We start from the raw sequence: 72,089 nt of genomic DNA, 5'->3' as shown, positions 1-72,089 counted from the left end.
ACTCCCCTTCCTTAACTTCTCTCCCCACATTCCTCCCTCTCTCACCTCTCCTTCCTCCCCCAGTTCACATCTCCCTCTTTCCTCCCCATTCCTCATACATTCCTCCCTTCCCTCACCTGTCTTTCCCCCCTCCTGTAACCTCCCTTCACCCTCTCCCCGTCTCTTATTTCTTCCTCTCCTCCCTCTCACATCTTTCTTCTCGCCTCTCCCTTTCCCTCCCCTCTCACCTCTCCCCTACCAGTCTTCCCCTCCCTCCCCTCTCACCCCCTCTTACTTCTTCCACATTCCTCCCTCCTCTCACCTCTTCCTCCCTCCTCTCACCTCTTCCTCCCTCCTCTCACCTCTTCCTCCCTCCTCTCACCTCTTCCTCCCTCCTCCCCTCCCACATTCCTCCCCCTCCCTGTCTTACCTCCCCTCCCCCCACATTCCTCCCCCTCCCCCCCACATTCCTCCCCTCTCCCCCTCACCTCGACATCCCTCATTCTTGCGGAGAAAGCAGACCATCCGATTTAATGTAATATTTATGGCGCGTTCTCCCCCCCCCCCCGCTTCGCCATCCTTCCTTAACCTCCCTCTCTTCCTTCCTCTTTTTCCTCTTCCTCTCCCCTCTTCCTTTCTTCCCTTCTTCTTTCCTCTTTCCCCTCTCCTTCTTCCCTTTCTTCCTCTTTTCCCTCTTCCCCTCTCCTTCTTCCCTTTCTTCCTTATTTCCCTCTTCCTTTTCTTCTAGCCATTCTTCCTTCTTACTCCTTCTCCACGGCGTATCCCCCTCTTTACTCACTCACTGCCTCTTCTTCCGTTTTTCCCTCCTCTTTCCTATCTTCCTCTTTCTCTCTCCTTCCCTTCCTATTCGTCTTTCGTTCCATCCATCCTTCCTTTTTTTTCTTCGTCTCTCACTCATCCCCCTCCTTCTCCATCCTTCCATAATTCTCTCAACCTCGTCCTTCCTCTTCCTCCCTCCCTCTCTTCCTCCCATCCTTCCTTTTTCTTCCTCCTCCATCATTGATTAACTCTCTTTCTTCCTCTTTTTCCATTTCCTCTCCCTCTCTTCCCTTTCTTCCTTCCTGCCATCCGTCCTTCATTTTTTCCCTCATCTGCCGATCCTCCTCCTCCTCCTCCTCCTCCTCCTCCTTTCTTCCTTCTCTACCTTATCCTTTGACTTCCTCTTTCCTCTTCTTCCTCTCTCTGTCTTCGTCCTTCCCTTCAGTCGTCATCGTTTCCTCTTCTCTCCCTCCTCACTTCATCTGTTATCCCTCTTTCGTTCCTTCCTCTTTCTTTCTCTTCTTCAGCCTTTCCCGTCCTTCGTCTTTGTCTCACTTACTTCCTTTTCCTGTTCTTCTTTCTTCCTCTTCTCTCTTTTCGCCTGCATCTTCTTCCCTCCTTCCTCTTCCCTCCTCCTCTTCTTCCCTCCTTCCTCTTTCCTCCTCCTCTTCGTCTGCACCTACATCTCTCCTTCGTCTTCCCCCTTCCTCTTCTTCCCTTCCTCCTTTTTTCTCCTCCTCTTCTTCCCTTCCTCCTTTTTTCTCCTCCTCTTCTTCCCTTCCTCCTTTTTTCTCCTCCTCTTCTTCCCGCCTTCCTCTTCCCTCCTCCTCTTCTTCTCTGCGTCCTCTTCTTCCTTCCTTGCTCTTCCTTATTCCTCTTCTTCTCTCCTTCCTCTTCCCTCCCCCTCTTCTTCGCCTACCCCACTTTGTCCGTTATTTCTTGTTACTTGGCTCACATTCTTTGTTCTTCTTTTCCTCTTCCTGTTCCTTGTCTCATCGTCTTCTTCCTCTTCTTGCCTTTTCCTTCGTTTCGTCTTGTAAATTCTCAGTCTTATCCTTTCCTCTTATTTACTCTCTCTCTCTCTCTCTGTTCTCCTTACAACTTCCATTCCCTCCCTAACTTCTCTCCATTTATTCCTCTTCTTCTCTCCTCTTTTTCGTTCCTTCTTTTCTTCTCCCTCTTTCTTCTGCCTCTCTTTTTCACCTCTCACCAGTTCCCACTTCCCCATTTTCTCCTCACCCTTCCTCTTCCCCTTCCTTCCCGTCCTCCTCTTCACCCTCCCTCCTGTCTTTCTTTCAACCGCTTCACATCGAGGACCTCTTTTACAACTCCTCCTGCCTCCAAGCGATTTTATTCACCTCACTGGGAGAATTTTCGAAGTGGAGGGGTTAGTGGAGCCGCCATAAACCACTTCACTGCGGCCTAAGGGGTTGGGGGTGCTCCTTAGTTGAATGAAATCGTGTGGAGTCAGCTGGGACGAGGTAATGAAGTCCTTGGCCTCCTTCCCCACTTGCTTTCTTCTACTACTTCGTTTCTTCTACTACTTCGTTTCTTCTACTACCTTCCTCTCCACTTTCCTGCATTCTTTCTCTTTCATCTTTCACCTTCCGTTCTTTACATTTCATTCTCATTTTCCTCCCCATGTCTCTTGTTTTCTAGTACTTCCATCTCCTTGTCGGTCTTGTCTTCCCTCTCTTCCTCTCCATCTGCCTTTTAGCCACCTCTTTTCTGTTCACCCCTTAAGCTTTCCTCTTTCCTTCTTTCCTACCCTTTTTCCTTGATTTTTCCTCCCGCTTCTTTCTTTCTTATTCTTTTTTTCTTTCTTCTTTGCATTAAAATTCACTTGCCTCCCTCTGCTTCCTTCAATCATGCATCGTATACTTATAGTGTTTATGTCTGTCTTGTTTAGTTATCAGTTTTCCTATTATAGATTCTCTCTCTCTCTCTCTCTCTCTCTCTCTCTCTCTCTCTCTCTCTCTCTCACACACACACACACACACACACACACACACACACACACACACACACACACACACACAAATACTCTCTGTATTTACCTATTACCTTCTTGTGTATGTTTTCTTTGCCACATCATCCATCGTCCCTTCCTCTTCTCTCTTTCTCATTTCTCTCTCCTCCCTTTTTCCCTTCATTCCTCTCCTCCTCTCCCCTCCACCACCCCTCCCTCATCTCCCCCACCTCTCTCCTCCACTCCACTCCCTGACATGCCGTTCTTCCGTCTTTCCTCTTGATATTTTGTGCCTCATGGTAAAATCTTCCTCTTCTCTTCCTCTTCGCCCTGACCTTCCTCTTTCTCCCTCCCTTTCCTCTCCTCCCTTTCCCTCCCAACACTTCTTCACCTCCCCACGTCTCTTCCTCCTCACCTTGACCTTCCTCTTTCTCTCTCCCTATCCTCTTCACCCCCTCCCCCTCCCCTTCCCCCTCTCCCCCTCCCCTGCTGGTATTGGTGAGGGGGAGGGAGTATGAGGGAGTCAGTGGGAGGCCCAGTAGAAGGGGCAATGTCCGGCCTTGTCTGACACGACCCAAGGCTCCCTGTCTCCCCACTCTCTCTCTCTCTCTCTCTCTCTCTCTCTCTCTCTCTCTCTCTCTCTCTCTCTCCCCTTTTTCTTTGCTTCCTCTTTTATCTTTAAATTTTTCCTCTTGTTATTCTTTCCTTCCTAAACTTGCTCCCTCCCTCCCTACCCAAACTCTCCCTCTTCTTCCCTCCCTATTCTGGCTTCCTCCCTCTCCCCCATCCTCCCTCTCCCCCATCCTCCCTCTCCCCCATCCTCCCTCTCCCCCATCCTCCCTCTCCCCCATCCTCCCTCTCCCCCATCCTCCCTACCCAAACTCCCTTTACTTCCCACCCCATTCACCCTGTCGCATCCTCTCCCATCGCCTCCCTACCTTGGCACCCACTTTTCCACACCCTCAGGTACTCAAGGGATTCATTCAGGCAGATTCCAGACGATTTTTTCTCGCCAGTGAAAAAAATCTACGCACTCAGACGGTTCCGGGCCATCGCGATAAACCCTTCCTGTTTTAAATATACAGTGAAGGCGCTGTGTGTTGGCTAATACCAGACGATTTTGTGTAGCTGAGGGAAAGCCTGCTGGTTAGAGGGGTTGGTCACTTCTCACCGATGGCGTGATATGTAGTAGTTGTATTTTACTCTTGCTACCTTCAGACGATTTGTTTATTACATCTGAAGAAAATCGTCTACAGGTAACAAGGAATGAAGAGGTTGATATGCATCTTATTTTCACTTTATACCTCTGTCTGTCTGTCTGTCTCTCTCTCTCTCTCTCTCTCTCTCTCTCTCTCTCTCTCTCTCTCTCTCTCTCTCTCATTGGGTCATCAGTATTCTTGCCTCATTACCATACTGCATGTCATTCCGTACGTCTGATTGTCATTCTGCTGTCATTCTGTTCTCAGGTTGTCATTCCACTCCTGACATCCTATCGTTCTGTGCATCTGATTATCATTCTTTTAACATTCTGTGCATCTGATTGTCATTTCTTTGTCATTCTATTTACCAGATCGTCACTCTTGTCATTCCACTCATGTTTCATTCTTTTGTCATTCCGCACATCTGATTGTCATTTTATTGTCATTCCACTCATTTGATTGTCATTCTTTTGCCCTTTTGTTTGTCTGATTGTCATTCTGTTGTCTTTCCGCCTATCTCATTGTCATTTCACTCATCTGATGGACATTCCTTTGTCATTCCACTCATCTGTATATGATTTTGCTCATCTCATTGTCATTTCATTCATCTGATTGTCATTCCATTCATCAGGTCATATCCATATATCAGAGTATCATTCCACTCATCTGTCTGTCATTCCAGTCATTGTCATTCCACTCTTCAGATTGTCATTCCATTGTTCAGATTGCCATTTCTATCACATTGCCTTTCCACTCATCAGATTGTCATTCCGCTCACCGTCATTCCACTTGTCAGATTGTCATTCCACTTGTGTCATTCCACTCATCTGGGTGTCATTCCAATGATGTCATTCCACTCATCTGGGTGTTATTCCATTCATTGTTTTCCACTCTTCATATTATCATTCCATTTATCAGTTTGTCATTCCACTCACCAGATTGTCATTCCACCCATCCGATCATCCTTTCACTCTAACATTCCACCGATCCTTCTGCTGTTTGGATACATTTTGTCATACTGGCGCCGTTTTCATGATGACTGTTTTTTGGTGTGTGTGTGTGTGTGTGTGTGTGTGTGTGTGTGTGTGTGTGTGTGTGTAGGGTGCAAAGTCCTCCATTAACCACTAACCACACACCGTTTGTTCCTTCCCCCTCCCCCCCCCACACAAACAGTTTCCTCTCTCTCTCTCTCTCTCTCTCTCTCTCTCTCTCTCTCACCAAGCGTTATTAAAGTTCCCTGGAAACCACAGAAGGAAAAACAGTCAAATAATGGTGTAATGAGGCGTGGGTTGTCTGGGGTTAATTTGCATGGTTGAGAGAGAGAGAGAGAGAGAGAGAGAGAGAGAGAGAGAGAGAGAGAGAGAGAGAGTAGGGAGCTGTGGAATGTATTGGTTGTTGTAGTTTCATGGAAGGTGTGGGAAAGGTGTGCGCAGTACGACAGGTGTAAGTGTAGGGATCGGTAGTTGTAGACTCTGATAAACGTGTAGGTGTAGGGTAAGATGTAAAGTGTGTGTGTGTGTGTGTGTGTGTGTGTGTGTGTGACCTTGATGTGGATGAGGTTCAGTGAGGATATGTCAAGCTTGGGTAGAGACGCGCCAGGTGCGAAGGAGGGGCAGGTGTGGGTGTGGCTGTGGCAGGTGTGCAGCTAGTCGGCTGTGGCAGGAAGGGGTGTGGCTGGAGGGGGTGTGGTAGGAGGGGGTGCGGCAGGTGTGGGTGTGGTTGATTGGGTGTGGTGGTTGTGGCTAGGTGTGGGTGTGCATTGGTGTGGGTGTGGTTGATGTGGGTGTGGTTTGTGTGCGTGTGGAAGGTAAATCTGAAGTTAGTGTAGGTGTGACTGGTGTGGGTGTGGATGAGACAGGTTTGAAAGGTGTTGTGGGTAGTGTAGCAGTTATGAGTGTTAATTGTGCTATGTGGGTGGTATGAGTGGAGGTGGTGTGAGTGGAGCAGGTGTGTTGGGTGAGGTAGATATTGTCATCAGGTGTGGGACTAGCGTGGTGTGGGAGATGTGGATGGAGGTGGTGCTAAGGAAAGTTTGTAATTGGTGTGTTAGGTTGATATGATTTTGGAAACTACATCTCAGTGTGATACCTGTAAACCTAGCCAGGTGTTGGGATGGCAGGTGTATGTGACAGAGATGAGGGTGAAGCAGGAGCTAGTGTGGTAAGTATTGGTTGACACATGAATGAGAGACAGGATTTAGCCCAACATTGCAGGTGTTGGGAAGGCAGGTGTAGATGAAGCAAATTTGGGTGAGGCAGGTATGAGTGTGGCAAGTGTGGGTGAGGTAGGTGTAGGTGAGGCAGGTGTGAGTGAGGCGTGAGGGCGGACCACCTGTACAGTGACCACCTGCTACCACTGTGCCGCTTGGAAGATCATCCCTGCCCTGCCATCCTGCCTCCATGCCTTTTACCTGATTCTCTGCCACCCTGCCTTTCTGCCACTATGCCTCTCTATCTCACTACCACCCTGCCTTTCTGCCACCGTGCCTCTCTACGTCTCTGCCGCCCTGCCTCACTACTGTTCTGCCCTACCACCCTGCCTCTGTTCCCGCTTCTCTGCCACTGTGCTTCTGCCACCCTGCCGCTCTGTCAGTCTGCCACCGTGCCTCTGGCACCTTGCCGCTCTGTCACCATGTCTCTGCCACTCCACTTGCCTCCGCCACATTGACACTCTTTCATCCTGCCTCTGTCACCCTGCCACTCTGCCTCAGCCACCCTGCCTCAGCTACCCTACTTCTGCTTCCTTGCCGCCTTGCCTTGGCCACCGTGCCTCTGCAACCCTGCCGTAGCCACTTTGCCTTTCTAGCCCTGCCTTGCGCCTCATAATTGTTCATACGTCTTGTAAATTATGGAACTTCGTACTATTAGAAAAATATTTTACCTGCAGCATTACGACGGGCGAACAGCACCCGTCTAACTACACACTCAACCCTTTTCTCAACCCTTTAATGCTATTTTAAACAGGTATTCTCAGCTATTCATGTATGCAGTTGATTTACCCAGGAACTTTCATCCCTACTCAGTCTTTCCCAGGGCCTAGAACCTCCACTCTTGTAAATACAGTGCGTTTAGGCATCCAGAAGTGAACGAATCTTGAATTTGTTCTTTTATATTTCATACGAAATTATCGAATTTTGCTTGATTTAAGCCTTACAGTAGGTTCCATCTATCGCTTCTACATAAAAGAAAAAGAATTTTTAGGACATGGACCCAGTGTACAGCACATCAAGGCTTAGCATTATAGACAGCCGATCCAAGAGTAGGAAGGGTAATGTCCCCTACGCCTCCCCCTCCTCTCCTCCTCCTCCTCCTCCTCTTGGCCCTCTCCACCCGCATTCCTCCCGCCCCCCACCCCCTCTCCCGCCACCTCCCCACACCACCATTTGCCTTGTGCCGCAGCCACATGACCGCTGAATGAAAATTAGTGAGGAATCGTGTTTGGCCGAACTTCCTTGTCAGGGACGTAGAAAACGGGACGCACGGTGGTTGAGGGAAAACGGAGATGCGCCTCACCAATTGAAGGGACACTATACTAAAGCAGTATTTTCTCCTTGTAGTTTTTTTTTTTTTTTTCCCCCTTGGAGTTTATAGGTGTTTTATCATATTTCGATATTTCCTCTGAAGGGTAGTATGTTTGAAATATGTTGACATGGATTTTTTTGTACGTAATAGCGAAAGACGAAGATGAAGTTGATGGAATGTGGGGAAAGTTTGTGGTTGTGTGTGGCTGTGCGTGTGTATTTTTCCGGGTCGTGGTGAATGGTAGACATCAGTGAGCGAGCTTTATATTTCTATAGCCTTTCTTACGGTATATATTCTTTTTCATCAGCTCAAAGGGAGATCTCATGTCGTGAAGCGGATAACCCAACCTCCCCAGAACGAAAAAGTCTCCCCCAAACTGAAGAAAATCGTCTGGAGATGGCAAGAGTAAATGAAAACCTGAAGTAACAGAAAGAATAATTACCGTCTATTGTACGAGGAAGTAGATCCACTAACCACATCAGTATTGACATTTTAAGACTTTGTTCTCATCTCCAGACGATTTTCCTCAGCTTGTGATGGACTTCTGGAACTGGAGGCGTTAGTTACAGCCCTCATTAATCCCTTCACCACCAGGGGCTTTCCTAACCTGAATAAAATCGTCTGGTAGCAGCAGAAACTATCTACCTTAAGACGTCGTGGCACTGAAAGGATCAAATTATTTACAGTCTGTTATTATTATTATTATTATTATTATCATGTAAAAATTGCTGCATTATAGCATTCACTAGAGTAACATTTTTCATCATATTCGTGCTGTCTCCAGACTATTTTTTTTTTTTTTAATTCAGGAGAGACTGAACCGTAGGGGTTAAAAAACAGCCTTCCTCAACCCCTTTACTACGAGATAATAGCTCCCTTAGGCTGAAGGAAATCGTTTGGAGATCTCCTAATGATAATGTAGACGTCGACGGATTCAAGAGGCTAAAGTGAATATTTTAAGAGATTGTGTTTATTTATTTTTTTTATTTATTTTAGTTTCTGCGACTGGAGCTCCGTTTTCTTTAAATTTATGATCCATATTCTAGGCAGCATCGTAGGCTTCGTAGCACCTCTTCCTTGACGATTTATTTTGAGTATAACAATAACATTATTTTGTACTGTATGTTATTTTTATCGCTTTAATCAGCCTAGTTTATGAAAATAACATACAAGATCATATTGAGATACGAAGTAAAAAATGAATCGCTAAGGGAGAAGTGTCACGAAATCTCCAAAGCCATTTAAGGCCTCCGAACACATCCTCACTTGCGATTTATTACTCTAGTTATACCTTGATACTGTATTCTCTTGTGGCATATAGAAAACGGCCCAGAATAATTTTGTCGCTGGTATGGGAAACTTCGCAGCAATTTTTCCTTAACGATTTGTTTGGAATATGGCGTCTTACTATCCACGTGTGTGTTAATTTCATCATTTTTAACCCCTTCAACTCCACTAGAAACCCACTCGGTTGTATTATATGTGTTGCGAGGTGGCACTGTCTGCTGGTGTGGGCGAAGGTGTGGCAGTGGGAGTAGGAATGGAATGATTCAGGATAGACACAGGTAGCCGTCCCAGCATCAGATGAAAAATCGCTCTGCAGAGTGAATGAGGATTTTTTTATATGAATCACCATGTATGTAAAGCACAGGGATAGATGTGAAATTTCAGAGAGAGAGAGGGGGGGGGGCAGCCTATACTTACTGACAGTTTCTTGATTTTATGCATTAAATTATGTATCGCAAGTAATCAAAATATGCCTTATAGCTGTTGTAGGCCCAGCTTCATTTGAATTTGAACACAGTGGGCTGCAGGCTAAAGTTACACCTCTCTTGCAGCCCACCATTATCCTCATTTCGGGGGATAGGGAAGTTCAGAGGCGTTTGTATATCCAGGCAACTCCTCCATTCGCCGTCCTCCTCCAGCCCCTGGGTTATAGTTAGTGTAATAATGAAATAAGCTGTCAAGTCCAAGATTATTATTTTTTTCTTAAACTACCACCAGACAGTTAGATTCAGTATAAGGAAATATTCTGTAGTAAAGGTTGTCAATGTAGGCTATACTGTATATAATCTTTCTAGTTCGAAAAGTCTGCCATAAGGAGTATAAAATCGTCTGAAGATTGCGATGATATAATGAAAAACGTCGTCAGATTGAAGGGGTTTAATCTACAGGTACATAAAGTTAGCTGATCATTGTATATTATGTTGACACCCTTGTGCATGCTATAGTTATGCTTATTATTTAGGGAATTTAATATATAGAGGCCCATGAGCATTTTTTGTGGTGTCGCCGAGTGAGTGTGTATCTTGTGTGAGTTACCCCTGGAGAGTCGTTTGTTTACACCGTTTTCTCTGGAGGAGTCATGGTTGGTGTGTGAGAGAAAATGGAGTGGGATTTTAAGCGGACACTGCGGAAGCTCTCTCTCTCTCTCTCTCTCTCTCTCTCTCTCTCTCTCTCTCTCTCTCTCTCTCTCTCTCTCTCTCTCTCTCTCTCTTTCTGTATGTGTGTGTGTGTGTGTGTGTGTGTGTGTGAAGTATCCCCGTGGCCGCTTTTTAGATTACCGACTCATTCATTTTTTCTCTATTTTCAGATTTACCTTCCAAATCTGCCGCAGGGGAATCATGAACACGTCACAGTGGTTAAGAGTAAGTGGTAAATCACGGTATAAGCCGCTCCTAGACGTTACACACACACACACACACACACACACACACACACACACACACACACACACGGCTTATATCCTGGCATTTACTGGTCTATTTTACTTATGTTCGTAGTAAATAAGTGTTGCAGATCTGAATGAAACCTACAGCTCAGACAGGGTATAAAGAGGCTGGTTTGGCATATATAATTTACATGTATATTTCCTATGGGCAGAATTTTTAGTTGGTCCGGTATATGATAATTTGATCCGTGTGTACTGCAACTAAAATAATGACGGTAAAGGAGTTAGTGCAGGGCTATGAAGAAGAATGGGACAGGGAGGAGTTGTGAGGAAATTTGTGAAGTCATTATGCATAGGAAAAGAATGGAGAAATTACTTTAGCCATTGTACTGCCCTACCCTGCTCAGCCTTTCTCTCCCTTGCCCTACTCTACATTACCCTACCCTACCCTACCCAACCCTTACCCTACCCTATCCTACCCTACCCTACCCTACCCTGCCTTACTGTGCCCTGCCCTGCCCTGCCTTGCCTTACCCTGCCTTGCACTGCCTTGCCTTACCCTGCCTTGCACTGCCAACCCTTCACCTCTCAACACTAGCCATTGTTTACAGCCTCCCAACATTCAGACCAAACAGGTAGAAGTCATGCAAACAGAAGTCAGGTGTGCGATGGCAGACACAGATGGCACAGGTAAACAGTTATGGCCTATGATGCACCGTAAAAAGATATACCCACCTGTGAACTCACCTCGCAGAACAGTACAGGTGGCGTGTCTTGATTTCACAGCTCTGTCAGTTGTTCAGGTGGGAGAATTATATACCTGTACACTTTTTTTTTTTTTTTTTTAAGACTGGGGAGACGCCTTCATGTGGTGGCACCAACAAGACCGGGTGTCAGAGCTGCCTGGTTAAACAAATATTCCTCAGTCCCCTGCTTATACTCCCCAAAGAGGATGGTGGAATGTGGAGTAAGTACAGTTTTGGCATGCAGTAGCCAGGTTTACATTCAGATAAACCTGGAATAACAGCTACTACCTACTACTACTACTATTACTGCTACTGCTTCAACTACTACTACTACTACTATTACTGCTACTGCTTCTACTACTACTACTACTACTATTACTGCTACTGCTTCTACTACTACTACTACTACTATTACTGCTACTGCTTCTACTACTACTACTACTACTACTATTACTGCTACTTCTTCTACTACTACTACTACTACTACTATTACTGCTACTGCTTCTACTACTACTACTACTACTATTACTGCTACTGCTTCTACTACTACTACTACTACTATTACTGCTACTGCTTCTACTACTACTACTACTACTATTACTGCTACTGCTTCTACTACTACTACTACTACTACTGCTGCGGCGGCGGGTTCACACTGATATTTTAAGCCAACACCAGAATGTTTTTGTTCAACGGAGATAAATCCTAGCCGTCAGAAACTCCATACTTTCCCGAGTAAACCTCTTCTGTTCTTTTTAGGATTCACACCAGACGATTTTGTTCAGTCAGAGAAATCCCCTCAGCCAAGGGATTAATTGCAGTTCTTGGAAGGGTATTTGAAGCGTAATTTAGAGTAAGGTTCGGTGATGACGCTCCCAGCAAGGTGTAAAAGGGACTACAGTAGTGTTAGTAAGGAGAGAGAGAGAGAGAGAGAGAGAGCCTGGGCAGTTTAGAGGAAGTGGTGGTGTCGGTGGCATGTGGCATTTGTGGAAGTCAGTAAGGAAGGCAGGGGAGGAGGGGATGGCAGGGGAGGAAGGGAGGGGTGGCGGAGGAGGAAGGGATGGGGGGGGAAAGTAGGGGCGGCAGGGTAAAGAGGGATGAGTTGTAGGGGAAGAGAGAGGCAGGGAGAAATGCCAGGGGATGGAAAGAGAAACGGCGAGGGAGAAAGATAAGAGACGACAGTGTGAGGAGAGGTGACAGGAGAGAAAGGAGGTGGAGAGGCAGAGGAGAAGGAGAGGAGGGAGGGGGGTGGCAGGAGAGAGGGAGAATTGGCAGGGGAGAGAGAGAGATGGGTGGCAGGGGTGAGAGACGGGGGCAGGGTGAGGATGGCAGGAAGCAGGGGAGCAGCAATAGGAAGCGGCAGGGAGCGGGCTTGTCCTTCAGGCACCTCACACACGCCGACAGACAGTGCCTCCTTTCATGCCAGGAGGGGAGGGGGAGAGAGGGAGAGGGATGGGGAGGGAGGGATAATGCTTAGGAGGGACACACACACACACACACACACACACACACACACACACACACACACACACAATCATGAGAAGAATGCATGCAAAACAGTGACAGTAGTAGTAATAGCAGTGGTAGTAGTAGTAGTAGTAGTAGCAGTAATCTTCGTTGTTGTTGTTGTTGTTGTAATACAGTGCATGGAGAGTTCCAAGGAAGGAAGGAAGGACGGAGACGTGGATTGGGAGGGAGGAGGATAGAGGGAAAATGCGTAGGAAGGAGAGAGAGAGAGAGAGAATGCAAAGGAGTAGTAGTGCTTGTCAGTAGTTGGGTAAGCAGAGTGCCTGTAGAGTGCCAGAGAGAGAGGGGGGGGGAGAAGGATGGTTGGAGGGGGGGAGGTGGAGGAAACGAGAGAGAGAGAGAGAGAGAGAGAGATGGAGGAAGGTAGAGAGGAGAGTACAAGAGATGGTTGGACAAGGGGAGAGAAGGAAAGAGGAAAGTGAGGACAGGAGAGAAGTGAGAGAGGGAGAGAGGAGAGAAGGAGAGTAGTGAGTGAGGGAGACAAGTGAGGGAGGGGAGGTGGGAAGGTGACAAGTAAGGAAGGGAGAAGAAGAAAAGAAGTGAGGGAGGGGGATGAGGGAAGGAGAGGAGTGAGGGAGAGAGAAGTGGTCGATGGAATGAAAAGAAGAAAGAAACATGGAATGGATCGGAAAGGGGTTGAGGAGAAGTGCAAGAAGGGAGGGAGAGATGGAGGGAAAGAGAAGAGGGAGAAGCGGAAGAAGATAAGGAAGGGCAAGAAAGGAAAGAAGAGAGGGAAAAGAGGAAGCAGAGAGGGATTAGGGAGAGAATGAGAGGATGATAAGGAAAAAAACAGAGAGAGAGAGAGAGAGAGAGAAAGAGAAAGGACAAAGGGAGGGAGAGGGAGAGTTAATGACAAAGAGGGTAGAATGTGAGAGAGGTAAGGAAGAGAGAAAGAGAGAGAGCATGAAAGGAGAGAGAATGAGAGTGAGAGGAAAGTGAGTGAGAGAGGAGAGAGAGAGAGAGAGGGGAGGAAAGGAGGTAGAACGTCAACCAGGCACCTTTTTTTTTTTTTTTTTTTTTTTTTTTTTTTTTTTTGCGGCCCAGCCTCCCGTCCCTTCCTACTCATTAGACCATCTCACACATTTTTTACACTCTTATCTGATTTTCGTCTCCGTCCAACCTCTCCCTATCACCCCCTTCCCTCTCACCCTAACCCTTTCTTCTCCTCCCCTCCGTACCCCCCCCTCTCTCCTTTCCCCCTTCCATTTCTCTCCTACCTCTTCCTCCCTTTGCTCCCTCCCTCCCTCCCCGCTTTCCTCCCCGTCCTTCGTCATGTGAATTAGGAGGCGATTATGCAAAAATGTATATCCCATTCTCGTATTTCATCCCCGTTTTGGCTCTGGTATGCCTTTATGTTGAAAACGCTATGTCCTTCCACCAGTTTTTGCTTCGTTCTTTCATTCTTTCATTTATTTAGTTGTGCGTGAAGGTGTCATGTTCTGTGTTAGGGCCAGGCAGAGTTTTGGTATTACATCTAATTCGTCTTTATTTCCCTGTGCTGTGAACTGTCCAGATGGAAATATTACAACCACCTCTGGAAATATTAACTGAAAAGAAGGTAACAGTGCTCAGAATTTCCATTAGTGGGTGTGCTGTAGTTATTCCATTGTGTGCAGTTATTTTGATGTATTATGGCAGCAGTATTTTGGTTTGAATCCCAAGGGCAGTCCATCCACTTCGCCAAAATTAGACACGGGTTGGGAAGTCGGCTCCGGATCTTTTTTAGTGGAGGGCGGCGACTAAGAGAAAACGGTGGGAGGTTGACTGGCAGTGAGAAAACGATGGCAAGGGGGACTGTGGCAAAAAGATAGTGAGAAAACGAAGGCAAAGGAGGACTATGGCAAAAAGAAAAAATAGTGAAGTAGTGGAGAAAACGAAGGCAAGGTGGACTACGACAGAAAAAAGTAGTGAGGAAAACGATGGGAAAGAGGGACTACGGCAAAAAAAAAAAAAAAAAAAAAGTACTTGGGAAAACAATGTCAAGGGGGACTATGGAAAAAAATGGTAGTGGTGGTGGTTGTGGGGGGGAGGGGGGGACGATAACAAGGGGGTCTGTGGCAAAAAGATAGTGAGAAAACGACGGCAAGGGGGTCTTTGGCAAAAAGGTAGCGCCCCAGTGGAGGAAGGCAGCGTGAAGGAGCAGATTTCTCGGGCGAAGATAGCGAGGGTGGGCACACACTTGACACTTGTAACCTGAGACCGTGCGCGCGCCGACACGAGGGCGTTGCGGGTACACGTCACGCCAGCCCAGTTTGTTGCGTCACACACTACTCTGACCACTTTAACCTGGCCTAAAATTGCTGGATAATATTTGGCAGAAACCACAACTGGAATTCAATTTTTCTTTATATATCGCCATTTGCTAACACTTTTCTTCTATAACATTTCTGTCGCAAATGACCCCTGGCCCTGGGGTTAGTAATGACCCCCAGAGGGTATTAATGACTTCGAAGGGGGGAAGGAGTTAATCGGCGACTGAAGTGTAATAGAAGTGTCAGCAGATTGTGAGATATATACAGAAAACGCTTCAAACTACTTGTATTCCAGTTTTGGCTTCTGCAAAAATTGACCAAATTGCCATCTTTCCATCCTGATTGCCGAGCTGTGACAAGAGATTAACACTACAATATGATGCAAGTCACGAAGGAGTGCTATGGAAAGAATGCAGTGATGTTGTGTTATATATCAGCAAGAAAATACGGTGTTAGTCATGAAGAAGTGTTATGGAAAAGATAAAAGGCAGTAGTGTTGTCTTATTTTGCCATTGATCTACATGAAATAAGGTGCAAAAGAATGAAAATCTCCGCCAGGTTAAGGTGGATGAACTCTAACTTACTCTGCTTTATTTCCTCTCTTGTAATGTCACCGTAGGATGTTCTGACAGTGCATTTTTGTGTGTCAACTCTCCACACAACTTTTAGATATGTCATCCATTGTTTCCTCCTCTTGTCATCTTTTTTGCACCTTTCTTGATCTTTAGCTCGAATTCATCTCTAACGTAATGTATACCACTGTGCAGGTTAGGTTGACAGATACAGATGATCGACGAAATATCACTGAGATTATCCTTGGGATGTTTATCTGGGTGTTATAAAGATGCGGGTGGTGAGTGTTGCCGCCAGGGGAGAGGGTGTAGGTGACGGGGGTCGAGGAGTGTTGTTACGTGAAGGACGAGGAGTCATTTATGCTATAGCGAAACTGTGTACATATTTACTTAATTATTTATTTTATATTACTAATGTGTACATACTAACATCTGCTGAAATAGGAAAGAAAAACTGTGAATATTGAAGCTCACTGTAATCGTCTCTCTTGTAAATGCACCCATACCCGTACTTTTGTTAGAAACTGAACCATGTACTCCAGTCCTTGGGCCTGTTATGTGCCTTTTTATTTTTTTCCTTTTTAAATAGTTCCTTCCATTCGCGCAAGATGTGGAATAAGGAAGTTCTGTTGATGGCAGACCAGGAGAAAGTGTGTTTGGATGGTGTGGTCATGTGAACAGAATGGATTTGGATGAGGTGGTGGAAAGGGTATATATGAGTGAATCCGATGGGGGGAAGAGGCGTGATAGGCAAAGAAAAGGGTAGTTTTTTTTTTTTATATATATATAAATAACAGAACGGAGGAAGGAAAAACAAATGGGTAAAAAAAAATAATCCATACACCAGATTACTGGTGTCCTCTATTCATAAAATATCTGTAACAGTTAGACTTGAACAGTTGTGGGTTGAAATTTGGAGGAAAACAACTCTGGGGAAGCGAGTTCCAGAGAGATGCAGTTCGGGGAATGAAAGAATTCTGATAGGCAGAAGTTCTGCAATATGGTTGAGTGACATTCCAGTCATGAGCGCTACCAGATGCCCGTGTAGCACGAGGGAAGGCATGGAGAGGTGGCACCATGGACGCAACTTCGTCTGAGCATTTGCCAAAAAAATATCTGTAAAATAATGCAAGGGAGGCAACATTCCTTCTTACTTGCAGGGGAGGTAGTTTACATGTAATGGCAGGGTTGTTAATGATTCTAACGGCTTTATTCTGAATTTTGTCTAGTTGTCTTAATGCAACCTCTCCACAACCATTCCACAAGGGTGAGCAATATTCAAGCTGAGGGCGCACATGACTCTTATAAATTATAGTTAACTGCTCATCGGCGAAGAAGTTACGGACTCTGTACAATAATCCAAGTTTCTTTGTGGCGGTTTTAGCAAGTGATCTGACATGAGAGGTCCAGCTGAGGGCAATGTTAAGTGAGACACCAAGAATTTCAATACTTTTGGAGATGGGAATATTAGTAGCATTGAAGGTAATGTACGAATCTGGCAATATCTGTCTATTAGTAAACTGTATATATTTAGTTTTACTAGCATTAAAAGAGACAAGGTTGTTTTGTCCCCATTCACTGATTGTAGATAGATCTTGATTTATGGAGACGGCTGTACTGAGTTGAGAGGTAGAGATATTAGACTTTGTAAATGGATGTCTGAGTGTGAATGAACTATGTAGTGTTGAGTCATCTGCATATGAGTGAATGGGATATTGAGTGACAGATAAGAGATCATTAATATGAACCAGAAATAGGGTTGGCGCCAGAACTGATCCCTGCGGCACGCCGGCGTTAATTGAGTGGAAATTCGAATATACATCATCTACTTTTACTCTTATTTTCCTGTCACTAAGATAAGAAGAAATCAAAGGAACACGAGTGCGTGGGAATGAGAGGTATGGAAGATGAGTTGATGAAATGAGTCATGTACGGAGAACACATGACAAGGGTTTGGCGCTGCTTTTTAACTCGGAAGTCGACGGACCATTTTGCAAGCGTACAGTTTGTGAAGTACCATTATTTCGAAAATTAAGAAAAAAATGTGCAGGTAAGCCCATGAGATGGAGCCAGGCTTTCCGAGGCTTATATGGTGTGTGAATGAATGTCTGGTCTCATTTTCACAGAGATCAGTTTGTTTTCTTTTCAGGATCCTCCTCACCTCCCATCCTTAGTTAGAAACAAAGGTCATAATGGTGGTGATGATGATGATGATGACGATGATGATGAACCATCGGATCAATTCAATGATTGTATGTTCCATTGTAAGTTTTTTTTTTTTTTTTTATTCATGTACTAAATGAATAACACAAACGAACCGAAATCGGTAAACGACTTCATCCCTGCCACAATTGTAGGGGATGTGCAGGTAAGGGGACGGAGCCGGCACAGGCCCGTAGCCAGACTTTTCGAAGGGTGGGAGGGGTTTTCTCTACTGAATGTGATCATGCATAGCAGCCGGCTGGTCAAAGGTTTGCTGCATGCATCGTATGGGGGTCTGGGTGTATACATAAGCCACGTTGAGAGGCAGCACAAAACATGTGCCTGCAGCAGGTATGGTGTGTGAAGGGACAGGTGACGGAGGTAGGACACTTGTGGCTGTAACCTCCTGTACTTAGCTTAGTCTGGCTACCTCCACAGGATTTCAGTCAGCTAAAGAGAGATAATTCGTACTGAAGGGGTTCGTGAAGACAGTACCTAACCCTTCCAGTCCAGAAAGTCTATTCTGACCTAGATGAAATCATCGGATCACAGAAATAATATAATTACTGTGTCATCGTTATGAAGAAGTTAAGGGTATTTTCTTGCTCCAGCAGATTCTTACCCACTCATTCATCACGAGAAAGAGCCGAGTTTTGTCCCAGCTTTTTTGGTTAGGGCTTGTACGAGTATATGCATACATACATTCTGTGTGTGTGTGTGTGTGTGTGTGTGTGTGTGTGTGTGTGTGTGTGTGTGTGTGTGTGTGTGACAATACCAAGTTATCAGGACGGACGCTTGCCAGGCCCAGGCGGTGTGACGTGTACCCGCCCCTCCCTCCCATTCCCACCCCTCGCCGTCACTACCCCTCCCCTTACATCACCCCCACTCCCCAAACCGCCTCACTTACTCAACCTTTTACTCCCTCCCCTGAGTCTCCCTCCCCCTACACACACAAACACTCCTCCCCCACACACCTATTCTCACTCACTCACTCACACTCCCTCGTCAGACTTCCCCCCATCCCCTCCCAGCACGAACACTCCCCCAAGCCCCTTCACTTACCCTTACACAGCTTCCTCCCCACACCCCCACTCATACCCTCTCACCTTTATACCCCCACCCCTCTCAACTCTTTTCTCTCGCTCCTTCCCCCACACTCCCACTCCTGCTCACTCTAACACTCCATTCCCTCACCCTCCACCCCCTTCCATCTAACATCCTCATTACTTGTACCCTTCCCTCTCTCTCTCTCTCTCTGTGGACTTCCTTACACATCACCTCCCTGTCTCTAACCCTTCAGGCCGAGGACGCGTAATTATCCACTTTATTCCTCCTACTGCCTCATTCTTCAGCTTAGGAGTGTGACCCGGAAGTAAAAGGGTTAATGAATGCTGTATCTAACCCCTTCAGTTCGTAACACCTGTCCAGAGGCGAATAAAACCGTCTGGGAATACCATTAAGAAGGTAGCAAAACACGTCAGGGGATTGAAAGGCTTTAAAAATCATCTACCAAACCTCTCTCTCTCTCTCTCTCTCTCTCTCTCTCTCTCTCTCTCTCTCTCTCTCTCTCTCTCTCTCTCTCTCTCTCTCTCTCTCTCTCTCTCGTCATCCTTTCGTCATCTTTTCGTCATCGTCCCCACTCCTTGTTCATCATCTGAGTCACAAGATCAGTAATTGCCTGTGTTGACTCTCATTCTAATTTTAGTCACTGTTCTTTCCACTCTTAACCCCTCCAGTCTGATTATATATTTTCCAATTTACTTTATAACCAGATGATTTTATTCAGCATAGAAGAGGCCCCTAGCAGTGAAGGGGTTATATGAGGCTTTATATAAACCCTCTGTCTCCAAACCTCTCTTCTGAGCTGTATAAAATCGTCTGGTTGTAGCAAGAATAAGCAAAAAATAAATCACACGGACTGAAGGGGGTTAATACGATGGCTTATTTTTGGTCTGAAAAGATTAATGACTCTTGGCTTTTGGCTTCCATACATCCCCAGCAGTTTGATGATGTAACTTTTTATTTTTTTTATAATTTTACCTCCAGGCGATTTTATTCAACTCCTGAGACTCCATGAACCCCTCCATAGTTCGAAGCTTCCCTCAAGGTGAAGAAAATCGTCTAACAGCAGTAAGAATGGAGCTACAAATGCCTCCTCGGATCCAGGGCGTTATTAAATAGGCTGAGTTTGAGGAGGGGTGTTATGAAGCAACTCTCCCCTGAAGCCTCTCTGGGACCCGTTGATATGTGAAACGGGAAGGGTCACTTACGTAGACTTTTGCAGCATGTGTGTGTGTGTGTGTGTGTGTGTGTGTGTGTGTGTGTGTGTGTGTGTGTGTGTGTGTGTGTTTGTAATTCGTGTCATGCAGTATAATCCCCCTTTCACATTTATTCTTAAGTAGGCATCCCTCAGTCCTCCTCTCTGCTGTTCATTATCACTTCTTCTTCCTTACCATCATTTTTTCCCCTTGTTTGCCAATATTTTAAGCTGTATTTTCCCCTCCGTTGTTCCTGACACGTAATGGGAGGCAAAAGAGTGCACAGTGACCTATCAGAGAGCCATGACCATCGAAGTCCTCCCTTGTAACTCATTATTTTACTTACATCCCTACTAAGTGGATGGAGTGTGGAGGGTGGGGTCGCTGAGTAGAGAAGAAGAAATAGGAGGGAATTAAGTGGCGTGGTAAGTGAGAGCGGGAAGTGGGAACAAAGAAGTGAAATAGAGAAAGAATGAAAGTAGAGAGAATTGGACTTGGAAGGAGTAAGTGTAGAGTGTTTTTTATTGTTTGTTATTGCTAGGACTCTTAAGGGGGTGAGGAGGGTGCCGATTGTGTGGGAGAGAGAGAGACAGAGAGAGCAGTCAGTAATAAGACAGACACCCATCCATATCATCACTCAGTGGTCAACACATTCCACCTTCCTTCCGTCTTCCTGTCTCACCCTATAATTTGTTCTGCCCCGCCGTCCCTCACGCCCAGGAGGTCAGGTCATGGGGTCAAGGGGCGTCGCTTGACCTCTTCTCTGCCGGCAGAGGTCACGGAAGGGCAGGTCGGGGCAGGAGACGAGGGGAGGGGAGGAAAGGAGGTCCAGGAAGTGTGAGAGTGACGGGCGGAAGAGGAAGTGTGGCAGGAAGGCTGAGGATGAAATGGTGAAGTGGGAAAGGTGACAAGTGTGAAATGTCACCCTTGATTCACTCTGCAGCCTCAGTTGGTATGTTTCCACTTCAGACCTAAAAAAGATAGGAAATAATGTATGTAGGTTATGCCTGTATGATATTAAGTGCATTTACAAAATATTGACACATAAATATGGAACCAACAACAGAAAAGCAGTAGAGAGGAAATATAATCATACCACTTGACTTATGACTCGAAAAACAAAACTGTAATACTGAAGACCTATGAGTCGCAAACGTGCGCTGACGGTCGTATGAGTTATATATATATATATATATATATATATATATATATATCTATATATATATATCTATATATATATATATATATATATATATATATATATATATATATATATATATATATATATATATATATATATATATATACTCCTACTTTCAAATTCACAACACATGACTCATTACTCATACATGGGCCATGTATATTTATATTGTATTGTTTATTGAGTTCAATAATTTTTTCATATATGGAGAATACGGTCACAGGGTGTGTGGGTCTCAAATGTAATAATGGCACATATGCCACGTTATATGGGAGTGTCCTGAAACGAGGAGACAAGAAGAGACAAATGAAAGAGCAAAAAAGAGGAATGCAGACCGGAAAATTGATAAGAGGGAGTGGCCAGAAATGAGGGGGGATGGGGAATGGGATGAGGGTGAGGCTGGGTCTATTATGAAGGTCACGTGGCCAAGTGGAGCAGCAAACAGCGCGGCCAAACACACCAAACATCACTACAAACACACACACCAACCACACACACCAACGGGGCGAGAGAGAGAGAGAGAGAAAGAGGGGGGGGGGAGGAGACAATGAGAGTAGGGGAAGGGGGTGAGGGAGGGGCAGTGTCACCTATTGTTACCGTCACGTTAGGTCAACACGCCTGGCATGCTGAGAGTACGCCGGGGGGCGGGGGGTTCGGAGGGGGGGAGAGGAGAGAGGGGGAGAGAAAAAAGGGGAGAAAAGATGGAGAGAATTGATAGTAGGAGAGAAGGTCAGAGAGATAAAAAGAGGGTGAAATAAAGGAGGAAAGAAAGACGAAGGGAGAGAACAGAAGAGAAAGTAAGAGTGGGGAGGGAGAAATGTAAGAGAGAAAGAGGCTAAGGAGAGAGAGAGAGAGAGAGAATCAGATGAGCGTAAAGAGGATGAGAGAAAGGAGAGAATCAGATGAGGGTAAAGAGGATGAGAGAAAGGAGAGAATCAGATGAGGGTAAAGAGGATGAGAGAAAGGAGAGAATCAGATGAGGGTAAAGAGGATGAGAGAAAGGAGAGAATCAGATGAGGGTAAAGAGGATGAGAGAAAGGAGAGAATCAGATGAGGGTAAAGAGGATGAGAGAAAGGAGAGAATCAGATGAGGGTAAAGAGGATGAGAGAAAGGAGAGAATCGCCAAATGGAAATGGACACAGAAGAGAGAGAGTTAATAGGATGGGACAGAGCGTAACAAAAGAGAGAAAGGACTAAAGAAAAATAAAAGTAAAGAGAGAAGAGGGAGATGAAAGTAAAGGTGAGAGAAAGGTGGAGGACACCTGAAGGAGAAAAATAACAATAAAGTTAAAGAATATAAGGTATAAGAGTGGCGTTAATGTCAAGAGGAGTCGAGCTATGAGGAGAGACGTGGGTAAGAGGAATAAGAATGTCAGAAGAAATAATCAGAATGGAGAAGGGTAGATTAAAAGAGAATGAAAAAGAAGAGACTAAGTGAGATAGGTAGTAGACAGAGAGTAGGGTGAGAGAGAGAGAGAGAGAGAGAGAATAAAGATGGAGGAAGAAAGACTCGCAGGATATAAGAGTAGTGGAGTGAAGTCCATGGAAAGAAAATAAGGGGGTTGTATAAGAGAGAGAGAGAGAGAGAGCGTGTGGGAAAGTGTACGTGTGAGGTGGAGTCAGGATTCCGGGGGATTGAATGGTGACAGAATGAATGTGTGGCCCATTTTGTTGTTCATAGTTTTGATTAATTCTCCCAATATCGATTTTTTTTTTCCTTTTCCTGGCTTTCTGTCCCTTACCCTACCCCACCTGCAGATAGGGGGTAAAGAATGATGATGATGATGATGATGATGATGGTTAATGATTGATAATTATGATGATTGATGATGATGAAGTCCTTGATTCCTTACACAAATTAACCCATACATACTCGAACATCTTTCTCTGCACGGTACACTTAGACAAAGACAGATACACATAAATAATACAAATGCACCCGATAGCATCTCTGAAGGGGTCTTTGTGACGGCGCGGTTAAAGGTCGAATCCGGGATTGTGGCCCCAGATATTGTTTATTAGGTGTGTGTGTGTGTGTGGGGTGGGGGGGGGTCCTTGCCTCGCTCATCACATCCTTTCGCGCACACACACACACACACACACACACACACACACACACACACACACACACACACACACACACACACACACACACACACACACACACACACACACACACACACACACACACACACACACACACACACACACACACACACACACACACACACACACACACACGCCGGAGTACAAAGATGGCGGTGTCTGTGCTTCCTGATGGCCACCGACTAATTATCATTCCTAGGTTTGTTATGGTTTCTGAGAGAGAGAGAGAGAGAGAGAGAGAGAGAGAGAGAGAGAGAGAGAGAGAGTTATGTTGGAAGAGTCGCCGCAGTCTGGAAAGCAGGAAAAAAAAATTACTTAACCCGTTGAATCTGTGTGTGTGTGTGTGTGTGTGTGTGTGTGTGTGTGTGTGTGTGTGTGTGTGTGTGTGTGTGTTAATTTCCAGACAATTTTTTCACCATAGGGCTTTTCAACCTGAAGGAGTAAGGTATTTTCTCCAATTAATCCTTCATTACAGGTGGATCTTCTTAATGCTAAGTTCGTCTGTAGGTAACTTAATAGAGGTTAGCTGATTACCTGAAGATCACCTGCCGTTTTTATTTCGGTTAACCACGAGAGAGAGAGAGAGAGAGAGAGAGAGAGAGAGAGAGAGAGAGAGAGGAGCGATTGTTGTGGGAATCAGGATGTCCGAAGTGATGCTGGGAATAGTGATGTTCTGAGGTAACACTCTCTCTCTCTCTCTGTGCGTGTGTAAGTAATGCCACCACAAGCATCACTATCACCACCATACAACTACCACCACCACTACAACTACTTTTATCACCGGATCTCCTGTCACCACCACTACTACTATTACACCTACCATAACTACCACAAAGCATCATAACATTTACCACAACCACTTCGACTACCATATACCATTACTGCTACCTTCACAACAACAACCACTACCTTAAATATCACAGTAGCTACCATACCGTCAGTTCCACTACCTCTATTACTACGATTACCACCACTGCATCCACCAATACGGTTTATATCGCAGTCACTACCATCACCACCACAATTACCACCACCACCAGCACCACTACTACTACTACTACTACTACTAGTACCAGCACCCTCCTGACACCGTATACCTGGGTGTGTTGGGGTGCGTGGGTTGGGTTGTGATAAGTGATGTTTATAGTAACCCACACCCTCTTCACTCTTAGCCTGCTTTTACACATCACCCCCTTGTCCCTCACTCACACCACCCTTACACCTCTCTCCCTCTCTCTTTCTCTCTCTCTCTGGCCATCATCATCATCATCATCATCACAGAAGTATAAAGGTGTGAAGGACGAAAGAGTGGCAAAGAATTACAGACAGCAAAACCATCAATAGCCTACCTAGTGGATTTGCCAAACACCCATTCACTCATCAATAACAGCCTTCCAATTCTTTCTACCTTCGTGTGTGGGTTTGAGATCATGTAGTCAGTCTTTCAACCCTTATTTATTTATTTATTTATCCATACAACCTCCAGACGATTTGGTATACTTTAGGAAAATAATTTGTAGTGTCGAGGTTACAGAATATTAATCCCTTGACACCCTTGTTTCCCCCCTCCCCCTAAGCTGAATAAAATCGTCTTTAAGCGTCAAGACTGAACTATATCGTACGTCATGGTACTGAAGGGGTTAAGATAGGGGTGTGGTCTTTGTCTTGTGCGTCTCCATACATACATACATACATACATACATTTTCCTACCTGTTGATGTAGTATTTGAAGGCCTGATTTGGAGATGGCCCAGGAAGGTGTTTTGAGGGCTGACTGATCCAGCTTGGGTCGTAGTTTTCGTGGATCTTTTGACTCTCTCTCTCTCTCTCTCTCTCTCTCTCTCTCTCCCCGCCTGTTTATCCATCTGTTTGTCAATCTATCTATTTATCAGTTTCATTCCATCTATACCTTTCCCTTTTTCTCCAGTCCTCTGTCTCTCTCTCTTCCTTTCTTCTCTCCTCCTCCTCCTCCTCCTCCTCAAGTAGGTGTAGTTAATGTGATGACGGGTGGCGAGGTGAACATTACCCTCTTCATGCGTCTTGCTTTCTTTACGCACACTTACCTCTCTTCCTTCATTTATCAACCATCTTCTATTTCTCCTCTTTCTTCCCTCCCTTCTGCCTCCTATTTCTCCTCTTCCCTCTCTTCTGTCTCCCATTTCTCCTCTTTATTCCCTGTCTCGTGTCTCCCAGCTTTATCCCTTTTATTACCCTCTGTTTCATCTCTTATATTGCCGTTTATAATTCCCTGACTCCATGTACATCTTAAATTCCTCTTCATCCTTTCCGATCATATTGCTACCTCCTCTGTTCCGTCTTTTAGCCCTTTTCCTTATTTTTTCTTATCATTTCTCTTCTGCTTCCACCTTTATTCCTACTCTCCTTATTCCAAGTTAATTCCAACTCTCCTGTTACGATCCTTCCTCCTTCGTTTTCCAGGCATTCTTGTCCGTCTTCTTCTTTCTTTAATCTGTCTTTATTTATATCCTCTCCATCAATAATTTTAGTGTTTTTGTAATTTAATATTTTTTCCCGCTTCTTCTTATTTCTTATGTACCTGTCTCTACTCTCTTTTATTCTTTCTTTTTTCTATCCCTTGTCTTCCCCGGTACTCCCTGCCACTCAAGCCCATGTCCCTCTTTCCTTTCGTTCCCCCTCTATTGCTCCCCGTTTTCTTTCCATCTTTTATTGGTTTTCTCTCTCTCTCTCTCTCTCTCTCTCTCTCTGCCTTGCTCCCTTGTTCCTCCCTCTCACTCTTCCCCTCTCCAACACTTTTTTTTTTTTTTTTTTCCCTCCGCTCGGCTCACATTATCCCTTCATTTATTTACCCTACTCCTGAGCTTAGCGAAGAGAGAGAGAGAGACACACACACACACACACACACACACACACACACACACACACACACACACACACACACACACACACACACACACACACACACACACACACACACACACACACACACACACACACCTCCTTCCTTCTTTCCATCTCTTCCATTCCCTGCCTCTCTCCTCTTCTTTCTCATCCCTTATCCCTGGTTTTCCTTCCGCTTCCTTCATCCTTACTTGTCTCCCTCACCCTCCCCCTTCCCTCCCTTCCCCTCCTCTTCCCTTCCTTTCCTTTGTTCTCCTCGTCTCTCTTTCCTCCTTTTCCTCCATACACTTATACTCTCCTTTGCCTCCCTCTGTCTCCCATCCTTCCTTGGCTCACCCCTTCCTTCCCTTCCCTCTCACTCTCCTTGCCTCTCCTATTCCCTTAAGCCTTGTCCTACCCTTTCTGTCCCCTCCCTCGTCCCATTCCTTATTTCTCTCCTGAGTTGCATCCCCCTTTCCTACTTTCATCATCTTGTCTCCCATTTATGTCTTTCTTCTACTCCCCCTTTTTCCTTTCCTCTTCTCCGTTCTTTATTGCCTTCTTCGCTCTTCCCCTTCTCTTTCAGTTCTCTCCTCTCTTATTCTCTTACCCTTCTCCCTCTCTCTCCCTTATTAGGCTGATGGAGAGCTGCTGTTTTTCCTGCGTTTCTTTATTCTTTCTCCCAGACGCTTTTTCAACTTGGCGCCATTCCTTTATTTCCACACTAATTTATTTCAAACTTGGGGCACTTCTTTACTTAGCCAGTAGCCTCAGACGCCTTTTTCATTTTTTTTTTTTTTTTTTTGATAATTTGAAGGGATTTATTGGGTCAAGTATCAAGCCATAGAAACACAGATTTTGAGGTCCTACGTTTTAATATGGTCATTAATCATCATGGCAATTTCCACAGAAGCATGTTTGTGTGCAGCGGCTGTGTGGAGACCATCTTGTATTCCCTGGGGATGGTGGCCAAGTTTGTTTCCTTGCTGCTTCTTGTTCCTTCCCTTTTCTTCCTTCTCCCCATTTTCACTCTTCTTGACTTCCTCTCCCTGGTTCTTTCCTTCATCTTCTAGTTCTTCATTCCCTGCCCTCTCCTCTTTGTCACAGCCCCGTGAACCAGAGGGAGTAGTTGTTGCTTTGATCTTTCTGTACCCATACGATTTAATTGGGGAAGGACCCTCGTAGTGGAAGTTATCAGTGAAGCCAGTACGTAACCCCTCCCTTGCGAAGAGTTGTCTGCAGGTAACAAGAAAAGAGTAAAAAAACGTATTCGAATTGAAGGACTTGTTTTTGTCGTCTCCTCGCTTTCTGTCCTAGTCCTCTTACCATTTATGTGTCCTGTTGGGAAGAATTAATTTACTGTATAAATTTCTGGTCTTGGAGTGATTGTTTTGGTGATAGTAAATATAGGATGATTTTGTTGAAAAGGCTGGTGTGGATCTGTGTTGATTTGTGTTTATAGTTAGCAGTGCATCTCTCTCTCTCTCTCTCTCTCTCTCTCTCTCTCTCTCTCTCTCTCTCTCATCCTCATCGTAATCCTTCTTCCTCTTCACTCACCTCCTCCCTGACCCTACCCTACCTCCCCCGTCCCCCCTTCCCCCTATATCTCACCCCCTAACACCTTACACCCCCGGTACTAAGTGTGTATGAATCATCCATGTGTACGAGCGAGTGTTAGTGCTTGAGTGTGTGTGTGCGTGTCTGTGTGTGCGTGTTTGCGTAGATGCTCGAGTGTGTGTGTGTGGCTGTCTGTGCTCGTGTTTGTGCGAGTTTTTTTCCCATGAGTGTTGTTTGTATACGATTACCTGAGAGAGAGAGAGAGAGAGAGAGAGAGAGAGAGAGAGAGAGAGAGAGAGAGAGAGAGAGAGAGTTATATAATATGCTAACAGTGTCTTCCTCTCTTCCTCAGATTGATCCTTCACTCAAGCCTTCAGGTGAGTCATACCTCGACGTTGTTGTTGTTGTTGTTTTTATTATCTTCCTCGTCATCCATGTATTTGTTATTATTATTATTATTATTATTATTATTATTATTATTATTAGTTATTTTATTTGTTTTCGTTTTTGTCTGTGCTTTTGTTGCTGGTGGTAGTGATGATTTTGTTTTTGTTTGTTCTTACCCTTCTTAATTTCGCATCGTCATCCATAGTGTTGTTGTTTTTGTTGCTGTTATTGTTCTCAGCGTTGTTGTTGTTGTTCGTCCTTGAAGTTTATATTTTCGTCTTTGCCATCCTTGTACTTGTTGATGTTGTGGTACGTGTTTTGATTGAGGGTGTAGCAGTGTCCTTGTTTTATAACCGTAAATCATGGGGTTGTTTTCTTCTCGCATCTGCTTTAATCTCGCTTTATTTTTCCTCGTTTTAATTGTCAGCTGCAGTTTGTGTTGTTTTGTCTAGTGGTGTGCCTCAGTGTGGTCACCCTGCCTCTGCCCAGCGGTGTTGCCTTACTCTCTGCACTCCTGCTTTGGTTTACTTTCCCCCTGTTTTGTGGATGGTGTTGACAGATATACTCTTGCATGTGGCTGAATTGCTCGTATCATGGCTCTTTGCTGCTTTTGATGGTGGTGGTAAGAGATGCGGTCACTGCAGCGGTGCCTGGCGGTTGCAACACAGAGGGGGAAAAGTGCAACTCCCTGTGTTTTTTGGATATTGTAATTATGTGTGCTTGTAATTTAAGTTATTGGGGCTTCTGGTGGGCGGGTTGGTTGCGCCCGAGTCTAGAAGTTCTGATATGGGATCAGACCCACCCATGGATGGACATTTAAGAGCGTGCAGTATTATGTATGCACTCACGTATTCTTACATATTCACATTCTCTAGGTTCCCTCAGCGACATACACAGGTTCTGACATACGAGCATAGCCACACCATAAAACATAATAATAAATCATATAGTACTTTCCATCCTAAGCATTACAGGCTTTCCACACCTGTATATGCGTACCCATGCATGAAGCACTGGGCAGGGGTGGCTAACTTTTCGAGTGACAGTAACAAGAACTCCTAGATCCTGTGGACGAGATACTCAGAACCCACAAAACCCGACTTGAACATACATAGTAGAGCTGCCCCCACATGCAAGGCGTTAATAGTGTACAGACCAAATACATACATTCGCACAAAAACATTCTTTACTGATTAATACGGTGATGGGTACTGGTTTGATGTCATATTTTCAGTGCTCCTTACGGTATATGAAGCAGTGAAAATGAATGAATACGAACAGAATGACAGTAATGTGTCTTGTCCCTAATTGTCACCTTTACCCTCCTTCATCCACCCAAGATCAGGTTTTATAGCTCCTACACGTACTTTGCACCCTCTCTCGTCTTGTAGCGGGAGAAAGAGAGAGAGAGAGAGAGAGAGAGGAAGAAAGGGCAGAGGTAATAAGGACAGAGTTACATCCTTTTTGAATGAGGCGTCTTGTGCTGTGTGTGTGTGTGTGTGTGTGTGTGTGTGTGTGTGTGTGTGTGTGTGGTGAAGGGGGATGGTGTGTTGTAGGTGTAATATAACGCACTGAGTATATAACCCTTTCAGTACGGTGACGCCTTTCCCATTTTCTTCTTCCCACCTACACCGTATTTTATTCAGCGCTCTCTCTCTCTCTCTCTCTCTCTCTCTCTCTCTCTCTCTCTCTCTCTCTCTCTCTCTCTCTCTCTCTCTCTCTCTCTCTCTCTCTCTCTCAGTACGTTCGCCTGACAGTACCAAGAATAAAATTAAAAAAGAATTACTGAAGGAGTGAATTGTGATTGCTGTGTGCCAGAGTCATTGTGGAATTTTGAAGCGATGGCACACGGATTAGGGTGTGTGTGTGTGTGTGTGTGTGTGTGTGTGTGTGTGTGTGTGAAGTCCATAAACCCAGTATACAGTATGTCAGTTTATATCCTCTAACTCATCATATAGTTTCTTGTCCTCTACTCCTCTCTTCCTGTTTCCACATTTTCACCTCCTACCCCCTCCATCTACCCCTCCTCCCCCCAAGATCTCTATCCCCCCTCCCCCCAAGATCTCTATCCCCCCTCCTCCTCCTCCATCCTCCATCCCTCTCCCTCATCCCTCTACCCCTTCCCCTCCTTCTCCCCTTCCCCCTCCCCGTCCAACCCCAACACCATTCCTCTCCACGTCCATCCCTTTCCCTCCTTCACCCCTCTCCCCTCCCCCTCTCCCTCCCCCTCCCTTTCCCCCCCTCCCTTTCCCCCCTCCCTGTTTCCCTGGCAGTAATTTTATGTGTTGTTTTTTGGCATGAGAGCACGTGTCCCCCTGACCCCTCCTCCCTCCCCCTCCCCCTCCCGGCACAGCCCCTGCCCCCCCCTTCTTAGGTTACACTCACCACAGTTATTACCCTCCTCTCTCTCTCTCTCTCTCTCTCTGCCTTTTTTCCCTCCTTCCCCCAGCACAAGTCAGATAGTTTGTTGTGACACACACACACACACACACACACACACACACACACACACACACACACACACACACACACACACACACACACACACACACACCTAACCCTTTCTCCCCTCTCGTTGGGATGAGGAGGAATTGATGCAAACTGGAGAAGACAAACCCGTTTAGTTCGGGGACGATTGTGTGTGTGTGTGTGTGTGTGTGTGTGTGTGTGTGTGTGTGTGTGTGTGTGTGTGTGTGAGGCAACCACCAGACGATTTTATTCAGTCTAGGAAAAGCCCTCAGACGAAAATGAGTCGCAAATAAGAAAATCTCAAGTAACCCCTTGCCTCCACTGTTTTTTTTTTTTTTCCTATATTTAATGCTTTTTACCACCTGACAAGTTGATTTGGTTTTAAAAGTACCCCTCGATCTGAAGGGGTTGAGAGAGAGAGAGAGAGAGAGAGAGAGAGAGAGAGAAAGTAAAATTCTCATTCCCTATTGTTATGACACCTCCAAGTTCGCCAGGAGAGAGAGAGAGAGAGAGAGAGAGAAACCTCTTTTCACATCTTCAACCAGCGTAACAACTGCAGCTCATTATATTTTCCAGGTGAAACAGAATTACCGTATAAGCCAAGTTCTGTGTATTATTGTAGTGTAGGTGTAAGGGATTCTTGTAGCCTCTTGTGTGTATTTTCTTGATGATGTAGAGTTAATGGATAAGACTTATGTATTTTTTGCACTGTAGACTTAAGGTGTTCCATTTATCGTAGTTGTACTCTGTTAGCTGTACTTTCTTTGTCAGTTTGTCACTATCTTGTATTATTATTATTATTATTATTATTATTATTATTATTATTATTATTATTATTGTAACTAATACTGGTACTGATCTTATGTAGTGGTAGTAACTTAGCAGTAATAGTCATCGTGGTGGTGGTAATAGTAGCAGTAGCAGTGTTGATAAATGATGTAATATTTGTAGTAGTACTGGGATTAAGTGAAAAGAAATTATGCACATGTTTGGTTAGTACGGTAGTGTGACTGGATTTACCTTTTTATATGTGTCTAGATTCCTGTTATTACAAATTATTACATAGGGAGCACAATAAACTGGTACAAAGAACATGGAAAACTAAATGTAGCACTTTGATATTTTACACTCATCATCCCGAGACTCTGGCACCTCGTTTTCCATTTTCTTTGATCCCACAGTCCCGTTCTCTGTTAATGGTAGACTCGCCCCGCCGCCGCTGCTGCTTCACCTCGTCACGAAACTGGTTTTCACAATGATTTGCCAGATACGTTTAATTCTGAGATCATTGTGAAAGCTGATTTCGTATTATTTCGCCGATGATGACGTCAGCACCCCCAGCCCGCTAACAAGTCCCTCGTCTTCCGCCAATTCTGTACGTCATGATGCTGGCCTGCGTCACACACCCACACCCACGTCATCCCACCACGTCCTCGTCACAGGAGGCCGTATTTTGAGTAGCTTCGGATATTTCGTAGCACCTCTGTCTTGGCGATATATTCTTCACATTCTATTTGGCAGTCCTCTAATATGTTATTGATGCAAACCATGTCAGTATTGAAGCGATATAAATAACATACGAAAATGTTAGGGTGCAATAATAAATCACCAAGAAAGACGTGCTACGGAGCTTCCAGTTACTGTCAAGGGTCAAAGTTCGCCTCCAGTCCGTTGCCAGCAGAGTTTTTTTTGTCTCGTCTTCCATAGTTTTCAGTCCTCCCCGAATATCTGAGTACCCCTCCATCTCATGCTCTTCTTGTGTCTGCCTTCAAAATTTTTCATGTAACACCTTCCATCGACACACCCAGCAAGGAAGTGTCGACGAATTTTTAATTGTGATAGTACACCCTGCTAAACCCTAATCACATCTCTGGTGCCGTCACTTCCTAGATATAAGTGCACTGTAGTTGTAAGAAATTGTTGCTGGGAGTGGTTACTTATCATTATTGTGTTAGACTACTTAAACCACTTCCTTATACCTGCAAGTGAAGTGAATCCAGGACCTTTGGACTGGCATTATGGGATTCAGTGCATAGGATTTGGAATTATACGCTGAAGCTCCTGGATTCTTTCACTGTTGTAATACGGTAAACATTGAAATTCATCTTGATAATATTTAGCAGTATTTACACATTATTCTAAATGTTGATGATATACCTCTGTTATAGGCGAAATAATTGCATGGTGAGAGTATAAGGTTAACATTGTCTAGTGAACCGGGTTGGTAAAAAAGGTGTTTACTCTTGGATTAAGGTGTATTAGATAAAATAGAAATAATATCTCCACTGACAAGGGTGAGTCTGTTGGGAAGGTATGGGTATGTAGCGTATAATCTGAAACTGGGTGACGCTGGACTCAGAAGGGTTTAGTTTATGATTAAGGAAATTGATTAGCAAGGTCATAATCAGAGGAGGTAAATGCTTATGCTACGCGATCAGTGTCTTCAGTAAATAAGAATGGCTAAATATCTTGAAAGTTTGCTTCGTCAAGGCTCTGTCCCCCCACCCCAAACCCTCTCTTCCTGACATTTCACTCCCACACACTCCCACTTCACTCATTCACTCTCATTCACGCCTTCTCTGGCCTGCGTTTTATGTGACGTTTTTTGCGTCGTGCGTCTGTCAGGAAGTTTGGCCTAGTCTGTGTTTTGTGCAGAGAATATTAAAACAGATTCGGTTATGATGTGAAGGTTTTGTGAACACATGTAGAGGAGGAAGGAATAGTAACTTTTGAGTGCTCGCCTTGTCAGTAATGTTTGTCAGTTGAATCTGTGTGTGTGTGTGTGTGTGTGTGTGTGTGTGTGTGTGTGTGTGTGTGTGTGTGTGTAAGAAGTGAGTGGTGTAACATCAGTGTTGGGGCAAGAGAAGGGTGTGTGATGTAACCCCTGGTTGTTCAGTAGTTGTATGCATATGAGAGAGGTAAAAACTCGAGTGATGGAGGGAGGATGAGGATAGTAATGAATGGGGAAGGTTGGAGTAATTCACTTCTGACGCATGCAGATGATGCTGTGGTCTTGGCTAATAGTTAGTAGGAAATCTGCAGACTGATACAGAGTTTTGTTGATGACTGTAAGCATCGTGCCATCATGAGAGTAAAGTGATGGTTGTTGAGAGAGATGATTTCCAATGTGATGCTCTGGTGAATGGAGAGAGACAAATTGGTGAGAATGTTTAACCCGTTGGCGGCCATGTTCCTTTAAAAAGGACGAGATTGGGCATTTTCAAAAGATAATAAATGGGGAAGCCGTAGGGCAGTGACCTACTAGCTTTGCGACTATGAGCCGGTCGGCGGAGGGCGGTATGCTAAGTACCCTTCCAGCAAAATCTCGCACTCAGGACCCCTGGGCACTGCTGGGTTAAATACCTGGGTGCAGTGATTAAACTGAGAGGTAAATGAGGGAAGAAAAGTGACTGGTGTTTTGATGGCCTTTCTATAACACAGAGGTCTGACCAAGGCTACAAGAGGATTGTCTGAAGGAATATTAGTACCCATATTAACAAGTGAACGTAAGAGTTTGGTGAAACTTAAAAAAAAGTCAAGAGTTAGGACAGTCGAGATGGAGCTATTGAGATTCGCGTGTGGAATTTTGAGGGAGTAGTTGGGATCAGAATTAATGATTCGTGAAAGATATGGAGAGAGGGAGTCCGTGGACAACAGAGTTTAAGGGAGTGTGTTTAGATGGCGTGGACATGTGAAGAAAATGGGTGCGAATATGGCGGTGAAGAAGGTGTATATGAGTGAACTTGAAGGTGAGAGGATTCGTGGTAGGCCAACAGGAAGGTAGATAGATAAGGTACATAAGTGTGTGAGAAGGAGAGATGAGGAAATGGATGAGGCAAGGGAACTGCCAATTGATTGAGCTTGTTGGATGAAATTTATACAAGGTAGTGCTTGACAAAGGTTTGGCACCGCTTTTTAATTTGACAGGCGTCGTCAGATTGACTGTCAGATAGTTGAAAGTAAAGTTACCTTCAGAATGTTTTTATTAACCAGTCATAATATGAAGCCAGGATTCTGGGTATGTCGGAGCGACTTTGAAGGCGGGAGTAAACCTGATAAACTAGGTGGATAGGTATGGTAAATGGGTGTAGGAGAATGAGAGGTGTAGGAGCTAACTAGGCTATGGAACTGACAAGCGATCAAACTGGCTGGATAACTATTGTGAAGAGGAGTGTATTACCAGGGTTTGCCACCCTTTTATGTTGATAGTCGTTGGACCGACTTGTCAGATAGGTGAGTGGAAAGCTACCGTTGAAATGTTTTTTTACTTATCGGGTGGAGCCAGGATTCAAGGGGCTTGAATGGTGAGTCATTGAGAGTGTGGTTCATTTCATTTGGGCAAACGTTGGGTAGTATCCCTTTCTGTCAAGTTTTGTCTGGCTCTCTGGACCCTACCATACCCCATCTTGGGGTGGGAAAGGAGTTCTGGATATGATGATGATGATGATTATGATCATCATGATTGGTACTGTTTTGCAGTTCTTAAGTTTCCTTCCTTGTTTTTGGTTACTCTCCAAAGAAAGGTTAGTGGATGATCATAGTAATAATAACAACAACAACAACAACAGTGATCATCTTCATCATCGTCGTCGTCGTCTTCGTCGTTGTGGTTGTTGTTCTTATCATCATTAAGAATAATAATAATAATAATAATAATAATATTATTATTATTATTATTATTATTATTATTATAACCATCCCTATTAACATGGTCTGCGTAATAGGCTATATCATGCAAGTTACTTAATGTTGTTGTTGTGGTGTGCATAATGTATAATGGTGTATAAACCTTGAGTCGAGGGTAACACAAATAAGCAACACCACAACCAAACAACACCCTCCCCCCTCCCATGGTTCCCTCGTGATGGCAGTAGTACACAGTGACGGAGGCCAAGTACTACACCAATATATACAAAGGCTGATTTAGAGTTCCCTCCCTCAAGGTCAAACTGTTTAGGTCATTCATACAACTCACCTGCCCTTACTTACCTTCACGTTTTATGCTCAGTCCAATTTTTTTTTTTTTTCGTAAGTTTAAAAAAAAAATCGACTGACGGATGACAGAGTTTTGCATCATTTTTTTTTTTTTTTTTCTTTTCTTGTGCCTAAACCTTTTTCCACAATTTCTTTCAGGTGAGGAATTTGAATATCCCGCGCTCAGTTTTCCTAATTATTGAAGGCTTCCTAAAATCTGAGCCACTGGTATATGCAATTCAGAATCATAATTATGTAAACATTTGTCTTAAGCTGTGTTTTATTGTAATGTATAATACTTTGGCTTCACAATACGGGTTTTCCTTGAAGCGGTTGGGAGGAGGTTCACGATCACAAGTTAACCCCTTCCGTCCAGTAATGTTTCTTTGTAGTTAAGTTATTACCAGACGATTTGGGGGAGGCGGTGGCTCAATCGGTAGAGAGTTGGCCTGCAGTCCTGACGGACCCGGGTTCAAATCCCGCTGAGGCAGGGAACAGTTTAAGGATTTGAATTTCAGTAAAATCAGACTTTACTGATCTACCAGAAGGCCCGCAGACATGTCGTAAAAATACCCCCGCTAATACCAATACACCAGTCCTGTATGAGACAGCCCTAGCATGTATTCAGTATGGACGGTGGGTGTTAGCGCCGAAGTGGTGACATGTAGAGGTGTGCGGTACGTAGGAGGACTACTGGGCCTTGCAAGCAGGCTGTGAAGCCTATACCCAGAGTCGGTCACAAAAAAAAATAAATAAATAAAAAAAAATAAACGTAGAAGAATCCCTTGGTAGTAAAGGGAATAAAGAAGGCTCTGTTAAATCTCTGTAGTTGAAAAATCTCTTTAAGTGAGAAAAACGGTGTGAAAATAGAAAGGTATATATATTGTAATTTATGTCCTCGCGTTTAAGGGTTAAGCCTCTCAAGAACTGTATTGCAGGCGAGTATTTCACAGTGGCCATTGTTGTGTTGTGGATAGTGTTTATTTATGGTTTCTAAAAGGAAGAAAAAATAAAAAGTACGTAATGGGGCTGAATGGATAAAGTACTGTTTTGCACCTGATGCGGATGCTCACAGACCATCATACTTTGTCTTAATTTTTCGAGTCTGATGACGTACTTTTTATAGTTTTTATTTCCTTCAGACGATTTTATTCAGGCTACCGAGAGGCATCAGGTTGTGAAAAGGTTAACGGAAACAGTTTGTAACCCTTTCGGTACAAAACATGTCTTCAGTACCTAGAATATCATCTGGAGGTAACAACAGTGAAATAGTGTACAGATGCTAAGCAGGTCTGAAGGAAAAAAAAATGGCGAAAGAAGTAGTAAGATTATAATTCAGTACTTCATCTTATACGAATATAATCGTTTCATTGAGGTTCATGATTCATTTGTAAGACGTCAAGAAGTACACAGTTATCATGTGCAGTAAATGACACGCAACATTGAAAGAAAACAGAAAAAAAAAAAAATTACAAGCACCTGTACGGATGGCATCAGCAACCTACACCTGAAACTTGTAGGACCACACGGCATCCAGGCGTCACAAGCATCAGCAACTTGTCTGTTCATACGCAACTTGTAGCATTCTCAACATCTGGAGACAAGAAACAGTCATCGCTGTTCTCAAAGCAAATTAAAATCCAGCTCACCCTACACCGTTCAGAGCCATAACACTACAGTACTCTGCACGATGTCCAAGATAACCGAACTTGAAATTCTTAACAGTTACACCTTATATCCCCCTTGGTCCCACACAGCACTGGCTGAGAGCACTACACTACTCAAGCACCTTTCCAACCAACTCCACATGGCAAGCATCTGACGGCATCAGTTCCGCGAGACCTGCACAACGTATACGTCCCACAACAACAGACATTAGTAAAACCTCTATGTCATCCCTGGCAAACTAATCGTCAGAATCTACACTACAAACATGAAGAACAAAACCAAACTCTGGCTTGCCAACTATTTATCGGGTGGCCAAGCACATGTTACATTCCAGGGCAAGTCATCACGAACATGAGATTTCCCCACGGAGTTCCACAGGCTCCGTTCTTCACTCACTCTCTTCAGCCTATACATTCGTGACATTCCTACAGCCCAACGGCCCACAAACAGTGCCCCGTATGCAGATGACTTATAAACAACCTTACACCACATCCCAGAAACAGTCTACTCACTACATGAAGACTGCCACAGCACATTTCAGGCATGAGTCGAGGACAACAGGCTGATGATCGCTCCAGCCAAATCCACCACTTCACTCATCACCAGCAGCAGTCATGAGAACAGGTACACCCCTAACATCACACTCAACAGTGTACCCGTGTCTCACACACACGCGCACACGCACCTTCCATTAAGATCCTTGGAGTAACATATGACACTGAATTCACCTTCAAGTACCACATGCAAACCATAAAGAGGCAGTGCACTCTCAGACTCATTGTACTCGGGGGACTTACAGGACCAGACTTTGTGAAACAGAAACATTCTCCATACCCTTCAAACAATATTATAGATCAATAGTGTCCTTTGCCTCCCGGACACGGACCCCTCATCCTATCAAAACACTCACTGCAAGACCTGACAGACCATACAAAGCAGTGCTCTATGCATCATCACTGGCTGCACCAATACCACTTCCACAGCTCACTTACACTTTGAAGCAATAGTCCTCCGTGCTAGAGAATATTTGACATGAGAGGTACACAGTTCTGTGCTGCAGCTTGTCTATCTATCTATCTATTGCCAGACGCCTCAATCCCGTTTGGGGTGGCCACAAACAAATCGCCTCCAAGTCGCCCTGTCCCCCGCCATTTCACTGCCCTGCTCCCAACTCACACCCCCCTCTCTCATATACCTCTCCACCCCATCCCTCCATCTCTTCCTCAGCCTCCCCTCCCTCTTCCCCCCTCCACCTCACTCACATACACTCTCTTCGTCAGTCTTTCACCCTCCATCCTCTCCACATGGCCAAACCACCTCAGTGTGTTCCTTATAATGCTTCCTATCACATCCACATCCACACCACAACGCTTCTTTATATCCTCATTCGTCAGCCTGTCTCTCCACGTGACTCCACAGGCTCCTCTTAAATAACTCATTTCCACTGCTCTCACTCTTGACTTGTGTCCTTCCAACAATGTCCAAGCTTCACTTCCGTACGTTAGAGTTGGTATCACAATACTGTCATGTAGTAACTTTTTCACTTCCATGCTCACTTCCCTGTTCCTTATCACTGCTTTCAAGGAACCAGCAACCTTTCTTCCCTGCTGTACCCTTTCAAGCACTTCACCCTCCAAACCTCCATCCTTACTCATCACACTACCCAAATACTTAAACGTACTCACATTTTCCAATTCCTCACCATCCAACCTCGCTGTACATTCACTAACTTCACCTCTCTCAAAGACCATCACTTTACTCTTCCTTACATTCACCTTTAGGTTCCGTTTCTTACACACTCTCTCAAACTCATCCACCAAGCCTTGCAGCTCCCCTTCGTCTTCACTCAACAACACAGTATCATCTGCAAACAACAGTACAGGGAGTTTCCAAACACTATCCTCTCTCACCAGAGCCACTCCAACATCCACTACCGTACCTTGTACCTCTTACCCCATCCATGTACAGATTGAACAACCATGGAGACATGACACATCCCTGTTTCAAACCAACTTTCAAAGAGAAAAATTCACTTAGTTCACCATCCACACGCACTGCAGCCTTCGCACCATCGTACATACTCTTCACAGCATTCAACAACTTCCCATCTACTCCATATATTCTTAACACTTTCCACAATCCTTGTCTATCCACCCTGTCATATGCTTTCTCCAAATCCATGTAAGCCGCATACAACTTCTTTCCCTTCTCTAGAAACTTTTCCACTAAAGATCTAAGAATGAATATCTGATCTACACAACCTCTTCCCTTCCTAAAGCCTCCCTGTTCTTCTCCAACTAATTTCTCTGTTCTTTCTCTCTGTCTGTAAGTATCCTACCATACACTTTTCCTATTATACTAAGAAGACAAATGCCCCTATGATTACTACACACTTCTTTTTCCCCTTTTCCTTTGTACAAGGGAATAATTATACCTGACTTCCAATCCTCCGGGACTCTACCTTCCTCCCAGGCCAATCTGCACATCTTCCACATCCATTCTACTACTATCCCTCCCCCATGCATCAGCATTTCACCACACACTCCATCAATTCCTGGGGCTTTCCCCGATTTAACTTTCTTCATTGCTTCCACAACTTCTATCATACTGATTTCTTCCTGTCTTCTCACCTCCCTCCTTCTCCCAGCCATTCCTCAGCCACTTATACTCGCATTACTTCCATCCTCTACGTTCAACAATTCCTTAAAGTGTTCTCTCCATCTGCTCACTTTTTCTCCCTTCTCCACTAGTAATCCACCATTTTTATCTTTCACTCCCCTGCTAACTTCACTTCCACCCTGTCTTACTCTTCTCACTTCTCTCCAGAACATTTTCTTACAGTCCCTCCACTTTACACTCAAATTCCTTCCAAATTCCTCATCCACTCTCTTCTTACTCTCTCTTACTAATCTTTTCACCTCTCTCTTCCTTTCCACATATAACTCTCTCTTCCGCCTCTCAACTTCTTCCACGCCCCTATTTCTCATCCATTCATTGTATGCTTTCTTCTTTTGTGCCACAGCCTGTTTCACCTCTTCAGTCCACCACGCTGTTCCTTGCACCCCCCTCCGTCTTCTCTTCCTTCCACACACCACATCACATGCTGCACATATTTCTTCTGTAAATATCTTACACATACCTTCCACGTTTCCCATCTGCTCCAATTCATATTTGCCCAATCGTTCCTCCACTTCTCTCTTATACTCTGCCTTTTTCTCATCCTCTTGTAACCTTTCCACTCTCCTTGCAACTACTCCTTCCTCTTGTCTTTCCCTTCTTCTATTCCTCCATCTTACTTGCATCCTAATTCTGGCCACACAACATAACCAGACGCATAAAACAAACACGACACAAACGTTACCAAACCCTCTTGAACGACATCCCACTTCCAGACGCTTCAACACTAGCAGTGGAGAAACACCTACAGTATATACCCATTTCAGGCGCAGGGGAAAACAGCATCTCAATCAGAACACTATGCTACAAGCTTCTCCCACCCCTTACCCCCCAACATCCACCCTTCAGAGGTATTCTTAAACAGACCTAATCAAGTTCACCTTGCTGGGCATAGATCAGGACATCACCCAGCCCTCCTCAGTTTCCAGCTTAGGTTTGGGTTGGGTGGAGTCACAGATGACATGTGCCCTGCTTGTATAATAGGCCCACACAGCATAACCCACATGATGGAGCACTGCACAGCACATGCCACAGTAAGGCGCAGACATAACATTAACGGTGATGGGAACCTATGGGACAACCCTACAGGGGCAGCTGCTTACCTACTGTGGACGGTCTGCCGGGCCAGGTATGACCTGGGCTGAGCAGCAACAACAGTAAATAACAGCTGTATATACCTATATTAAATGTTACTGAAAGTAATTAAAGGTAATAATTAATTGTTTTAAGTTTACTAAAATCACCGTTACATAATGGTTATCGAAGGACAAGTAACACCCACTAAGGACGACGTAATCACCACAGCGTGAAATTAGAAAGAGCTCCATAAGAAATACTGAACCTTTAAATCAAGATGAAGGACTACTTAATTCTGAGGAATAGTGGACGAGTTTGCTTTGGCTAACGTCGGACGATTTTACTCGCCACTGGGGTAGCAGTTTTAGTAATAAAGTGCATCCTGCATCTGATGATTACATTACGCTGAAGGAAACTCCCACAGCTCTGCAGATGATCACAACATCCTCACTGTCAACCTTCACAACTTCTTACCCCTCCGTACAACCGTCTACTATCTTAATAATTCGCCTCACCGAACACTGTGCGTTTTTTTTTTTTTTTTTTTTTTAACAAACAAAAGGAGCAAGAAGGGACCCTCAAATAGTGCAACACCCGCGCCCACCAACTGGTTTTAGGGCCGGATATTTGACTTTGCCTGGTGACCTTAACCTGCGACTAATTATTCTCAAGATCGTACTACTCTTGCCTGACCCTTAACCCATTCACAAAGTCTGGTTCAGATTCGATCAAAATTGAGTTGACATTGCCCATTGACCTTGGCCTTTGACCTTATCCTGTGATCCTTAACTTTGAGTGATTGCTTTCAAAATCGAATCTTTTATTCTTGTTTTAACCTGAATAATTGCAAAAAGTTTAGTTTAAACTGAAAAAAAGAAAAAGTTAAAATTGACTTCTCATGTGAACTAGACGTTTGACCTTTTGTTCTCCAATACAGTAGGTCAACATTTTGAGTGATCCTTAACACATCCACCAAGTTTGATACAAATCAGGTCACAACTGTTTTAGTTATTCACATGCAGACACAAGGGTCGAAGTTTGACCTTGCCCTGCGACCTTGACCTTTGGCTGATTATTCTCAAGATTGGATCAGTTTGTTTTTGCCCAACTCGTAACACTTCCACCAAAATTTATTCGATTCAGATCAAAACTGTGTTAATTGACCTTGCATTGTGACTTTGGCATTCGACCTTTCTCTGTGACTTTGACATTTGACAGATTGTTCTCAAAATCGAATTCTTGTACATATTCTTCCTTATCCTGACCCTCCACAAAGTTTGGTCTAGATCTGTGATTCCCAGCCATTTTTGTCCTGTTCCTCCTTTTCCAAACATGGTCTAACCTGTGGATCCCCTGGAGAAGAACCTGCTGGACAAGTAAAATTCAAAGCAACTACTGCTGTGACAAGTACTGTATATATATTTTCGTTTTACAAGCAGTGAATCAATGGAATGTTAAAAATAATCATAAAACTCTGTTTAACAAAAAATATGAGGACACATTCAGTTCTAAACACACATATTTTTTAGTTATAATTTGTACATGGTTACAAGGCATGACACAAGCACTTTGACAGCTGTAGTAAGTGTTGAAACAAAGTGTATGAAACCCAGGTATCACCATTTTTGCAGAACTCACATGTGCGTCCAAATATAGGATATGTCCATAACTGTGTCACTCCCTCCCTCCCTCACGCATGGGATATAGGCCTTATGGGTGGAGTGTTTGAAAAACGAAATTTGAAATTTTACACAATGGTAGACCTCCCCTTGGGCAAGGTTTTAGGCTGGTTGTGACCCCCCGAGGTTTGCCACGTACGGGGGAACACGAATTTCCGACAGTGGCAGAGCTTCAATTGTGGCCAATTATAATCACTGTGAGACTCCTGAGGGCTGTCCCCCACAGGGGGTGGCAGCTTCCGATGGCCTTGGCCAATATCGCTATGCACGGCCAAAACTTTAAACCAAAGAACATGAAATTTTGCATATCGATGGATGTTCTCCCCAGTCAGACTTTGGGAGGGATAAAACCTCCAAGGATCGCTCCCCATGCGGGAGGGGGCGGCCCCCGGGGATCCCAGCAAAGTTACCATGCAGAGCCATACTTTTAATCTAGCAACACGAAGGTTTGCACACTGGTATGCGTTTCCCCGGCTATTTTTTAGGGAGGTTGGAACCCCCCAGTGAGAACCCCCCACTGACAGGGAGGGGGGGGAGGGAGCTGGAGCCAGGTAGGTCAATACCATGATTTTAAAGAACAAAATTTTACATACAGTAGATCTTCGCTGGAGCCATTTTATGCAAGGTGATTTTTTTCATGAAGAAAAAGATATATCCATGGAGGAAAAAGGAAAAATTGATAAGGATTCCGTGGAAGAAATAGAAATAAACGGGATTTCCGTATTTTCCTTGAAAATCGTCCATGGACCCCTTGGGGTTCATGGACCCCCGATTGAAAGTTACTGGTCTAGTTGGATTTAAAAAAAAAAAAAAGTTAAGTTGGCTTTGCCAAGTAGCCTTGATCTTTGAGTGTTGTTCTTAAAAGTTTTAAGTCAGGTCTTTGGCTGACCATCAGCCCTTCCACCAAGCTTGATCCAGATCAGACCAAACTGTTTGAGTTATTTTGTTCAGACGTTGGTCGAACTTTGACCTTGCTCTGTGACCTTGTGTTTGTTCTGAAAACTGATTAACTTTACTGTTACTTTACCCACAAGTCTTCCTCCAAGTTTGATTTTGCTAGGTCAAAGTTTGACCTAGCCTAGTGATCTTGGCCTTTGACGTGGCGTTCTCAAAGCAATATGTCAACTCACTGGCAGACATTCAGCCCTTCTGCTATGTTGAGTTAAAATCGGATAAAAACTGTTTCATGTACTTAGTTAAAACACACACACACACACACACACACACACACACACACACGTTGATCGAAGCATAACACCCACTCGCTTCGCGGGCGCGTATATAACAATAGACACCTTTAAAAAAATCCCAGTCAGTGCAAGTGACACACGAACAGACTCAAGCCCCGTCAATTTCTAGATGCCTAATGACGGTGTATAACTGTTTTGTATTCAGCCATCTTTCTGTATGTTTATCTATCTGTTTATTTGACTATCTGCCAATATACTTCCGTGTGTTCGTCGCAGGAAGTAGACTAAACAGGGAACACATAATCATATCTTTCTATTTTCTCCTGCCAACCAGAAAGGAACATGGTGAACGGTTTCTGCCTGCATCGTGAGGCACCAGGTACAACAGGGCGTTGGCTGCCCATTTTATTACACCCATGCTAGCCTATTTGAGAGCGGGTTCGACGTGTGTGTGTGTGTGTGTGTGTGTGTGTGTGTGTGTGTGTGTGTGTGTGTGTGTGTGTGTGTGTGTGTGTGAACAAAATACGGTAGCTTTAACATTTTATGCGTTTGGTCGAGGGACAGAGGGACAGCCAGTGGGTTAACCTCTTGTTTTTAGGACAACAAGTCAGCGGCCAAGGTCACAGGGCTGGGTCGAAATTTGGCCTGCCAATTCCAACATTAACAGTTTGGGTTTCATTCTGGTAAGTCTAAATTTGCTTCAAGAGTCAAGGGTAATGCAAGAGCGATGGGGTTCGATTATGATTAGTCCAATGTTGAGGTACATGGCAAGGTTAGAGTTTGACTTCTGAATATGCGTGTGAGCCAAATAAGTAAAACAGTTTTGATCAGGTTTGGACCAAATTTGGTGGAAGGGTTGCGGATCACGTAAGGGGACTAACCTGTTGATGCTGAGAACTGCAGATCAGAGTGCAAGGTCACATTGTAAGGCCAATTTATACAGTTTTTTTTCTGATTTACACCAAACTTTCCAGAAGGGTTTAAGGCTAGGTAAGGATAAGGGGATTAGATTTTGAGAAATATCAATCAGAGGTGATTCAGGTGAAGGTCTCTCATAACGATCAGTATTCGAGATCACACGATAAGATCAACCTAAACAGTTTTGATCTTATTTGAATCAGACTTGATGGAGGGGTTAAGCTTCAGGCAAAGACTAAGTAATTCGATATTGATCAGTCGAAGGTCAAGGTCGCATGGCGAAGTCAAATGTTTGGTCCTTAAATTTATGGATGCAGATGTTACACTCTGAGTGCTCCTTGCTGTTGTTGTTTTTGTCGTCCTTGTTGATTGTGCCATTGCCGTCATCGTCGTCGTCGTCGTTATTGTTGTTGTTATTTGTGGAAAACGTTGAATTTAATCCTATTGACGCCCATACTGGCCATCCTATTTCCTTCTTTCGCTGGGTGAATTCTCCCGCCTGCCCCACTGTTCGCCACCATCCTAGCTTTTCTCTCCCACTGTACTCCACCCACCCGTTTTTTTTTTTTTTTACCACACGCACAATCGAACTTTTAAGAGAATTCTGTAGCCTAATACTTTCCCTTGCCAACACCACCACCCCGTACAACATCCAACTTTTACATTGTGCACTCGTCTAATCCTGTTTCACCACCCACCACCATCGTAGCCTATCCCACACACTCCTTTCCACCCACCCCACCCATTTTTTGCTCCCCCAATTTTGACTTGCACCCTGTTGGCCCACCGACAATAAAAATCCTCACAACATACACTTCCTCCAGCAAGTCCCAGCATCCACCACCCGTGACCCCAGCCCATCCGCCCACGCCACCCATGTCTGAGGGACCTGGATCACTGTATCTCAGTACAATAAAACAACATCATATGTCATGACTGAAGAGTCGATTCAGGATGGAGAAGCGATGATCATAATAATATCCAACATAATATTAGAAGCAGCAGAGAATGTTGTGAGGAATGCACAGGGGTAAGGCAGGTGGAGATCGTTTCATCCTCACTGTTGATCTCACCAAAGATCAAGATGACTGCATTAGATTTAATAGCAAAATTGTTTAAGAAATGCATAAAGACAGTAAAGTACTCAAATGAAGGACAATGTTTTTGTTGTACCGCCTCACAACGACGGTGAACTTAAAGACTTGATATCTACCGTCTGATAAATTTCCCCCTTGTTGTATGTAAACTTTTCCAGCACTCATAGAAAATTTGATTAGCCGTACACTAGATGCAAAACAGCTTAGGAAACACGCTGAATTTCCTGTGGTTATTCAACAACACCACATTCAAGTTATCAACCAAACAGGCTAATTCAGAATAGTTTAGAATTAAAGAAATCTTCATGCATGTCATTATTGATTATGCAGATACCTTGGATTCAGCTGTAACTCTGACAGAGATGGAGGCTGTTTGAAGCCATGACGATAAAAAAATAAAGACACTTAAGATACTGGGAGATATTTACCAGTGTTACCATTCAAATCCATTTAGTTAGGCCTGAAAATACTACTAATAATTGAGATTTAAGACAAGGAGGCAGTATCACCTGAGTTATTCACTGACTGCAGAGAGGAAATTCTTAAAGATTTAGACTGGGATGGAACGAACGGCGAATGACATCTGTGATCGATTTCCTTATGGGATATTTCTTACCTGCTCATCCAAGGATCTATAAGAAATGACAATAAAGTTAAACAGGGAGTGCGAAGGTAGGCCTAAGCAATATTTTATCACACATATTCAGTCCCTTCCAACGAACCTGGAGATAAAGTGATAAAGTTTGTTGATAAAGGCAGTTGAGACGAGAAGGAAATCGAACGAAGAAATAGAATGACTGGAATAAGGTGAAGGAGTTTGGTAAACAAAGTATCATCATGAAGAAGTACAGTATAACTGTACTTATATATCAAAAAAGAAAAATATAAAAATAGTGTTTCCTCCTTATTCTAATTTATGGAATGAAAACATGGAGTCTAAAAACACACACACACACACACACACACACACACACACACACAAGCTGAAAGTGGTGTGACAAGAGTAGAAACAGATTATGTTAGATAGTACAACGACTGATAGAGGAAGAGCTTCTTAAATTAAAATAAAAAGTGTGAAAGGTAAGGATAAATCATAACAATAAGCAGAAAAGGAAGTGGGAACGGCCCGCCTTTCGCATAGATGAGACAGATGGACCCCCCTGAGATGGAGTGAGGGAAGGAGGCAAGGTATAAAACGGTAACTACATTTACTGACAAAGTAACTATAGGCTTTGTTGTTGTTTCTCAAACCCAGTCCGTCTGATCGAACAGGCCCTTCGACCGCAGGTAATCAACTGGCCCTACGGGGTTGTCTCATAGGTTCCCAACACCGCTGATGTTCTGTGTGCGTCTTTGTTGTGCAGTGCTCCAGTATGTGTGTTACAATGTGTGGGCCGGTACTACATGCAGAGAAAATGTCATCTGTGACTCCACCCAACCCAAATGTCAGTTGGTAGCTAAGGAGGGCTTGATGATGTTCTGCTCTCAGCCTAGCAAGATGACCTCGATAATATCAGTACAAGACACCTCCAATGGGTGGATGTCAGGAGGAGGCTTGTAATGTACGAGTAGTGTTCTGATCAAGGCGTTGTATTGCCCTGCCTGTGAAGTGAGTATGTAGGTTTTCCTTCACTGCTAGTGTTGGAATGTCTGAAGGTGGCAAATTGTAGTAAACCGTTTGATAATGTTTGTGTGGTGATTGTATAATGTGCTTAGGTGTGCTGTAAATCTCTCACATAATGACAGGGGTGTTGTGTATTGGCATACACTGCTGCATATAACTGTGTACCTCTCAGATCGAAGTAGTATCAGACAGGGAGGACTTCAGTATCAGAGTGTAAGCGAGCTGTGGCAGTGGTTTTGGTGCAGTCAGTGATGATGCGTTGGGCGTTCTTCTGTACGGTTTACAAGGTGTTGGAGTGGATATTAGATTGGATGGGATCCCATGCCGGGAAGGTATAGGACGTCACTGATCTAATGTATTGTTTGTAGAATAAGAAAAGTGTTTCTTTTTGTGGTCAAAGTCTGACCCTATAGTTGCTCTGAGTGCACTGAGTCTTGTTTTGTATGCAAGGGAGAAGGAACCAAGGGCTAGGAGTCCGCAAAATTCTTCCCTCCAAGAAAACATGAATAATTAAACCAGGGCCAAGTTCATCATCCGTTCATGTAGAAATGCCTGGATATTGCGACCGAGGTCATAGGCAGAAGGAAATGCAGAAGACAGTTCCAGAGTTGAACCTGTTGCATACATGAAGGACTGGGAGTATCGGTTAACTCATGCATTAGAGAGTTTGACAGAAAAAGGGGCGAGAGTTTGCTACCAGACGGGTGTCACGCGCCCGCCGTAATGGAGCAGAGATGCAAGTAAGCAGTTCAGAAGAGCAATGACTAGGAGTGCATCGCCTCTTGATGTTTTATACGTGGTCCTTGAAGGTGAGACTGGTGTTATATATCACTCCAAGGATCTCAGTGGAGGGTGTGTTTGGCATACGTACATTGTTAAGTGTGATGGGAGGCCAGTACTTGTGTTCATGTTTATTGTTGGTGATAAGTGTGGTGGTGGTGGACGTGGCTTGGGCGATCGTCACCCTGTTGTCCTCGACGCAAATCAGCAGTGTGTTAAGGCAGTTCTGTTTCGGTGCTGAGGCTGTGTCTGCAGTGTGATGTGTGGTTATTATGTTGATGTCATCTGCGTAGGAGGAAATGTTTGTGGGTGACTGGGGTGAGGGAATATCATGCATGTACAGGGTGAAGACTGTGGCTGAGAGAATGAAGCACTGTGGAACTCCGTGAGGGAAATTTCGTATTAATAAATACTTGTCCCGGGATGTAACACCTGCTTGTCCACCACGTAATAGTTGACAGGCCAGAGCGTGGTATTGTTCTCCATGTTAATGTTGTATATCTTGGTGATTAGTTTGTGACGGGGGATGGCGTCGAAGGCTTTACTAATATCTGTTATTGTGAGAAGTGTGCGGTGTGCGGGTGTCGCAGAGTTGATGCCGTCAGATGCTTGTTGTGTGAGATTAGTCAGTAAAGTGTTTGTAGCGTGTAATGCTCTATATCCGTGTTGTGGAGGAGCAGAGGGGGCAAGTAGTGTGACTTTGTTCAGAATGAGGTGTAAAATTATTTTGGATTTTTTTGTTAAGTAGTGTTTAGAGGCTGTACGAAGAAGGGTGTGTTGGGTACTTGTTTGCTCTATGTACGAGTAGAGTGATAGTTGTTCCACGTCTTCAAATAGTGAAAACGCAACAAGGTGCGTTTGAGTACTGGTTGCTAATGCTTGTGAAGGCCTAGATGCTCACCATTCCCACCATATCCACACCATTCCCACCATATTCTCACCCTTCCCACCACATTCTCACCGTTGCCACCGTATTACCGCCGTTGCCACCATTCCCATAATATCCCTCAGCATTTCCGTCACATGCCCACTTTTGGCGTTATATCGTCACTTTCTGCGCCACTCGACTTTGTTTGTTTACTAAGGATCTCTCGTATACTCGGAATGTGGCCTTTCCTCTCCTCTCCCCCACCCCTCTCCCCTTCCCTCTTCTCTCCTCCACCCCTCTCCCCTTCCCACCTCTCTCCCTTCCTCCTTCCAATCCCATCTCCTGTCTCTCCATCCTCTTCCCTCTACTGTCCCTGCCTCCCCTCTCCTCTTCCCACCTCTTCCCATCCCTCTCGTCTCCCCAGCCCTCTCTCTCCTCTTCCCTCCCCATGTCCTCCTCCTTTCAGCTGTTCCTTGCCTCTCCTCTCCCCATCGCTCACCTCTGCCCTTTATCCCTCCTCCCCTCCCCTTCCCACTCTTCATTACCTTCTCCCCTCACTCACCCCTCGTAACCCCCTGACTCACTCTTAAATGTATTGTTGACAGGAGTTTCATATGATAGAATCTATATAACCCGGCGGCCTAACTGCCTGGTTATACAGACGTCCCTCACCTTCCCTATCCCCCGCAGTGGATGGTGGAGTACAGAAGGGTTATTTCATCCTGCAGTCTACCGGGTTTACGTGTCAGATAAGCCTGGGGCCACAACAACAATCATGTAAGAAGCCGATGTATGGGTGACACCAAAATCTCACATGAGGGTTGACCGTGTACCTACAATCCCGTGTTTTTCCGTTCTTATTTTTGCCACGACCAGAGAGCGTCAAAGCAGTGATGTGGTGCGTGAAATCTACTGCATAATAAAGCCCTCAAACACAAGCAGTCTCTCCTCAGATAAATAAAATCGACGGGGGTGTAACGAGAACACAGTGAAAACATAGGTCCAAGTTGGAGTAAATAATCCAGGTTGAACGAGAAGTTAGCCAATATATTTCCCTTCTCTCCATGGCTATAAAATTCCAGTGACGCTCTGTAGAATCCTGACTGAACAAATATTTAGCCATCATATTTTACCTTTTCTCTTTGGTGGTCTGTAAAATCATGCTATAAATACATTAAGACTGAACTGGGGAAGTGTTTCTTGGTGCTTTTCTTGTTAGTTATGTGCAAACCATCTCTTACCCTTATGTGACAGAGTATATCAGTCCATTACCCTTATGTGACAGAGAATATCAGTCCATTACCCTTATGTGACAGAGAATATCAGTCCAGTACCCTTATGTGACAGAGAATATCAGTCCATTACCCTCATGTGACAGAGAATATCAGTCCATTACCCTTATGTGACAGAGAATATCAGTCCATTACCCTTATGTGACAGAGAATATCAGTCCATTACCCTCATGTGACAGAGAATATCAGTCCAGTACCCTTATGTGACAGAGGCCATTACGTCTGTGTGATGATCCTGTAACAAAGATCCTTTCGTATTTTATAGTCATAGCTTCATTTCTAAGTTGTGGTTGCATAAAATCGACGGGTCTTAGTTATGAGGTAGGGTTGAGTCTCCTTGGTTACTAGTCGAATCAACTCTCCAATCTGAGAACACTTTACTATCAATTGACTGAGCATATGAAACTTTATCAGGTGAAAACAAGCTCATTATGGTGTTATTAGACATCAAAACTGAAATAGCCTTTGACTGGTAGGGATTTCGTACGACATAACAAAATCGTTTGGAGGTTGCCGGATTTTTTCTTCTCTAAAAATTTCAGTGAAAAGAGTAAAGGAACACAAAAATGCAGAAGTGGATTCGGTGTAATAAACGTAATTAATTAGGAACCAGTAGTAATCATTTTCAGTACAGGCCAAAACAACACTTTTAAACAACAGAGTGACAGAATATTAAAAAATGTAATTGCTTCATGACTTCTTGTAGACAATACCTTAGTTACTGGTCATAGAAAACGTAACACAGAAAAGTCTCGGGTGACCACACGTCAGGTTTCAGTTCCATAATTTCACTGCAGTCGTGATGGTACAGCAATTACTACTGGTGCTTAGCCATTCAAAGATATCAGAGCATTCTCTTCTAAATAATATTGTCTGGTGGTTTTTAAATAGGCAGCAATTTTCATGTCTTGAAAGAGATATTGGAGACTGGTTCGGTAAGCCACTTTTGTAGCAGCAGCAGCAGGAGTAGTAGTAGTAGTAGTAGTACTAGTAGCTGCAATCCAAGGCTTATTTGAACGAGAACTTGGTGGACTGCAGGTCGAAGTTGCTCTTCTTCTTCTTCCGGAGTTCGTCTTCCTCCTTTCCTTGGATAGGGAGAGGGACGTTTCAATAAAGATGCATCACCACCGACCGGCCACATCAATGCCACCACGTGAAGGCGTCCCTATCCAGCACCAAGACATCCCTGTGCCGCGTATAGGCGTCTGGAGGCAGCAGGAGCAACATTATTTAGACTGCTCGCGGACTTTGGATTAGGAACATCATGAAACGATTTAAGAACATTTGAAGAGCAGCCTTGACATCAAAATGGCCATTGTAATCCTTGAGCTTCATTATAAGTGGCGAAGATCTTGAACGACAAGTTGTTGCTGTTGCTGCTGTTATTGTTGTTGTTGTTATTGTTATTGTAGTAGTAGTAGGCCGATGGTGGCACTGCGTGAACCTGACAGGCCTCTGGTATCCGGTGTAATAGCACAACACAGCCACTCCATACCAACAATCTAGTCAGGGTTTGGAGGCCAGACTGTGCATGACCCGACGCTACTCATATACCGAATTAAAGTGTTCAGGGGCAGCAAGGCGTATCCAGGACTGCAGGAAGGGGGGGATTTCCACTTGTTATTTATCCTTGATCCACGATGCTGAGAGGGATGGGAAGGGTGGGCATAAAAGTAAAGAAAAATATAGTGTTATGATTTTGCAAGGACCCTCTCAGAAATAATTATTAACTTATAAAAATTAAAATTATAAATATTGTAAATGACCTCTCAAAAAATATATTCTATCACCTGTATATCATGTCCATTGAAAGGAGGGAAGGGGGGGGACGTTCCGGGTCCACACCCCCTCAAAAAAAAAAAAAAAAAAACGAAACGCCCCCGAGAAATAAATTAATTAAGGTATCCCACGTCTTTAAAAAAAAGTTATTATAATTAAGCATACTATAATACATCCTAAAGATTTTTTTAAGGCTTCAGCGAACTTCAAACGGTTGCGTACGAAAGAGGTGTTAGGTTTTTGTGCGTGTGTCTGTGCGTTTTTTCCTTTCGTCGTTGTGTGTGTGTGTGTGTGTGTGTGTGTGTGTGTGTGTGTGTGTGTGTGTGTGTGTGTGTGTGTGTTGGTGTACATTGTTCTCTGGCACAGTGGCTAGGATGTACATTTATTTTTCCACAGCGGAGTGTTTAACCCTGTGAACCAGCTGACGTGTTCTGCTGGTTCATTCCTGGTGGCTCTACGGGGTTTTATTCAGCTCGGGGAAGGCCTGTTGTAGTGATGGGGTGGTGAAGGCTGTATCCAACCACTGCGGTTCGAAAGACCTCTCATGAACTAATTAAAATCATAAGATAGTAAGGATAAAGTTACAAAAAAATAATAATAATAAAAAATAAAAGAGTTGACTGTCAGTTTTTGCCTTTGTTCCCTACTTATCCAGGACCAGATAAAGGTATTTTGCTAAAGCGGACAGGGCTGATTCTTAGCAGCATTACTACTTTCTTCATATATACAATAAAAAATAAATAAAAAGGAACTTAAATTTTACTTGTCTTAATAAGTACGACTTCAATAAAACAGACTAATGCAAATGGAAATATAGATTTACTGCATATATTGGTAAATAACACTGTTGTTTAAGATAATCATTGGTATGCCGAAAATAGGGGGTGCGGGTAAGGGGATGGGTCCGTTATGATGTGGCAGGGGTAAACCAGTTCTGCTGCCGGGCCCTGCTGCGGATGTCACTGATTGCATTGCGCAGTTGACCCTTGTGCGGTGTGGTGCGGTGAGGATCTGTCCGGTCTCCCCTTTGAGGCTAAGATGCGAATGAATGTGTTTGAATGGATGAGTAAATGGGGAGTGTGTCGTCCTGTCTCGGCTACCTCCCTTTCCTTGGGGGAAGCAGCCTAGGTATATAGATAGATAGATAGTATGCCCCCCAGGCTCCTCAAAATCTGTGCTTGTTTACTTAATTAAATTCTTTCACCAAAATGACGCTTGTTTGTTGGTTTGTTACCGTAACACAACAAAAACGGCGCAACGTAGCGCAATTTTTGTTAGAGCAAGGCACCGTTAAAATGCCACAGTTTGAAGAATAAAACAATTTCCAAACCAATCGGGCCACCGGTTCCCGAGGTATGATTCATTTTTGACATTTGATATCGAGCGGCGGCGGCCTTTAAGTTTGCACATATAATATCCCAACCAAGAGGTCTGATGGTGAAATCTGCTAGTATTTCTTTGAGCGGTGTTGCTTCACTGTCTGTTGCTTGTTGACAAAAGATGGATGTGAAAGCTGTAAAAGCTCTATCTCTGATGTGATCTGTTAATATTGAAGTGGACAGACCTTTCTACTGTTATAAGAAAACAGTCTTCGGGTAACACAGCAACGAAATATAATCTGCCTAACCCTAACAGTATCTGTGGTGCTCGTTTTAGAAACTTGACTTTCTTGTTATATTTCTCCAGACCCACTTTTTCTGAAAGTGTGTGTGAGGCGTGAAGTATTCTGGGCATGGTAGGTAAAGCCCAAGGGAAACCAGCACACCACGTTGATCTGCCTGCATCTCAGCGAAAAGAATCCCCAGCACGGTAAGCATCATTTGGAAGGTATGAAACTCAACAAGGATTTTAATAATGATCATGTCAGTGGTTCCTACACTCGCCAACTTAACAGCGAAAGGTAACTGTGGAAACGGAAACAGAGGAGTCTTTCCTGTGATTAGCATCGTATCCCATCTACTGTGAATTACCTACTTTGCATTTTATTTTCGTTAACCTCAGACGAGTTGACAGTGTTCAAGAGAAAGTTAGAGCAATGTAAACGTTTAAACTATCAAGATAAACGTATTGGCTGAGAGTAAAGACCATATTTTAGTACTCCATTTTACGACAGACAACTTTAGTCGCCTCAAAGGAAGGCAAAGGGAGGGGGGGAAAAAATCAGGGGCTGTGGAACCGGTCCTAAGAGGCAGCCATCCGCCCTAACATATTTATCCCCTAAACTGCCATATTTACGTCTGGGGTCGCTGCTCACTTGTTTTTTACTGGCAGTGTTTGTTTACATCGCGCTGGCCGGCCTCGTGGTGGCAGCACTGGTCGCTTGGTAACGGGGCCAAAATTAGGCGAAAGTTGAGTATTCAAGACCCTGCGCTTTTTTTTACACGTAGATTAATAGGTTCGTATATATTGGGTTACTTGGTAAGGAGTTTTATAACCGATGCAGGTCTGTAGTGTTATACGGAGAAAGACCCAAACTTATAGCCTATACTTTCAAGCAGTAAATTGTCCTGGTAATGATGTACACTGGTGAATATGAAGCCAGTGTGAGGGTACTGACAGAAGGATGTATATTATTACGAGTTCAGGGTGATGCCGGTGTCGCAGGTAGTTTGGTGTAGTGACCTGACGTGGAAGAAAAGGAGAATCAGCTTTGACGCCATCCTTCCTCACTGAACATAATTATCTTGACACACACACACACACACACACACACACACACACACACACACACACAAAAAAGGAAACAGAGAGAACCTTGGTTGGCTTTAATCCCTCCATTTTCAGAGTATATTCTAGCTTTCTTCAGGCGGTTTTATTCAGATTAGGAAAGACTGCTTGTACGATGATAGAATTGTGTGAAGATAGCAAAACTAAGCGAATAAGTCACCCAATAGAAGGTGTTAAGAGCTCTAATACAATCGCCTGGACACATATTACTGTAAAATGCAACGTTGCCTCCTTCACCCAGTGCCGTCAACTACGTTATTGGTGTTGACTCGAGTTTATCGTCACTCAAGAGGAAAGGTGTGGATAAAAACAAGTGTGAGTATATTAATATAACTAATTTTGTGTGATTATTGTGATGCGTCCGAGGAATGTGGTGTAACTAAAATTATATTAAAGTGTCAGAGATAAGATGATATGCGAAATAATGTGATAGTATTTTGTCCACTTTAAATTGGCCCAGATTTTTACCTTTTCACCTGGAATGCTGAGCTGGAACAAGAGATTTACACTAGAAATGACGTAAAGACGGAATATTGTCTGATTTGTGCCACAGGAACTACGGGAAAGAGGCTGCAAAAAGATAAAACTCTATGCCATATTAGAGTGGACGAAATATAAAGTGATGTATCGGAAGTTTTATGAGGTGGTGAGAGGAATGATGACGTGTGTGTGTGTGTGTGTGTGTGTGTGATGAGGTGGTTAGAGGAAAGAGACAGAGCACCGAATTAAGCTGTGGTCACTTACGGTGGCTCACTTATCTCTTGGGTCTTTTTAACGAAGGATCTTAACTCTCAGGCTTTCATGATTCACAGTCAACTGAATCAAATTGTCTAGCGATATCAGCAATAATATAATATTGTTGCCCCGACGATGTGAGGGTTAACGATTCCAGTATTAACTCTCTCAGGTTCCCATCCCACCCCTAAGCTAAATTAATCAGTGTGGTGTTAGCTGGAATAGAACAAAGATGACCTGACCACAAGAAGATTAGCTACTCTTTGCAATAAAGAAATAGGTGGGGGCGCACACCATCCGCTCACTCGATGTAGTACTGCTCTTGGGTGACTTGCCATTCCTCTCGTCCATGCTTCTTTCCTTCCTCTTCTTTCTTTCCTTCATTCTTTCCTCTTCCTTCTGTCTTCGGGTGGCTCTACACTCCCTCTTCTGTTTTTCCTTCAGTGTTTCCTATTCCTTCTGCCTGTGGGTGACTGTACAATGAGTGACAAGCCAATTGGTTTCCTGTACACCAGGAAACCATTCACTACGGTGGGTGGTAACCAGACAGTATAACCAAATTATGGCGCCTGGTGGTTTAGTGGGTAATTAAGGTGCACCAATCGGATTGACCCTGTTGCAGGTTTATGTTCAAGGAGTGGTTGGGGTTTAGTGTTCACGTACTGCCACTCAGGGATGAGTGAGGCTGGTCACTCAAATGTCAGGACCAAGTTGCCTAGCCCCGGGCTCCTGCGCTCCTCATGGGGCAAGGAGGATTGGATGATGGATGAATGGATGGATGCAACAAACAAGTCTCCACAGCAGTCCATAATTTTTTTTTTTTTTTTTTTCATTTAATATTCAGTTTAGTCTGTACGTGAAATTTTCGGCAGCTGTTTGAAGGAAGGTAAAAATATGAACCAGCAATGTTTTACCCAACCTAAGCGTACGAAATTTATGGCTGTGGCCCCTGACAGCAGCATGGCTCCCTGTATCAAAATAATGGTTGTTTGGTCATCTAATTTACACTTAAGCTGTCTCAACTTAGGTACACTGATGGTGATGGAGGCAATGTGGTGAACAAGTATTATACACTAACAGATACAAAAATATGCACCAGATAAGTAATAATGACACCGTATGTAATCAATGTTCATCTCGTTCTAATTCATCAGAAACTTAAATCATATCGAACTCCTTGTAATCATGGAATTTCTCTGAGAGGAGTGGAAAATGTTGTCAGAAATCAGCGGAACGAGGGGGGGGGGATGGGAGTAAAAAAAAAAGCTTCACGGATAAGAGTTTACGAGAAAATTGAAGGTACAGTTATTATATCCATCCCTGGTTACGATACTGTTTTACGTTTCTTTTTTGCCATTTCCGTAAGATTTTATTTAACAGGGGAGACCTTCAGCAGTGAGAGGCTTAAAACAACCTCCTCAAACGCCTCCACCATGAAAGGTTTCCCCCAAGGCCAAGTAAAAGTGTGAGGTGACAGCAGGAAGAAAAGGAAGAATACGTCCTCAGGCTGAAGGGGTTAGGAAACGGATGCGGACGCGGGCAGACCACGACTTTCGAGGAACAGAAAGCGGATGGACGATTACGGCAACAGTGGCGACACAGAGGTGGAGGGAGAGGAAGAGGAGGAGTGGAACGACAAAAAGATTGAGGGTTGACATCCGGAATATGGCGGGCTGGGATGGAACTGGTAAAGTAGTGTGGTCCTGTGTGCTGCAGTAATTGACATTGGGTAATCATAATGACGATGGTGATTATGATAATGATAACGTCCCTTTCACCCAGAAGTATTACAAAGAGAAAATTACTAAGAAGGTCGGCCGTTGTTTTGCGAATATTATCACATCTTTATAACAGTGGCTTTGGTAGTATAAGTAATTGTTATTTTACAAATGACACTGACAGGATTGCCGACAGTAAGATCTAAACCTTGTACAGAATGCGCTAAACTAGAACTAGTATGACTCAGAGTTGTGGTAAGTATGCAGTGTGGCAGTCCATAGAAGTGGCATAGCGAATTTCAGTGTCTTGGAGTATGATTTTGCGGGAATGGTGCATAGCATACCGGTCTTCTTCTACCAACTCATACTCACGATGCTCTTAGGTTTAAATTTCAAAGTCCCCCACACTTTACTTCGACAGTGACCGACACCATCATCTGTCCAGGACGTTGCGCACCAAAGAGTTACAGTGAAAGCAATTAGTATATTATTGAGGAATTTTAAATAGTAATATCACCCATGACAGTCACCTCTGCCTCCATCCAGGTGTCCACCAATACAAGCATTTCTACATCACAAGTACCTTAACCCTTTGAACAGGTGACTTTTTTTTTTTCAGGTTAATTCCTGCTTCTTCCATACGATTTCAGGCAGCTTAGGATGGCTGTATCTAACTCCTCCGGATCGAAAAGTCTCTCCTAAGCTAAATAAAATCGTCTGGAGGTAGCAAGAATTAGTGTGATTGGTGTGAAGGCTTAAAGCTTATTACACCACGACACCACGCCCTGTCACACCACACTGCAGTGCCACACATGCCTCACCGCCACATCACACTATCCTCTGGCACTATACGCTGCCTTTTGTATCACGCCATACGCATCAGATCACATCACATCTCGCTACATTATACCCTCTGCATCACACCACCTACATCTCACCATTACATCACAATATAACATGGAACTACACGATAACCTCGGCATCAACTTTACACAACACTCCTTTCTCACAGCGACGGAGGACAGGGAGGCTAAGAGAACACCAGCATCAATATTAATAAAACTTTCCCTGTACTTCCGTCACCATCAGTGTAGCCATCGACAGGGAAACGTAGAGAATTACAGCAATATCAGCCACCTAATTCTGTTGACGTATCTTTTATTTTGCTGCTGATACCTACAAAAACTCGCATATTTGGCTTTTAAGAGAGATTTTTGCAACGGAGAGATTAACTTCATCCCTCACTGACCCCTTCAGTACAAGGGATTTTGCTTAATTTGAACGGTTGCCTCAGGATCAGGAATAAAGTGGAAATATACGTCACCAGACTGAAGAAGTTAGTGACTGTCTCCGCGCTCCCGTTACCATCGCTGTCGCCAAGAAAATAACAACAGTATAAATGAAACTGTCTCTGCGCTTCCACTGCCATCACTGTAGCCAACTCCAACTGTGCCAGATACTTGGATGACAGCATAAGGTGGCCTTCCTCATATATGGTAACACTGCTTGACTTGGCCATTTCAGTGTGATGACCTTTTATTAGTTATTATTTCCTGACGATATTATTAAACTTATAGAGATTAATCGACTTCAGGATTTATATACCGCTTTTATTAACCCTTCCTACAGAGGCTTTTCGTTTGTTAGATAAAATTGTGTGGAGACAGCAAGAAATCAATACACCCACTGGCAGAATGGTTACTTCGCTCCCATCATGTCATTTTCATCTTGCTCTCCAGCCGCCAGACAATATCACCCAGCTGAGGGGGACGTGTCGGTCTGAAGGTGTATTCTCTACTGATAATCTGCTCTGCCTGCTGATATAAGTAAACATTTGCCACCATGATTGCATGCAAGCACTCACATATACGTACTCTCTCTCTCTCTCTCTCTCTCCACACACACACACACACACACACACACACACACACACACACACATTAAATACATAATAAAGGAACAAACTACGATCGTTCAGATGCCTCAGTAGTCAGTCTTCAAGAAATTATAGATATACTAACTTGCCTAACATATCCAAACTCTACAACTACATGCATTTCCGCGATACTGTAATCTGTCAGCCGATGGACGGTGTATTACGGTTCCTGGTATCTTCCTCTAGTAGTCTAACCCCATCAGCCCGAGGACGTCATTCTGCGTTGTTCTACCTGCTGTCATGCTGTAGTACTAAACCTAGGAGAGATTGTGTTACTCTAGAGCCCCGTTAGTCTGAGAACGTAATTTTTCCTGGCTGCTTCCAGGGTTATATTCAGCTTAGGAGAGACTAAAGATGGATGGGTTGGTCACAGCCTCCATTAACGCCTTCAGTGCAAGAAGTCATTACTAAGGTGCCTGGAATCGTTAGAGCTCCAGACTGGCCAGAATAAAGGAAGGAAATAAGTTCCCAGAGTTAATTAGTTAACTGCCGGTCACAGCATAAAGAAGAATAAGAAGCGGTGCCAAGGCACAGCAAACCCGTCCACGGCAGCCATTTTAGTCGTGACTTATAAACACAACAGGATATCCAATCAGAGATGCCACATATCAGATAGGGAGTAAATCGGGTGAAAATTGACGATTTTATTCCCATTTGAAATTTCAGGCCCGACCCACCTGGCATTGACCCCCCTGCCTCTAACTGGGGAGGACCCCCCCTGACTTAATGGGGCATGTTATAGGATGCAGATTTGAAAGATGCTCCTTTAGGTTTTGGTTTCATGTTGGTAAGACGAATTTGAAAGGAGTTTGGCGAAAAGCGATTTTTTTTTTTTTTAGGCCTACAGCCTGGGCCTTGGCCCAATTTGGCCCCAGATTTAATCAGGTGATCAGAAGGTCATAGCCCATCATCTGTGTAATTATAGTCAAAATTGCACCAGTAGTTTTCGCGTAAAGTTATTAACACAGACAAACAAACAAACAAACAAACCGAGTGAAAACAATACCCGCCCACGAGCCTCTCCGGGCGGGGACGGGTAACAATATAAATATAAAATATATGTTAGTTCACCCCAGAACATCACCATATTATACCACACTGAAGTATACTACCAGTGTACACCCCACCACCACAAAGCACCGCACCACATGGTCCTGATGGGAGACGTGATCTGCCATATCGAAACAAATGAAATCCGAGGCTGGGACAGGGAGCAATTAAATTACTCTAATTCTGTTAAACAACTGATTCACCACGTGACCCACTGACATGTTATAAAAATCAAGACAAAAGACACCTTTGATAGCCATAGCCCCCCTGCAATATTGTAAAAGGGAAAGAAGTACTCGTAATTATCTACGGGGCAGGCGGAGGGGCCAGCCACTGGGGTCCCACCCTCTGTAAACTCTGGCCTACGAGTGAATATCTAATACTGTGCATGAATTTCGTGTGCATGCATAAAAACTATGGCGTTTTCCCCCTAAAGGATGGTTTCCCGACTGGAGTGTGACCAACGGGGGTCCCAAGCTGCTTAAAACGTGGCCGGGGCGCATGCCTACCAGTTTACAATTTCATATTTCTAGATTATCTAGATTAAAACCATGACCGTGCATCAGGCCTTGGGTGGGACCCCCTGAGGCCAGGCTACCTCCCCACGTGAAGGTGGCCCGTAGGGGTCTCACCCTGCCTAAAACGTGGCCCCAGTAAAGATCTACCATTGTACTAAATTTCTTGTTCTCAGGTAAAAAACTATGGCATTGTTCACGTTGGGGGCCACCCCTCCAGCGCCCGTGTGGGGTGATCAACGGGGGCTTCACTCTGCCCAAAACGTGGCCGGGTTAAACTCCTAGCATTATGCAACGTTTTGTGTTCCTAGGTAAAAAACTATGGCTGTGCATAATGGGATTGCCGGGACCCTGTGGCTGTGCATAATGGGATTGCCAGAACCCACGAGGGTCCCCTCCATCTCCGTGAGGGGTGACCCCCGGTGGGTTCACCCGTTCCAAAATTTGACCGGGCTGAATATCAGTAAGCAAAATTTCATTTTCTTCTGTTTAAAACTTTGGCCGATCATAACGCATTTTGTCCCAGACCACCGAGGGACGCCCTCCTCCCCTGTGGGGGATGGCCCTTGGGGGTCCCAATATGCTAGTACTGTACCCTGGTGCGAGTGAAGCTCTGCCACTGATCTTGGGTAAAAAAATAAAAATGGCCGTGCCTGACGGTTTTGCGTCGGACACCCGGGGATCGCTGCTCCCAACTGAAACATGATTTAGAGGGAAGGGAAGTCTACCAGTGTTTAAAATTTCGTTTTCCTATCCCTTCTCCCGTAAGGCCTGGACCCCATTCTTCAAGAAAGTACAGTAACTCAGTGCGCTGTGGGAGTGACACAGTTAGGGACAAGCACTACATTTGGCCACCCTTGCGAGTATGGCAAAAACTTTCACACACACACACACACACACACACACACACACACACACACACACACACACACACACCGCTCGCTGGTGCAGTGGTAACATTCTCGCCTGCCAACTGGTGGACGGGAGTTCGCGCCTCGCTCAGGTTGCGAAAAGTTTCACTGACGAAGTGGGTGGTTACTGTCCCCCTTGAGCAAGGGGACGGGTGTGTGCGTGTATGAAGGTCACAGCCTTGCCTTTAGATCGGACTATATGAGCTCTCAGCTCCCTTCCGGGAGGGTAAAAGCTGACGATCACGACCATCAAGTGATGCTGACCGACCCGGTGAATTACACACACACACACACACACACACACACACACATTTCGAATTAGAAGTGAGTGGAAGTGACAGTTCTTCAGTTCACACAGCTACAGGGTTAATATTTCCCGATTGCAGTAGCACGGGGATGTATTTTTTTAGTCCTCTCTCTCTCTCTCTCTCTCTCTCTCTCTCTCTCTCTCTCTCTCTCTCTCTCTCTCTCTCTCTCTCACTGTGTGTGTGTGTGTGTGTATGTGTGTGTGTGTGTGTGTGTGTGTGTGTGTGTGTGTGAACAATATATATCAGTTTTGTTCCTATATATATTGGTGAAAAGACTGATGGTGAAGGAAGTATGCAGTGATTCAATTTTTAGAACATCTGGTCAGAGATTAAGGTTACAAGGAAACATAAAGGGCGCAAGTGTGGCGTTTTCTGAGTGCTACTACTTGCTATTTTTTTTTTTTTCCTAACTGGGAGAATAGATCATAGCGTGTGAAGATATATATATATATAGGTTTTTGCGGTACAGGTTATATTAGTACATAATTTAATAACTAGAATTCATAGCCATCTGCCTCGCAAAGTAATAACGAAATTTCCTCAGAGGGAGATATTGCCTAACCCAGAACTATGACCTAAGGATATTGTTGTTGAATTTTTGGATGGACTTAAAAGACAAGCAAATACTGCTAGCAATTAATTTATTTTATTTATTATATTTTTGCTGGTGGTAGTTTGTGGCGACCCATCATCCACTCACTTGATATAGTGCTGCCCACTTCTTCCTTCATCTTCATCATTATTTTCTGTGTGTGCCCTCCTCTCGTCCTATATCTCTCATCCTTCCTGACACTTTTCATTACTCTTCTTTCCTTTCCTTGTGGCTTTACATTGAGTGAGAAACCTAATGGTTTCCTGTAAGCCGGGAAACCATTTACAACACTGGGTGGTAACCATATAACTAATCCATACGTGTTCCTTACGTGTCAGCAAGTGGGTTGGTGGAGGGTTAGTGTCCCTTCCTGTAAAACAACTAACTCAAAGTCAAAAGGCCATCCCTTACGGTATTAGGGCGTCTGGCTGTAGATATATATATATATATATTTTTTTCGTGTTTTATTGTGATTTTTTAAAAAGGGCATGCATATAATTCCTAGTTTCCGGACAAAAATGTTGATCTGGTTAAGAATTTGATTTCATCCGGTTATGGGCTGATGTTTTTCCATGAATCATAACTAATATTGAGTTTGGTGATTTATATTTTGTGGAAGAGAACTATGGCAATGTTGGTGTAGGAGCCACATTCTCTGATACGGCATTTGTTGGTGCAGGGGACAGGCCGAGGGAGGTGTGGTCATCTTTGTCTGGGGAAAACAAGGGATGGTTGGAATAATTTTTTTAGAAGAATGTTATGGTACTTCGTTTTAATGTCTTCCGTTTTAATGTTTTTACTGTGTGTACGTAATAATAGTAAGCAGCTCCTTGGAATATCGCTTTAGTCTTGAGCATTTCAGTGACATTTTGCACTTTAGCTGCATATCAGTAGGTGACATAACTCCCCTCCCTTTTATATAGAAGAGTTTGACGGAAGATGTTGGAGTATAAGGAGGTTATTCGGAACGTTTTGATGTAGATAAGCTGAGTCATAACTTTTACACGTTCATAGGTTAGGGCAATTCTGTCACTTAAGTGGCTTGGTCATCGCTTACACATCATACCACTTACACCAGACAACCACGCCTAACCACACCATCACATAACACGCCATATCATACCACTCGCATCATACCATCACAAAACGTACCTTACTATTCCATTGACATCATACCATCACAAAACACACCATACCATACCACTTACACCTTATCATCATGCAATATAGTATCACACCACATCACCACACACTACTTAACACATCATCACAGCATCATACCACTCACCACATCTTCAATCCATGCACCACCACACAGCACAGTCACAGAGCGCCTTGCCACACCACCACCACCACATCATATCTCCACCACACCACCACCAAAATATCACACTCCACAACACACCATCACACCACCGTATCATTTTCTCACCACATCATCTCAGTATCACACCACAGCACACCACTACAGTATCATACCACCACACCACAGCACACCACCACATCATCACACCACAGCAGTCCTCCGTAGTATCACACCACCTCGCCACAGCACACCACCACTCCACAGCACACCACCACAATGTCACACCATTACACACCATCACGCCACCACACCAAATCACATCACCACAGTATTACGAGTACACCACACCATCACAACATCATACCAGCACCGAATCACCACACCACACCACACCACCGTATCACACCACCACACTAGCACCGTATCACCCCACACCACCACACCACCAACACTCTTGTGACCCTCTTAAGAAGGTCACGCCGCCTGACACTCCTTGACCCCATGACGTCACGTGACCCCTCCCCACCAGGGCAGGGGGGAGGGGGAGAGGTAGTTAGAGGGGGGAGAGAAGGGGGGGTATACCAGGATGTGTCGGGGGGAGGGGGGGCAAGGAGTGGGGTGAAAGGAAAAATAAAAAGAGACAGAAAGAGAGACGTAAGAGAGAGAAAAGAGAGGGAGAGGATACAACAGGATGTGCCGAGGGGTGAGGGAGGGGTTGGGGGGTAAGGGGGGTTTAGGGGAGAAGCAGAAAGATAGGTGTTGAGAGAGAATTGAGAGAGAACAGATGATTAAAGAGAAGAGAGAGAGAAAAGAGATGGGCAAAGAATGAGAGACAGGGAGGTGGGAGGGAGGGTACGCTTGGGTGCGAAGGGAGAAATAAAAAGGGAGATAATGAGAAAGATAGAAAAGAGAAGGAGGGAAAAGGGTACAGGGAGGTGAGGGGGATGGGTAGGGGGTCAGGGTGTACGGGAAGGATGAGAAAGGGAGGTGAAGGGAGAAAGAGGTAATGAGAAATAAAGAAGGGAGAGAGTTGGTCAGGGAGTAGGTGAGGGGTTGGGTGAGGGAGGGAAGGGTTAAACAGGGTGTGACGAGGAGGGAGGAAGAGAAGAGGGAGGTTAAGGATAGCCGTGAAGGGGGAAGTAAAATGAGTGTGAGAAAGAGAAGGACTGGAGAGAAAAAGGGAGGACTGGAAGGGAACTGGAAGGTGCAAGGAGAAATGAAGGAGGGAGATAATATGAAAGAAAAAAATAAGAGAGAGAGAGAGAGAGAGAGAGAGAGAGAGAGAGAGAGTGAGCATGAAAGCAAAAGAACAAAAAATATAAAGAGAAAGAGGGAAGTGAGAGAGATAACATGATAGAAAGAGAACGGGGGGTGAAAACGAAAGAGAGAGAGAGAGAGAGAGAGAGTAAAATTTTCATTAAGTGAATAGAAGAGGAAAGCAAAAGGAAGAATAAAAAGATGAATGACGGAATATGGAAAGCTAAAAGAGAGCGAGAAAAGAGAGAGACGAAGAGTGGGATGAGGGAAGGGAGATGGATGGGAGGGAGGGTCGAGTTAGGATGTGATGGGATAGTGAAAAGGACAGAAAATGTATAGGAGGTAGGAATGAGGGAGTGAAATACAGACGCGGGAAGATGAACAGAGAGAGAGGTAGAAAGAGAGAGAGGGACCATGATGCATGATGAAGAGAGAGAAAAAATGAGTCACGAGTGAGTAAAGAAAGGGACGGTGAGGGACAGGCTAATAAGAGGAACAGAAAAAAAAGAAAGCAAGAGAGATACACAAACGAACGAGCAAGAAAGGAGAGGAAGTGAGAGGGCAAAGGAAAGGACAGGCAGAGAGAAAAAAAAAGTGGAAAGGAAATTGATATTGTATGATGAAGGGTTCTGGGAATAGACCGAGAATGAGGGGAATGAGTTGCGTGAGGAGGTGGGGAGGGGAGAAAGGGGAAAGGGAGGAAGGGGAAGGGAAGGAAAGGGGAGTGGGAGAGAGGGGAAGAAGGTTGGGGAGAGACGGATAGGGAAGTGAGGAACTGGGATAAGAATGTGAGAGGAAGTTGAATGGATGTGAGGGTAGAGGGGAGGAGAAGGAAGAGAAGATGAAGGAAAAGGTGAGGAAAGAGGATTAAACAGCGATGGAATGAGGAGGACATGAGGAGGCTGGAAAAACCTAAGAGGGACGTAAGAGAATGAAACACGAATATAATGAAATTGGGAGGACGTGTGGGAAGAGGGAGGAGGAAGGAAAGTGAAGGGATGGTGAAGAGAGAGGATACGAAAAGAAGGAAAGAGGAAAGCAGAAAGACGGGGGAAAAACGAAGAAAGACGTGACAGAGTGGGATAAATATGAGAGAGGAAGTTCAGAGGATATGAGGGGAGAGGGGAAGGAGAGAAGAGAAAGGGGAAGGTAAGGGTATGGTACTGGCACGTGAGGGAATGGGGAGAAAGGAGGGAGACTGGGGAGAGTTGAAAGGGGGGAGAGGGAGAATATAATAGAGGAAATGAGAGAATGGGATAAAAATGAGGGAGGAAATGAAGGGAGCGTTCGTGGAAAAGGTAGGTAGAAAAGGATCATAATGTACAGGAAGTAGGGGAAGAAGGTGCAAGAGAAACGAAGGGAGAAGCGAGAATGAAATAAGAATGAGAGGACGTTTGAAGGATGTCAGGGGAGGGGAAGGGGTTATAGTGAGGGGATGGGATTGGACGAAGAGGGGAGCGTGATGGTATGCGAAGGGAGAGGGGAAACGTAAGGGGATGGAGTAAGAGGGGAAGGAAAGGAAACTGTAAGACTGAGTGGAAACGGGAGAAGATGAGATGGGAAGGAGCATAAAAGGAACGTGGTAAAATGTAAGGGATTGGTGTGTGTGTGTGTGTGTGTGTGTGTGTGTGTGTGTGTGTGTGTGTGTGGCGAATAAGATGAAACTAAATAAATACACAACAGCGAGCAAACACCAACATATCCATTGATCCCCAACCTCTTCAACCAAGGACGTATTTATATTATCCTGCCCGGCGCCACACGATTTCATTCAGCTTAAGAGAGAGAGAGAGAGAGAGAGAGAGAGAGAGAGAGAGAGAGGGAGGAGTCCTGGGTGGGAAGAGGTCAAAGCAGCGTCATTGATTTTAATACTTTACATATATACTTATTTTTTGCATATTTTTGTCCTGGGTAACGATTAATTCATCTTTTAAACGCAAAACGATTAATTCATCTTTTAAGAGTCCCTTCCTCCCTTCAACCCTCTGACGTATTTTTTCTTCCCGCTTCCCCCAAGACGATTTTATCCATGTTAGGAAGGATATATAGGAGTGAGGGGGTTGAATTAAGACTTACTCATCTCCCTGGTATAGAAAAGTCTCCCCTGAGCTGAATTGAGTCGTCTGGGAGTAGCAAGCATGAAGTAATATGTCATTGGATTGAAGGATTGGGAGGCTGTTTGTTGGACGGCTAGATAATGACTGTGGTATCTATTCTGTGAGAGTGAGACAAGGATAACACAGCAGAAAGGGAGAATGTGACGGGGTGGTGTGTGATAGACGCGGTGAGTATGCAAGGGAATGGCAGTGAATGAGGAGACATGCAGGTGGTGTGAGGGCGAGGATGGACAACATTAAGGCTCTCAAGAATCCTTCTCAGCTGAATAAAATCGTCTGGCGTTATGTAAGTAGTGCGGAACGGGGAGGGTAATGTTAGTTTGGGTTTAAGCACTTCTGATCGATGACTTTCTTATATAATTTACTCTTACTATTAATACACGATTTTGTTTAACTCTGGAAACCCCCTGGTAGTGCAGAGGTTAGTGAAGGCTAAATCTAACCCCTCCATGTCGCTGTGTCTCTCCAAAGCTGAATAAAATCGTCAGGAGGCAGGAGGATTGAAATAAAAAGTCCGCCCTGCAGCTGAAGGCTTGAGAATGGACACTTAGGAGCAAAGGACACAAACAGAGCCTCCCTTACCTTTCCTTACATTTGAAGGTAGTAGTAGTAGTAGTAGTAGTAGTAGTTGTAGTAGTAGAAGTAGTAACAATAGCACTAACAGCAATAGTAGTAGTAGTAGTAGTTGCAACCCCAGCTCATCTGGACGTGAACCCAGTGGACTGCAAGCCTACAGAATTTAACAGCCTTTAACCATTGTACATTTTGTGAAGTGACAAAACTCGACAAACCGAGAATTAAAACACCAAAAGGAAAGACAGCCAAAGAAGAGATTGCTCACTCCAGCCCGATGACGCGTTTTGTGTTACCTCCAAGCTAGAGGGGGTGTTATATTTTGATCGACGTGTGTGTGTGTGTGTGTGTGTGTGTGTGTGTGTGTGTGTGTGTGTGTGTGTGTGTGTGTGAACCAAATAACTCAAACAGCCTTTATTCAATTTTAACCAAATTTGGTGGAAGGATTGAGGTTCATATAAGGGGTTTACTTACTGTTTCTGAGAGTATGTCAAAGATCAGGGTCAGAGGATAAGGTCAAAGTTGTCTTAGGAAGGTCAACATGAACCATTTTTATCCGATTTAAACCCAACTTGGTGGAAGGTTTGAAAGTAAGGCAAGTACGAAGGGATTTGGTTTTCGGAACAATCAATCAAAGGTCAAGGTCACAGGACAAGGGTAGATTTAGACCCGTGTGTCTGTGAATGAACAAAAGTAAAACATTCTTGATTCAATTTGGACCAAAGTTAGTGGAAGTGTCAAGGGTCACCCATGAATGAATTAAGTCGATTATGAGAGGACTCTGCTGTAAATCAGGGTCACATGACAAAGTTCAATATTCGGCCTTAGATCAGTTGGTGGGCGCAGGTGTTACACTCCTTACTGTCTTTAGATGATTTTGTTCACACTGGGAGAGGCCCTTCGAATTGGTAGGGTTAAATAAATTACTGATCCTTTTAGTACGTGACGGGTAATTCTCCTTTTGCTGACTATCATCGTCTGGTAACAGCAGTAATAAAACACAGGCAATGCTACGTTGTTACAGCCTTCCACCTAATCTTGCACATACCCCACACCTCCCTCCACACTCAACCAAGTTCATAACGGCCCTCAACCCCCCCCCCCACCCCACCTTTTATAACACAGAGACATTAAAACTTAAAAATTTCAGTAGTTTATCCATAGTAATAATGAAGTTATGCGAGCAGATTTGATGAAATTATGATTTGTGCTTAGGCAGCCATTTTTTATGAGTACATATTAGGTATAGTCATGAAACTTCATACGTAATTAGATGTTCAAATAATCATTTATCATGTACTGTTTCTGCATCCTAGGTGTAATAGTTGCAAAGTTTTAATAGAAAAATGCATTGGACCCTTCAGATTCCATGCACAGGTCACATTGAAATCTTTGATTTTTTTTTTTTCCAGCAAAAAAAGACTGCTTAAGACACAGCATTCTACCTATCAAAAAGCACCATTTCATTATAAGACACATAACTATGTGAAATTTCATGACTCTATTGCGAATACTTTCTGAGTTCTGGCCCGGAAGCGAAATCTCTTCGCCACCTATTGTTGTTAATCTCAGTGATAACAATACCCTCCTCTGACTTTGTCAGGTGGAAGATAACAAAATGACAAGAAAGAAAGCATAATTGACTAAATAGGAGTTTACGAAAAAGGAGGATAGAATGGTCATGAATCGGTGAAGAAATTACTGATTGCCGTTCATTGCAAATGAGATTAATGAGAATACCGACTGTGTAATGTAAGGTAATAACCCACTAGCAAGTGCAGCGTGAATATTACTTGCATTGTCACTCTTGTTATCTTCACTGCCATCGTCGTCATATCAGTTACAATTGTAAACGGGGTGTGAATCCAGGAAGCAATTTCTCGTACACATTTTATTTTATTTCATTTGATTTTTATATATTTCCCATCACCACTTCTTACCTTCCGATTGCAGTAATAAACTCGCCCGCTGCATTTCTCATTTCTGCCAATAATACATACTCGGCCACTACAATTCTCCTTGGTGCACAGCGAGACTGAAGCATACCAACAACTGCATTTCTTTTGTTACTCTCATTCGTTAGTTTTCCACGCCAGTCTGACCAAGTGTCTCATACTTAGCTTTCTTTTGTGATCATTCTTCCATTTTCTCTCTCATAATTAAGTTCCCATACCACAGTGTGGACACCTACCGTATTTACTCAGTTTCTTTCTTTCATTCTTTCTTTCTTTCTTTGTTCTTGCTAAGGCTGTCTCGTACATGACTGGTTTAATGATATTAACAAGGGCATTATTGCATGTCGGCGGGTTTTTTGTTATGTCAGCAAAGTCTGTTTTAACGAAACTCAGATCCTTAAACTGTTCCCTTCCCCAGCCAAGATTCGGACCTGGGTCCATTAGAACTGCAGTCCACCACTCGGCAACTGCCAACAAAACTTCTTTTTTCTTTTCTTTTTTTTCTTTTAAGTTAGGCCTTTTCAAGGGATTTACGGGGTCGAAAGTCAGACCTCCGAAACACATAAATTTTGAGATCCGATGTTCTTGTTTGTTCCTTGACTATCACAGCAATTTGCAGTGAGGTATGGCACTGCACTATAGCGTTGTGGAGACCATCTTGCATTCCCTTGGCAGTGTTGTAAATCTTTTTTTTACTCTTTTTCATCATCATCCCTAAATTTTCGCACAGCTTTCCAAGACACGTTTCATTTTTACAGAGAATTTTGCATTTCAGTAGCTATATCTTTTCCCTCCTTGAGTATATCTTTACGTACCGTCATACTGTAATTGTTGCCCCCACTTTATTCCTGAACCAATTTCTTGCATCCATCATCCCACCCTCCACTTCCTTCCCAATATCCTTTAAGCTTTACTGATGCCTTCTTCCACACACCAACATTCTGTCCTCTTCTTGCCTGCAGATATTCTTGTTAGTGTGCTTCTTAACTACTTAAGTTAGGTGACTTATTTTATTATATCATCTTCCACTGTTTCCAGGTGATTGCATCCAGAGAGAGAGAGAGAGAGAGAGATTGAAGCAGTTGAGGGTGTGTAGGGTTGAGTCAGGTGGAGAGAGTGTGTATGTCGTGGTGCGTGTGTGGAGGGAGGGGGAGGGGGGAGGTAGGGATGGTGGGGGGGTGGGGGGAAGGGGTAGGGGGGGTGGGCGTAATGGGCGGGTCGTGACACTTACTTGACCCCTCACATCCCCTCATTCTTACACCCTCGCACGCACCCACCCCTCCCACTCTCACACCCTCACCCCTTCCCCTCACACACTTCAGTCCTTACACCCTCTACTGTACTCTAATTCTTGCACTCTCACACACCCATCCTTTTGTCACTCACTCACACATTTCCCCTATTCCTGTCTTTCGTTCTTATACCACACACACACACACACACACACACACACACACACACACACACACACACACACACACACACACACACACACACACACACACACTTCTTCCATAATTCTTTCACACTTCCTTCCCTCCTTCACACACTCACCCCTCCCTCTCACATTCGAACCTTCCTCCACTCATGCCGTTCTCTTCCTCTCTCACTTTTCTCTCTCACACACACACTTCTTTGCACCACTCACAAAGTCCCAGTCACCCTTTCTTCACACACTCATTCATTCCCATCACACTTTCACCCTTCATTGATGCCTCTCACACTTACACTCATCACTCCCTATTGACATTCATACTTCTTGTAATTTCACATCCTTACCTCACCCTTCCGTATTCACCCCTTCCTCAGGCCCACCCTAACACTCTTTCTTATAACACTCTCATTTTCCCACCATTGCTCACTCTCAGGCACTTACACCTTCCTTTACACTCACCAGTCTCTCACTCACCAGTCTCTCACACTCTCACCCTAACACACTTCCTCTCACACTCACTTTCCTTCTTCCCTCTCCCTTTTTCATCTCTTCCGTACTCCCACACTCCTATTATTTTTAACCTTCACATTCCATCTCCTCCTTTGCACTCCAACTTCACTTTCACTGTCTCCCACATCGAACCACAAGCACTCACCTACACCCTCACACTTATTTCTCCCTCTTTCGTCGCTCTGTTTCACTTTCTCACGTCTAGTCACATTTAGTCTTCCTGGCACCCTCAGCCCTATCCTCGCACCCTCATTCTATCTCCCTCTGCCTCACATTCTCTCCTTGATAACCTCGCTCCTTCCTCACCCCTTCACCTCGTCCTTCACATTCTTATCCTCTGACCCTTCTGCATCTCTCCTCTCTCCCTTACACTTGCACCCTCCTTCACTCTCCCTTTTCCTCACATGCCATTCCTCCCACGCCTTGTTCTTTTCATTCTTACTCATGCTTGCTAATCCTCCCGCCACCCTTTTCTTTCTCCCATATATTTACACTCCCCTTCCCCCATTTTCTCTTCCCTCACATCCCATTTCTCCCTCGCCTTTTCACCTCATCCATGACAGTTA

This window comes from Coenobita brevimanus, chromosome 97 (genome assembly GCF_032717465.1).
Source record: "Coenobita brevimanus isolate Jiangsu-jjx chromosome 97, ASM3271746v2, whole genome shotgun sequence".
Classification (NCBI taxonomy): domain Eukaryota; kingdom Metazoa; phylum Arthropoda; class Malacostraca; order Decapoda; family Coenobitidae; genus Coenobita; species Coenobita brevimanus.
Note: the sequence above shows the minus strand (reverse complement) of the source record.